The sequence below is a fragment of the Sebastes umbrosus genome, chromosome 8, assembly GCF_015220745.1.
Source record: "Sebastes umbrosus isolate fSebUmb1 chromosome 8, fSebUmb1.pri, whole genome shotgun sequence".
NCBI lineage: Eukaryota > Metazoa > Chordata > Actinopteri > Perciformes > Sebastidae > Sebastes > Sebastes umbrosus.
In genome coordinates, this window is record NC_051276.1 from 555,360 (window position 1) to 627,448 (window position 72,089).

At 44.2% G+C, this 72,089-nt stretch overlaps 3 long non-coding RNA genes across 7 annotated transcripts; 2 read left to right on the plus strand and 1 right to left on the minus strand.

Moving 5' to 3' along the window:
• The first annotated feature begins 21,540 nt into the window (after positions 1 to 21,540).
• Positions 21,541 to 43,085, plus strand: LOC119493654. The gene is made up of 4 exons (XR_005208008.1): positions 21,541 to 21,550; positions 34,069 to 34,077; positions 35,772 to 35,774; positions 42,874 to 43,085. It is a non-coding gene; the product is annotated as an uncharacterized LOC119493654 (long non-coding RNA).
• On the minus strand, positions 29,935 to 42,522 carry LOC119493653. 4 transcript variants are annotated; one of them, XR_005208006.1, is made up of 7 exons: positions 34,179 to 34,849; positions 33,557 to 33,748; positions 33,352 to 33,467; positions 32,739 to 33,013; positions 32,211 to 32,425; positions 30,826 to 30,989; positions 29,935 to 30,287 (listed from the first exon to the last, which is right to left on the minus strand). It is a non-coding gene; the product is annotated as an uncharacterized LOC119493653 (long non-coding RNA). The 4 variants fall into 4 exon arrangements; XR_005208005.1 differs by lacking the exons at positions 32,211 to 32,425; positions 34,179 to 34,849 and adding an exon at positions 42,343 to 42,522; XR_005208007.1 differs by lacking the exon at positions 30,826 to 30,989 and having other exon boundaries at positions 34,179 to 34,843.
• Positions 43,086 to 66,980: 23,895 nt separating the features above from the next.
• Positions 66,981 to 71,735, plus strand: LOC119493435. 2 transcript variants are annotated; one of them, XR_005207966.1, is made up of 3 exons: positions 66,981 to 67,493; positions 69,891 to 70,063; positions 71,513 to 71,735. It is a non-coding gene; the product is annotated as an uncharacterized LOC119493435 (long non-coding RNA). The 2 variants fall into 2 exon arrangements; XR_005207965.1 differs by lacking the exon at positions 71,513 to 71,735 and adding an exon at positions 70,730 to 71,098.
• Positions 71,736 to 72,089: the final 354 nt, after the last annotated feature.

Here is a 72,089-nt window from a genome sequence, read left to right on the forward strand (position 1 = left end):
AGTTTACTTCACTTAAAACAGTGTTGCTCTTAGCCTTAACCACAGCAAAGTGTGTGAGTGATTTACAGGCTTTATACTGTATATCCGCCTTTCCTGCTTACAGGTTTCAGGAAAGGGGATCAGCTGTTTGTGTCCTGGGCCACTCCCCACAAGGGCAAGCCATTGTCCCGCCAGAGGCTATCCCCCTGGATTGTGAAGGCCATATCCCTGGCTTATGGCTGTAGAGGTCTGCAACCTCCACAGGGGTTGAAGGCTCATTCCACAAAGAGTATGGCCACTTCATGGGCCCTGTTCAAGGGAGTTTCGGTGCAGGACATTTGTGCTGCAGCGAGCTGGGCTACGCCTCACACTTTTTAAGGTTCTACAGGCTGGATGTCTCGGGGCCATCCTTGGCACAGGCTGTGCTAGAGCCAAACAGACCAGGGTCGGTGTGATGTTCACTGTCTGGCTTATTGTTTATGGCTTCGGGAAATGTATGCAATACAGGAGTGGTCTATATCTCCAATAGTGAAACACCAAACAAAGTTAGAAAAAGAACTGAAGGTTACTTAACGTAACCCCAGTTCTTTGATAACAGAGTGAGGTGTTTCACCATCACTTCCCTCCTTGCATAGACACGGAAAGAAACCGGTCTAGAATGATTTGTGAGGGGCGGTCGACTGTGATAATATGAGGGTGCGTAGCCCTAACACAGTTCGACCTGTCTGTCAACGACAGACGTTGTGTCATTGGAGCTTCCGTAGTTGGTCACGCCGAGGCGATTCCCCCATAGGGAAACACCTCACTCTGTTATCAAAGAACCGGGGTTATGTTAAGTAACCTTAAGATTTTCATCATTAGGTACACTATTATAATCTTAGACTTTTATATTTAGGGTTCAAACCCCAAAGGGGCAGAATCCTTCTAAGTTTGTGCTGATTTGTTATTATTTGTTGTCTTATGCTGCGACTGAAATTCCTGTGAGCTGGAATGAGATAGAAACATGAAACTTGGCACAATAACTTGAAATGATGTGCAAATGCTTCTCAAGGAATATGACCCCAATCGGCCACACTCTGGTTCATTGTTAAACAGGGACAGACTTTCCCGTTAGGCCAGGTAGGCAACTGCCTGGGGACTCCAACTAAAAGGGCCCCAAATAGCTGTAGATTTATAGGCTACTGCACCGCAACCGCAAATAAACTGGGACACATCTGGAATGTTTACCTTTACAACTGTTACGTGGCGTAGTTTGTCTTGTGTTTCTGCTCCCTCTCCTGTTTCTCTTCAGGTGCCGCCCTCCCCCGCTGTGCAGCTGCAGTGACTGGTTGTACACGACTGCACCCGATACCCAATCAGGGCCAGGCGGATAATAGGCTGGGAGAGAGGAGCAGACGGTGCCAGTGGGCCAAACGGCAGCGCTCAGACTGTGTGTTGCATGGTTTACGTCGGTGGTGGACTTGTGTGCCGGAGTCGGCAGTTGCAGTTACAGTTAACAAAAACTTTTTATAGTAAATTAAGTGATACAGATGTAGCTTTCTTTCTTCCCTTATTTTTGTAGTTACACACCTAAAAAGTCAGCAAAAAAATCAGTTGATGAAACCTTTTTATTGTCAGACGACTGACATTGTCATTGTGTACAACAGGCTGCATTTTCTGGGTGTATTTGGGTTATAATCTTGTCCATCCTAAAAGAGTCAATCGTAACAGCCGGTTCTCTCTGACAGCTACGACAGACAACTGTCACTATTTAAAGGAGAGGAAGGATTTCACTAAGGAGAGAGGAGGTGGTGCTGACACTCTGAGGATCGGATCCATGTCGACGTCTCCATTCCTGATCAGAACCCAGCCTGTGGATTATGTGGGTGAGCAGAGTGCACTCCGTGGTGTATAGATACTTCCACTGTAGGTAACTGTCATCCCATCTTTTCTCTCATTCCTACAGGAAGTGCAGATGTGCGGCAGAGCCGAGGCCGAGGCAGCGAGCTTTACACAAAGTTCTGCTCATCAGGACGACAGAGAGAGAGGACTGAGCAGCACAAGTGGTCCAGAGAGGGGAAAAGGTGCAGAAGAAGATGATGTTGAAGATGGGAGTCAAGTGATCAGCCTGTTGGAGTGCAGAGGAGGTGAAGCTCCTGATCTCAGGCAGGCAGTATTTTCTCTTTATCAGGAGGATTTCACGCTGTGAGCGAGTCATCACACATCCAGCAACCTGAGAGCTGCATTTCCTCTCTGAGACCCAGCAGCAGATGATGCTTTCATCTCTTAAAGAACAGATTTACATTAGATAGACGTCATCTATTCATTACATACTGTATTATGTGTATTGACACATCATTTTAGAGCTACAACACCAACGGTGTCCAGAGTTAACAGTGAAGTAGAGACGCAGGGCAGACAGCAGAATATATAACCTCTCAAAGACGTGCAGCAAGTCAGCGTTCAGTATAGTGATCTATAATGATACAGTATACTGAACATACTAAACTTTGCTTTTTAATATACATTCTTTATGGTTCTATGCATTTTTCCTTTATTCTAATGTGCTGTACATTTTTCCAGCTCACCATTATGAAGTTCTGCTGTTGGGTTTGGTCACTGGCAGGAAATCTTTACCTCTGTTAGATATTTTCTTTCTTGTCAGCAGTGAACTATACCTCTTACAGGATGTCTAGTGTTAACTCGGAGCATTTTCCTTCAAATGTGACGTTTTATTGCTGCACTAAAGTGTAAAAGGGATGTCTGAGTAGGTCGTTGGACTTTGTCACCAGAGACCAGAGTTAGTATCATGTGTCCTACATGTTATTAGATTTGCAGTAGGTTGTAATTGATTGACATCTTCTTGAGTCTCCTGTTAGCTCTGTTGCAGCTGTTAGGGTGGGACTAATTACACCTCTATCATTCTAACTGAAACACCTGTGTGGATATTCAGACCACTACACCGTGTTTCCTCACAAAGGCTATATTCGAAACCGCCTACTACATACTACTGACGAATGCAGTATGCAGTATACAGAACATACTGCCCCGTCAGAGGCTGCTCTCTCCCTCTCCTCTTCCCTCTCCTCTTCCCTCTCCTCTTCCATCGCCTCTTCCATCGCCTTTTCCCTCTCCTCTTCCCTCTCCTCTTCCCTCTCTTCTTCCTTCGACTCTTCCATCGCCTTTCCCCTCTCGTCTTCCCTCTCATCTTTTCTCTCCTCTTCCCTCTCCTCTTCTCTCTCCTCTTCCCTCTCCTCTTTTCTCTCCTCTTCCCTCTCCTCTTCCCTCTCCTCTTCCATCGCCTTTTCCCTCTTCTATTCCCTCTCCTCTTCTCTCTCCTCTTCCATCTCCTATTCCCTCTCCTCTTCCATCGCTTCTTCTCTCCTCTTCCCTCTCCTCTTCCATCTCCTCTTCCCTCTCCTCTTCCCTCTCCTCTTACATAGCCTCTTCCCTCGCCTTTTCCCTCTCCTCTTCCCTCTCCTCTTCCATTGCCTCTTCCCTCTCCTCTTCCATTGCCTCTTCTCTCTCCTCTTCCCTCTCCTATTCCCTCTCCTCTTCCATCGCCTCTTCCCTCTCCTCTTCCATCTCCTCTTCCCTCTCCTCTTCCCTCTCCTCTTCAATCGCCTCTTCTCTCTCCTCTTCCCTCTCCACTCTGCTGCTCTGTGGCCGTCTCTCCAGCGAGCTACACCCGCGGGCGATTGTGGAGCTTTTCAACTCCATAAAGGCAGATAATCACAGGTTCCTTTAATTTACAACGGACATCTGTGTTGTGATATTTAAACAAACTATCCGTCAACAAGGAAATCAAAGCCTCTTGTCTACAGACTGGTCTCTAGAGAGCTCCAGTCAGCTCATAGCGGTCTGTGAGCGTGACTACCCAGCAGGCTGGCAGCGACTCCGGCAGGCGCTGGCTAGCTGTCAAGGCATTTTGTGGAGCTTCTCAACTCCAACAACGGTGGAACAAATGTTCGATTCGCCATCTAACTTCGTAAAACTGCCAATATTAAAAATCTACACAGTTGATTTCTCGCCTCAAAAACTTTCAGAAGTGAATTTAGTGATGAAATAGCTAAAAAAAAATTAAAAAGCAACCCGTTTTGTAACATCAGAGACGCATATCACGCCGTTCCCCGCGCTGCGCTGGGAAACTCCGATCATGTCTTGGTCCACCTCATCCCGTCTTACAGGCAGAGGGTCAAACTGGCTAGACCGGTTGTGAGGAGGACTAAGAAGTGGAGCAGCGGGAGTGCCTGGACTGCACGGACTGGGAGATGTTTAGGACCGCCACTGACAGTCTGGGCGAATACACAGAAGCTGTGACGTCGTATATCAGCTTCTGTGAGGACAGCTGTATACCGACACGCACCAGGGTTCACTATAACAATGAGAAGCCCTGGTTCACAGCCAAACTCAAACAGCTTTGTTTGGTTAAGGAAGAGGCATTTAGGAGTGGTGACAGGGAGGGCTTTAAAGAGGCTAAATACGCGTTTGGCAAGGCAGTGAGGGAGGCCAAACGGCAGTATTCAGAGAAACTACAAGAGCAGTTCTCAGCCAATGATTCTGCCTCAGTCTGGGAAGGGCTGAGGCAGATCACTAACTACAAGCCCAAATCGTCCCACTCCACAAATGACCTCCGACTTGCGAATGAGCTGAATGAGTTTTACTGTAGATTCGACAGACAAAGTGCCGGTCCTGACTGCATCTCCTCTCCCCCCAGCCATCAGCCACCAGCAGTAAACACAGTTCACACCAGCACCCCCCAGCTTTCTCCACAAACACCGAGCCTGAGCACACCCCTCCCCCCCTTCACACCTCTGTCCATCCAGGAGGGGAAGGTCAACAGGCTCTTCAAAGGACAAAACCCCTGCAAGGCCGCCGGCCCAGACGCTGTATCACCTGCAACCCTCAAACACTGTGCATACCAGTTGTCTACAGTGTTTACAGGGATTTTTAACACCTCCCTGGAAAGCTGCAGGGTGCCTGCCTGCTTCAAAGCCTCCACCATCATCCCAGTCCCCAAGAAGCCAAGGATCACAGGTCTTCAGGATTACAGACCTGTCGCCCTGACCTCTGTGATAATGAAGACCTTTGAACGCCTTGTGCTCCACCACATAAAGTCTATCACCAACCCCCTGCTGGACCCACTGCAGTTCGCCTACAGAGCCAACAGATCTGTAGACGACGCAGTAAATTTAGCCCTCCATTACATTCTCCAGCACCTGGACTCCCCTGGCTCCTATGCCAGGATCCTGTTTGTGGACTTCAGCTCCGCATTCAACACCATCAGCCCAGCTCTGCTACAGGACAAGCTTTCCCTGCTGAGCGTGCCTGACTCCACCTGCAGGTGGATCACAGACTTTCTAACTGATAGGAGTCAGCACGTAAGGCTGAGGAAGCAAGTCTCCGACACCCAGACCATCAGCACCGGTGCCCCCCAAGACTGCGTTCTCTCCCCACTGCTCTTCTCCCTGTACACCAACGGCTGCACCTCCAGACACCAATCTGTCAAGCTCCTTAAATTTGCAGACGACACCACCCTCATCTCCGAGGGTGATGAGTCTGCCTACAGATGGGAGGTTGACCATCTGGCATCCTGGTGCAGCCAGAACCACATGGAGCTGAACGCTCTGAAGACAGTGGAGATGACAGTGGACTTCAGGAGGAACTCAGCCCCGCTCCCCCACCTCATCCTGCGCGGCTCCCCAGTCAACACGGTGGAGTCGTTCCGTTTCCTGGGCACGACCATCGCCCAGGACCTCAAGTGGGAGCTAAACATCAGCTCCCTCATCAGTAAGGCCCAGCAGAGGATGTACTTCCTGCGGCAGCTGAAGAAATTCAACCTGCCACAGACCATGATGGTGCACTTCTACTCGGCCATCATCGAGTCCATCCTCACCTCCTCCATCACCGTCTGGTTCACCGCTAACACCGCCAAGGATAAGGCCAGGCTGCAGCGGGTCATCCGTGCTGCAGAGAGGGCGATCGGCTGCAACCTTCCCTCCCTCCAGGAGCTGTACACCTCCAGGACCTTAAGGAGGGCAGGGAAGATTGTGGCCGACCCCTCCCATCCCAGACACCATCTCTTCCAGACTCTGCCATCTGGCAAGAGGTTAAGGTCCATCAGGACCAAAACCTCACACCACAAAAACAGTTTTTTCCCCATGGCAGTGGGGCTCTCCAACAGCCCCTCTGCCCCCCTGTGACTGTCTCTCCCTCACACACACACACACACACACTATTGCCCAGCCGACACTGGCTCTCCCCCTCTTTCATACACTCTAAATAACACCCTCTACTGTATCCCTCTCTCTCTCTCTGATACCTGATTGTTTGCACTCCGGCAATATTTGCACTATCTGTTTATATCATGTTTATTTTTGTTTATAGCTTATTTTGTATATTGTATATTCTTAGAATTTAATTTTAAGTTAAGTTTTTATCTATTCTTTTGTTATTATACTGTTTGACTTGCACCAACATAACCAAAGCAAATTCCTAGTGTAAATCTCTTACACCTGGCAATAAACACAATTCTGATTCTGATTCTGATTCTGATTCTGATTCTGATTCTGAACGTGCAGTACACTTAAGGGTCCCAGTTTGGGGGTTTGAAAATATGGTCACCCTACACTACCTACAATAGAAACCTAGTGTTGTTTCCAAAGAGATAGAGAGCTGCAGGAATGAGCCTAAAACCTGGAAATGAGTCAGCATGATGTCACTTCCTGTTCCCTCGTCTAGAAGTCAATGTGTTTTTAGTTAGACGTCTGAAATAAGGTCTGTGGTTAACACAAGCTGAAGAGATAAATAAATATCCCACTAGTGATTTCTGAAGCTTTTACGTGTATTAAAAAAGGCGGTTACTTGAAATGAGACAACAGACGTTGTCATTAAATGTCATCACGCCAAACAGAAACTTTACAGACTTGAGCTTTAGTATTCCAACTGAGACTTTCCAACTTGTAGATTTAGATTTTGAGAGCTGGATCAGGTTACACTAAAGGTTTATGTAGAAGAGGTCAGTGTGTGAAATCCTATTATAATGGTGATGAAGTCATGCGACCGTGGTGTAGTTGGTTTATAGCCTAACGTTAGCGTTTTACTTCTGATGATTACATTTACACTTCATAAATCATAAAGTGGTGTTCATTAGTGGAGATTATCTTACTGAACAAAACGTGTAAATGGGAGAAGACCGGACTCCAGTGTGACGGGGGCCGTTACGTGCCTCACAGCGTCCGACGGACGGATTGGGGAAATGTGGCTAATGGAAGACCGCTTGCCCGGTGTCGCTCGGGGACCTGAGTCCTTCTGATCAAGGCTCAGCCCTTGGACGAGGTCCGGTCTTCTCGGAGTCTGGTTATTTGGGAATGCAGCCTAAAGCAGGTGGTAAACTCCATCTGAGGCTAAATACCGGCACAAGACCGATAGTCGACAAGTACCTTCAGGGAAAGTTGAAAAGAAGAGAGAAATCGTTGAGAGGTAAACGGGTGGGGTCCGCGCAGTCTGCCCGGGGGATTCAACTCGGCAGGTTAGGGACGGCCGCTCGGTGTGGGAGGATCCCCTTGTGGGACCTCTCCCCGGTGCTGACTGGCCCCCACCAGCTCTAGGTCGGCTTGGAAATGCTCTGGGCCAAGATGGCTCGTGGCAGCACCCCTTGCCCGGATCTCGCCGTTCCTGGGGCCGTGGACAAAGTGCTTGCCTTTGTGGTCCTGGTAGTCTCAAAGACATTGGTGGCCCTCGTACTCCATACTCTGACACTTTGTCATTGTCCTGGGCTCCTCTCTTGCCTTTCAAAAACCAGGTTTCTGTAGACGGGTGGGGTCAAAACATAACGCAAATCACAAATACAGAAACCATGATCATTTGTTTGGTGCTGCACCTTGGGGTGGGCTGACTCCGGCTCCTCTGTCCATACTTGCGCTTCTGTACGGCTCCCTTGTAGGTCTGACCAGGTACCACCCCTCCACCCCCATTTCTGCCCACCCACACACACATACACGCCACACACACACACACATACACAGTTATAATTATATATGACCTTCGAATTAACTTAAAATACTTATAATTTTTCTTTATTATTGTTATTATTTACTTATTTATTTATTTATTTATCTCACTTATTATTGTAAGTGTTGGTATTATTATTGTTATTGATATTATGACCATCATCATCATCATCATCATCATCTTTATTGTTATTCATATTATCAATATATATGTGTATGTGTATAGACTGTATTATATATATAAACTGGGAAAAAAAGGTTCGGAAATTTGTGTTTGGGTGATTATTTCCCTGTTGTTACAGTGCTAATGCTAATTGTATTTACATCGTTGGAAAGCCTGTTTATTTACCTTCACAATGATGTCCAACTTGTAAGGATCATGCATTTGTGGGATGAGCAGCACAGCTGATTATGTGGGGAGCGCCCAAGAAAAAATTACCAAAATGCTCTGCCAATGGTAAACAGTGTATTCTCCTGTTGGTATTGACTCTTGTTTTGAGTTGTTTGGTGGATTGGATGATTGAACTCTCTATCAGTAATAAGGAACAAACAAGACATATTGGCTATTTTATACTTTATTCATTTAATACACTGTCAGGAGCCTCAGTAGCGGTGGAAGATCCATACGCAACCACAACAGCCTGGCACCTCCTCCTCATGCTGGTCACCAACCTGGTCACACGTTGCTGTGGGATGGCGTTCCATTCCTCAACCAGGATCCGTTGCAGGTCAGCCAGCGTGGTTGTGTTGGTCACTCTAACACGTACAGCACGCCCAAGCTGATCCCACAAGTGTTGAATTGGGTTGAGGTGTGGACTCTTGGCAGGCCGTTCCATTCTCTCTACCCCCACATTGTGGAGGTAGTCTGTGATAACCCTGGCTCTGTGGGGGCGAGCGTTGTTATCTTGGAGGATGAAGTTAGGTCCCAGATTGTGGAGATATGGGATCGCCACTGGCTGCAGAATCTCATCCCGATATCTCACTGCATTGAGATGGCCTTCAATGATGACAAGTCTTGTTTTGCCAGTGAGGAGATGCCCACCCACACCATGACACTGCCCCCACCAAAAGCTGTTACTCCATCGGTGCAACAATCAGCATAGCGTTCTCAGCGTCGTCTCCATACTTTGACCCTGCCATCCAACTTTGGCAGACAGAACGTGGAATCATCACTGAACATGACATTCCCCCACATGTTCAGGTTCCATTGTCTGTGTTGTCGACACCAGCGCAAATGGGCCTGACGGTGAAGGGCAGTCATTGCAGGCTTCCTGGTAGCCTTATGAGAATACACTGTTTACCATTGGCAGAGCATTTTGGAAAAAATGTCTTGGGCGCTACCCACATAATCAGGTGTGCTGCTCATCCCACAAATGCATGATCTTTACAAGTTGGACATCATTGTGAAGGTAAATAAACAGGCTTTCCAACCATGTAAAATACAATGCCCATTAGCATTGTAACAACAGAGAAATAATCCACCAAACACAAGTTTCCAAGCTTTTTTTCCCCAGTATATATATTTTATATACACACATTTATTTTCTTTTTGTTTTGGTTTTGCTCCCCCTATGCTCTACACATAAAAGGAAGGAAGTCTGTATGTGTTTAAGAGTAGATATATGTCATATATGACCATCTAGCCTCATTCAATGCCAAACACACACCCATTATCCACATCACACACACACACACACACATTCTTCAACCTGCTTTTATCCCCTTGTATTGTCTTTGAATTGATTTGATTTGAAAGTAAACAACCAAGATGCATACATGCTTGTGCGACACTGCGGTATTATCCGAGTCAATTTTCTTTTCCTTCTGTTTTTAGTACTTTCTTGTGTAAAGTATGACAGGGCGGACCTGTTGCAGCTTGGTGAGTTCAGAGACAGAGGTGATTTCAACCTTCGTGAGCTTGATCGCTTCCCGGAGCTACTTCGTCAAGGCGGAGCTACACCTAGCCAGGATGCAGCAGGGGGTTCCCCCGGCAACCAGAGGACGCCACGGAGACGTGGTAGGCGGGGAGGCATCCAGCGGAGACTCAGGCACCTGGTTAGCAGAGGAAAGCTAACGCTACCGATCATACTCTTTGCCAACGTACAGTCTCTGGTAAACAAGATGGACGATCTCCTGTGTCGACTAACCACACAGCGGTACATTCAGGACTGTTCTGTGTTGTGCTTCTGTGAGACATGGCTTGGAGAGACGACCCCCGACGAGGCCGTAACACCGGAAGGCTAAACGGCCTTCAGAGCCAACCGCAAGGCAGCGGACTGCGGTAAAACCCGCAGGGGGGAACGGCGATTCTCGGCAAGCAGTCTTGGTGCACTGACACGGAGATAATATCTCAGTCCTGCTCCGCAGATGTGGAATACATTACACTAAGGTGCAGGCCGTTTTATTTACCAAGAGAACTGCAGTGTATCATCCTGAGTGTTGTTTACGCCCCCCCCTCAGCCAACGAGGGCAATGCACTCAGTGAGCTCCATGACATGATTAGTGGACATGAGAATACATATCCAAATGCTGCTCTTGTTGTTGCTGGGGATCTAAATCACTGTGAACTGAAGAAAACTCTGCCCAAACTCCATCACTTTGTGAACTTCTCCACCAGAGGGGACAAAACACTGGACCGTTGCTACAGCAACATAAAGAAGGCCTACATTGCTGTCCCCAAGCCTCATTTTGGTAAATCTGACCACCTGGCTATCCTGCTACAACCCATTTACATCACAAAGCTAAGAGCTAACCCTGTCACAGTGAGGACTGTCAGAAGGTGGAATGACAGTGCGCTGGCAGAGCTACAAGGCTGCTTGGAGGCCACAGACATGAACATCTTTAAAGAGGCGACAGACAACATCCATGAGTACACAGAGACTGTTAGCAGCTATGTTGACTGGTGCACTTCCATGTGTGTTCCCTCCCTGACTATTTGTGTCTTTCCCAATCAAAAGCCCTGGGTTAATGCAGATGTTCGTCTGAAGATCAGGAAACGGTGTGTAGCTTTTAAGCATGACTGTGGAGTATAAAATTGCCCGATATGAGCTACAAAAATCCATAAAAGTTGCAAAGAGGGCGTACTCCCAGAAACTTGAGAGCTGTTACCTGGATAACAACACACATAGTATGTGGCAGGGAATCCAATCTGTCACTAACTACAGGAGAAGCACGACGAGGACAGAAGCTCGGGACACCACCCTTCCAGACAACCTCAACAGCTTCTACGCTAGATTTGACAGACTGAATGGAGACACCCCCTCAAAAGCCCCCCATAACCCTGATGAGACTGCATTACAGGTGACACACACACAGGTTCTGAGGGTTCTGAAGCAGGTGAATCCACGCAAGGCAGCTGGACCTGATGGAGTGTCACCGAGAGTCTTGAGGGCCTGTGCTGAACAGTTGTCAGGGGTGTACACAGACATCTTCAACACCTCTCTCACACAGGAACAGTCCCTGGGTTTTTCAAGTCATCTGTCATCATACCGGTCCCGAAGAAAGCAGATCCACATACACTGAACGACTTCAGGCCAGTGGCACTCACCTCAGTGGCCATGAAGTGCCTAGAGAAGCTGGTTCTTCAATCAATTAACGTAATGATTCCTGACTCACTGGACCCCCTACAGTTCGCTTACCGCTCAAACAGGTCAGTGGATGATGCAGTGGCACTGGCACTTCACTCCACACTCCAACACTTGGACAGTAACAGGACATATGCACGCATACTTTTCTTGGATTACAGCTCCGCCTTTAATACGATCCGGACGATGAAGCTGACTGTGAAGTTAGCTAGCCTCGGGGTCCCAACAGTCACCTGCAACTGGATTTTGGACTTTCTGATTGACAGACCACAGGTGGTGAGGATGGGAGATAAGATCTCTGCTGAGCTCACAGTCAGCACGGGAACCCCTCAGGGCTGCTGCCTCAGCCCAAAACTGTTTGCACTATGCCATGACAATGTTTCCACTGAGAAGAACAACATCATTATTAAGTATGCAGATGACACAACCATCCTCGGCCTCATCCAAGGTGGGGACGAGTCTGCATACAGGGAACAGGTCAAAAAAATCATCAGCTATGGAGAGGACAACGACCTTGTTCTCAACATAGAACAAACAAAAGAACTCATCGTGGACTTCAGGAGGAGAGCCTCCCATCTGCAGCCTCTCATCAACCAGGACTCAGAGGTGGAGCGGGCTGACAGTTTGAAGTTCCTCAGCCTTCACCTGACTGACAACCTGAATTGGGTCAAAAACACTACTGAAACAGTGAAGAAAGCTCAGCGGCGGCTGCACTTCATTAGGCTGCTGAAGAAGGCTGGACTCAGACGTCAGCCCCTCACCCTGGCCTACCGAGGACTGGTGGAAAGCATCCTCACCAGCGGCATCACGGTCTGGTTTGGGAATGCTACCCAGGCTGAGAGGAAATCACTGCAGCGAGTCATAAAAACTGGAGAAAGAATCATTGGCTCTAACCTCCCCTCCATGGACATGATATACACCCAGCGCTGCAGGAGGAGGGCACAGAGACACCACCCAGCTCACTCTCTGTTCAGGTGAAGGGAATCAGGACACAACCTGAGGCACCACAGGCCAGAGAGCATCTCCACTCACAGAGCACGCTTTCACAACAGCTTCTTCCCAGCTACAATAAGACCGGTGGCAAAGGACGTTAAAGAGGGACACAAATACCCCACACCTCACCTCACCTCCATACCATTATTGACACACAGTACACCTGAACTGAATGGACTGTAATGCTGTGCAACATGCCTCCTTCCACTGTGGAATTGTCTGAAATATATTAATTATTTCTTTTTTTAAATATTTTTGAGTTAGATGTTCTTTTAACATGGTCATGGAGCATATATAATATATACTGTATATTTGTATTCTGGGGGTATCGTTACTATGCAGAGGGTAGTTTAGTTTATTTATTGACTACACTGAGGGCGCTTTATATTTTAATAATTTATTTATTTATTGTGTTGAGTTGAATGTGATACTTATTTTGTACTGTAATTACCTTGTGCCTTTTCTACCTTTTTTTTCCTGTCTTAAATTTGACTTGGTGTAAACTGCTCAGAATTCCAATGTACTTAGGTGCAAATGGCAAATAAAACTCTTGAATCTTGAATCTTGAATCTAGCCTCATTCAATGCCAAACACACACCCATTATCCACATCACACACACACACACACATACACACACACATTCTTCAACCTGCTTTTATCCCCTTGTATTGTCTTGTTTTGTTTTTGTACTTTGTTATTTGTCTTTCTCTGTATAATATATTTTGGTCTTTTTTATGTATGTCCCTGCACATGTCTACACTTGTTTTGTAATCACTTTATAACACAATAAAAAAAAAGAAAAAAGAATACAAGGCCTGTTTTAATGTGTGAAATCAAAAATGACTAAGAGTTGCCACTGTTATCATTGTAGACTGCATAGTGCTGATGAATGGAACGTTTGAGATCAACAGTAGGAAGGAGAACTGGGCTGAGCTGATAATCAATGGTGTCTCAGCTGTTCAATAATACTGACTAAACCCCTCCAGTGACTTCTGCTACAACTTCCTTTAAACATTCTGTTAAACTCAAAGAATACTGTATTAATGCAGCCGAGCATACAGTCTGTTTAAAGGCTGTATGCTCTAATAATTAATAATATATATTATTAATAGGGGGTTCTTCTATTAATAAAAAAAGAACAGAGGCCCCTGAAGCCACATGGCTGCTGACCTGCTGACTTAAACTCATCATACATTTTCATGTCATCTCCTTGCCCCCCCCGTCCTCCGTCTACGAGCTCAGAATAAGAAGCAGTGATGGTCTCATCTGGCCGACACGACAGATGAAATTGTTCTTTCTTTCTTTCTTTCTTTCGCCTGTTGTCAGGAGAAGCTGCTCGAGTATTCTGTGTTCAGTTTTTACACATCTCCATCTTTTTATGATTCAAAGAGTATCTGATGAAGACGAGGGTCTGGAAGCCTTGTCACAACACCACCTTCTTATTGTTTCTCCTTTAGAGCAGTTTCCTTTGTTCCACTCACTCTGATTTCTGATTTCTTCACAAATGTCAACATGTTGTACAAAAGAAATAAACGACTTTCCCTCCACAGACAGAATGAAAGAGCACATGAGGACAACAGCACATTAATGAACCACGCAAACATTTTACATTCAGATTTTTGATTTTTCCCTGTAGAGGTTTTCCGGGCACGTCCAGCTGGTAAGAGGCCCCGGGGTAGACCCAGAACACGCTGGAGAGATTATATATCTGGTCTGGCCTGGGAACGCATCCGGGTCCCCCAGGAAGAGCTGGAAAACGTTGCTGGGGACAGGGACGTCTGGAATTCCCTGCTTAGCCTGCTGCCCCCGAGACCCGGATGGATGGATGGACTTAGCCTAACAGGATTCAATCAATCAAGAGATGAATGCATAGGAACTTGTCTATACTACAATCCAAACATGCGTCCGATTACACTGAAGTGTATGAAATCTTCTGTTTTCTATCCCCCAAAAGGGGGCGTGGCCTTGACGCTTTAAGATGTGCCGGTCTGAAGTATTCAGGAGTGTGTTTCTTCAAACACACTCTCAGATAAGATAAGATAAGATAAGATAAGATGAGATAAGATATTCCTTTATTATCCCACTGTGGGGAAATGTGCAGTGCACAGCAGCAAAGGGGATAGAGCAGAAACAAGAAGCAGCAGTAAAAACAAAAATAAAGATACTACACAGTAAAAAAGCAAAACAAAAGTAGATAGACATATAAAATATGAACAGTTTAAATAGAAGGAAATATAAAAATAGGAACAATATAAAGAAGGGGAATATTAAAGATTTGTTTAACTTTGACTGTACACGTTTGCATGGTTGGCGAATAGAAATGCTGCTCTGCATCTGGAAATGGAGTTTGTATAAAAGGCCCGGACATTTCTGCACGCCTGTCCCTTTAATAACGTATGTTGTAGGTTACTCCCGTGAATACTCGCGTTATCTGGTAAACCGGGTGATGATAGGTAGTCGGCCTCGCTAGCGTCTTGCCAGTGTGTGAGCTAAAAATAGCCTGTTGGAGTTCAGCGTGCCTTGCCGTAGTTTAAAAAAAGATTATCATCTGTGTTTCCTCCTGTGATCCAGTCGTGGGACTCTCCCGAGTATTAAGTCCATGACGGAAAGTAAGTGGCTGTTGCCTCTTTGTTATGTTTATCCTGCAATTTCACCATGTTTTTGCATATCTGTCCAACGTAATGTGAGATATTCCAATATTATCACGATGCTAGTACTGTAATTGGCCGGTGAAATAAGATAGTCGTTGTAAGCCTGTATAAATGTTTAAGTTTGAAGTAGTACTGTTTATACTGCAGTGAAAGAGTTAACTAACTTACGTCGCCACATGCGAAGGACCTGCCCGTTGTGGCTGGACGCCATTATGTAGTACCCTCTTCACCACTAAATGGCGACATTGTTCTTTCTGTGAATGATACATGTGTCAAATTGATTTCTAGCAGTAGTCTAATGAAGCTTATGCGTAAATTCAGTCAGGAAGACTAGGGGTGCAATCTCATTCATTCTCATTCATTCTGGGTCTCTCTCTCATGGGCTATTACTATGTCAGCTGATTATGGGCGTCTCTCTTTTCAGTGACCAATCAGAGCTTGCCATATCTCCCTGAACCAATCACATCGTTGCTGTCAAAGTTTAAAAATACCGTTCTCCTCTATGCTGTTTCAGTGTCAGTATCAGCACAACCGATGCGACCCTCCACCACCCCATCACCTCCAGATTCATCCAATCAGAGCAATCCTGCTCCACTTCATTCATCGGATCCACATCAATCTTCACTACCACCATCACCAGTGTCTAGACCCGGGGGAATAATCCTAAATCCTACTACAGCATCACTTCCCCCTTATCATGTCACATAGGGTCTAAATCGCCAAAGACTGTTACTATTCATAATTTGTGCACTTTGTAATAAATCATCATTCAATTCATACGAGTCTCTCCTGATTGAAATCCTGTTAATGGTGATTTGTATGCAACTCTAGATTACTGTTTATGTTAAAAATGGGCATTATAATGTTTACTGAGACATTTATGTTTAAGATGAGTCCTTTGTAGTCTGACTTGGTAATAATACTATATATACTATTAGTTGTATTTCTCTTTAATCTATTGGTTTGGTAATATACAGTGTAGCCTATTATTATTTATTCATGCTGATTCAGAGTTGTTTATTTCCTGTTGCTGTCAAGATGTCAGTGCCTAATGGTGGTTTATCTGTTATTTCAGACTGATAAAAAATACTGGGTGTTTGAATAAACACTGCTGGAACACAACAGTCCAGACAAAGGAAGTTCCGTCTCCTCTTCATTGGGGTGCTCTGACCGACACACCATCTTGTTTACTGCTACACCTCATCGAGCTAGTCCCGCCTAATTAACTCCTTAACAGAGTTAATATTATTATTATTCTAACATGTTAATCTAACATTTTGTACAACTCTACACCACCAGGCTTCAGAACTCTGTGCTCTCAGGAGCCATTTACAGCTCCTTAGTATTGATTTGTTTCACCTGTGACATTAGATCCTGTTTCAGGTCTGATGGTGGGACAGTTTCCTTCAAAGACCAGTGTGGTCATACTGAAACAGATTGTCTAACTCTGTATCCAGGTCTCTTTATATATCCATGGCTTTCATAGGCTCAGTCACCATTGAGTTACCTCATTCAGCAACAGACATTTATTCAAATGAAGATCTTCAGAATGATAACTTTAAAGAGAAAACCTTCACTTCTATAACATTGCTATTTGGTGAGTGTTGTAATGCTTCTATACTTTCCACCTGTCTTTGTGCTTGTTCAGTTTTCAGTGTGTCTTTCTGTCTGCCTCAGTGTCTCTTTGTTACGACCACTGAGTCAGTCACAATTCTACAATGAGAGGCTTTAACTATTCAAAAAGTTCAAATAATCAGACAGATAAACATCCATCTTGTTTCCTTCCTCTTCAACCCACCTAAAATCACTGTGAGATTCAGCACTAATAAGTCATGTAGTGTGTTGTAATGTGCATAATTATATTCCTAATTGTATTTTCCACAGAAGGGTGGGTCTCTAGTCAACTGCACTGTGGAATGAATTAGTTTTGAGCTTAAATCAAGATGAATGATCTTGTTGCTGAGGAAGTGATCAGGAGTCTTCTCACCACTGAATCAAAGGACTGAAAATGAGACAGAATCACATGTTGTTCTTTTACAACTCGTTCTTATTCCAACTCCTCACATAACGCCGCTCTGTCACGCCCCTCGGCGTCACAAAACCACGAAAGTTAGGTTTAGGAAAGAACTACATGGTCGGGTTTAAAACTACTACGTTTGTACAGTGAACATAAAACTGAAGGTTGTGAACACAGGACAGTAACAGCGGTCTCCTGGATGAAAGCCTCGTGTTTGTTGGACCCATCCACCTCCACTCCCTCCCACCGTGTGTGTCTTTTCGTAACTACGTCACACACCACACTTTCAGCGTTTATTGTTGCCGCGAATGGGTTCAGAGACCCTGTTCAGACCTGGTATTCACATGCGTCCTCAGTGATCGGATCACAAGTGGACGGCTTTAAGTACGTCTGTTGTGTCTCCAGTGACAACTTGTGATCCAATCTCACTTCCCCGTTCTATATGCAAATAAACACGTAGTAAACACATGGCTAATACAGCAGCCGTTGTGACGTAATATTACATGAATGAATGGATCCTTTCCAACTCCCCAGACAAACACCGTCAGAGGGAAGGAAGGACGTCGCCTAGTTCAGGAGGAGTTGAGAGCAGCAGTGGAGGAGTCAAGAACCTGCAAGGCGGTGGGAATAAAGCAGCCGGGAGCTTTGACAAGATGGGAGAATGCAGTCGAGAGGAAAGTGACCTGGACTGAGCTCTGGAAAGCCAAGCCTCACCGCATCAAATTTCTCATTCAGGCAGTGTATGATGTGCTTCCAAGACCATCAAATCTGCACACGTGGGGCATAGCAGAGACACCAGCTTGCCCACTGTGTTCCAAGCGAGGAACCCTGGAACACATCCTCAGCTGCTGCACAAAGGCACTTGGAGATGGATGGTACTGATGGAGGCATGATCGGGTCCAGAAGACCATCGCTGAAGCCATCAGCACAGGAGTTGAGTGGGCGAAGCGGTCCCGACCCTCCAAGAAGACCATCGCTTTTGTCAGAGCTGGGGAGCAGCTAAACTTCGTCGAAAGAACATCTGCAGGCATCCTGACCTCGGCAAGGGACTGGCAGCTGTTGGTGGACCTCGAATGGCAGCTGAAGTTCCCCAGCCACATTGCAGTCACCACCCTGCGACCAGACATTGTCCTTGTGTCTGAGTCCACTAAGCAAGCTGTGCTGGTGGAGCTGACAGTCCCATAGGAAGATCGCCTGGAAGAAGCTTTTGAAAGGAAGCTCTCAAAGTACGCGGGACTGGTCAGCAGCTGTCAGCAGGCTGGATGGAGAGTGAGGTGTCTCCCAGTGGAAGTTGGATGCAGGGGATTCGCTGGCCATTCCCTGGCCAGAGCCTTCAGTAGTTTGGGCATCGAAGGTGAGAGGAAGAGGAGAGCCATCCGCAGTACCACCAATGCGGCAGAGAGGGCCTCAAGATGTCTGTGGCTAAAAAGAGAAGAGCCATGTAGTCAGAGTAGCTAGCTATCTGGACACAAGCTGGGTCCGATCAGCCCCAGCTGGGTCACCTGGAGGAGGGTGTATGATGTTGAAAGACCCGAAACACCTGATGATTCCAGGAACATCACTGATGATGTGTCCAGAGGCATCATCAGATGCATGTTCACAGTGAATGTCCGTAGTAATATCCTACATATTCGTGAACTCAGGTACATTTTATTAACATCAAAATATAAAGTTATTGTACCGATGGTCCCCGGGGACCTCAGCGCCGCCAGCACCGCTGCCTTCGTCAGGCAACAGCAAAGTGCAGAGCTCCATAGAGCCGGGGAGGACAGAGAACAGGCGGTCGGGTGTCAGCTCCGCACAAAGCAGCGGAACAAAAACAGCGACACATCTCCTCGACAGTATGATGATAATGCACTTCCTGTCTCTAGTCTGATAGTTGATATTGTTGATAGTAGTAGATATGTAGCCTGTAAATAAGATATATTTTAATAAAATACAGACAGGGTCCAGGAGAGCATAGAGGCCGTTTCCATGCTGACAAGCGCCAGTGTCTGCCTGTTTATTCACCTGAGGAACACGCTGATCCCTCGGATCACAGCTGGACATCAGATGAGTAGGCGGTCCTTAATGTGGCCCAGGACACATTCAGTACACACTGCTAAAAGAATGTGGTCATATGTGGCCCAGACCACCTCTGAATGTGGTCTGATAGATCCGATCTCAATGCGTCTTGAGTGTGTTCACACCTGTACTTATAGCTGTCCACTAGTGATCTGATTACTGAGGACACATGTTAATACCAGGTGTGAACAGGGCCAGATTGTAGTTAACGGGACACCAGTAAGTTTCATACCGGTGCTCAAGGGAGTCTTGTCGGTAAAGCGTGGGTATTTGACGCCCTGGGACTGAGAACGGGCTGTCTCTCCATCATGAAGGAGTTTCCCTCAGTGATTGACCTTTAATACCCCTTTCACACCGAGGACTCAACCAGGGTTGAACCAGGGTTGGTTGTGTGTATGAAAGAGTTAACCCACGTTGATCGATTCACTTTTGCGACCCCAGTCGAGAGGTTGGTCGGACCAGGGTCGCCAACAAACGGGGCGGGACAAACCTATTCGGTTGCAAATGAGGGCGCACAGTCCATGACGTAACTGTCACAGGTCGCCGTGGCTCATAAACAAACGGAGCGACGGCAGCAGAAATGTTGTCAGACACACCGGAGGAGAACGACGGACGAGAACAACATGGATATGTGGCGAGACATTGAGGTGCGGGAGCTCTAGTCCTGACCGTCCACGGTGAGGAAGAAAAAATAGGTAGATGACGGGACGGTGAGGGACAACGTAGTGTAACAAACAAACATAACAAGGCTGCTGAATGAGAGAGACATCCGCCGTTATATTACACAGAAAAACACCGTGTTAATAATAAGCCGACCTCACAGAACCGCCAGTTGTACGCACATTTGTTTATAAAGCGTGTATACTCATCTTCTATTTAGAACGTTACCTTTTTTAACTTTTTATCTTTCAAAATAAACCTGCTAAAAGATCCATCTGTTGCCTGTTCTCTCTGTTATAAAGATCCATCTGTTGCCTGTTCTCTCTGTTATAAAGATCCATCTGTCGCCAGTTCTCTCTGTTATAAAGATCCATCTGTTGCCTGTTCTCTCTGTTATAAAGTAACAAACCTGGCCCTGGTTCATCACATTATCAAGTAATTAGCAAACTAATTGAAATATAATCTAATTTTATTGTTTGGACAAACTGTTACATTATCTAACAGTTGCCACATGTCCAGCTGAACAACTCTAGTAGGTCTATTATATGAAGCAAATCTATGCTGGGACAGTGGAGTGAGTGAAATATACATTTCAGTCTTCAGAAGTGTCTAATCATTTTTTAAATGTTGCCTATATTATCATAATAGATAACACAATGTAGTCTGATATATGATAAATGGGTACTGTAGATAGACAGAGGAGAAAAGGTTCACGTTCATGAATAGATACTGTAATCTGTATGTTGTCTGTATGTGTTTGCATACATTACAGCTCCATACATACAACATAGTTCAACATTTTATAAAGCTAAACATGCTGTGTGTACTATATTTACACTGTATACCAAAAACATGCATCATTCTGTGACATTTTATGTTTTTGCTCAAATTGATGTCATTATCATCTCCTCTCTCTATAATCCCCCAGAGGTATAATCCCCCCCTCCCCTTCCCGTCCATTCTAACACCTGAGCTAATTGGTATGCATTCCTCCCTTGTGTGACCCAGGTCGTATATCTGAATTGTCCTGACCAGGGTTTAACCCGGGTTAACTGGCTTGTTTTGAATTGACAAAAGGAGGGTTGGACCAGGGTAGGTTAACCCTGGTCCAACCCTGGTCCTTGGTATGAAAGTGGTATTAGTGAGTGTTTTAGCAGGTTGAATCAGCCCTCCTGCTGCTATCAACCAGCCCTCTGTGTGTCTCTGGTGGAAGAGTTCATGATTTCAGTCAGTGAAACGCTTTTTGTCTTTTTGCCTATTGTTACCGATTTATCAGCCGCACAGCAAGTGCAGATTTGCTTGAGAGCACACACACATCATGTAATCAGAAGCAGAGCGAACCCTGAGAACACTCTGGTGGATTCAATGAAAGGACGAAGATGAATTAAATCCATTCAGAAAATGAGAAGTGATTTCCAGATTGTTTCTTTTCGTACAAATGAGATATACACAAAGATAATCAGCCTCAGTTTACATGTATTGATCAGTGGACTCACAGAAACCCATCAGACAGCTGTGGGAGGTAAACAAGCTGCCTCCTCCTCTTCCTCGTCTACTGAAAATGAGTCAAGAAAAGCTGTTCCTAGTGATTCAGTAGGTGTTCAGAAGCAGTTAGTTTAGACAATCAGTGTGTTTTCTAAGGAGGTATTGAATGTGGGCATCTCTCCATCCTCCATCCTCCACTTTACCTTCACCATCTCTAAACGATGCAGTTAAACTCAGATCAGATCTAATCCTCAGTCCTGAACAGACGTCCATTAGACACTGATTTAGAGGAACCGCTTCAATGTGCAGCGAGGGAGGCACGTCATCAAACTGCTATCCAATCGATTAGCCGCTCTTAGTTCAGTCGTTTCTCTGTGTGTTTATTGGTAGAAACCAATCTGCTCTCCACATTGTGTCACTCACATCTGTGTATCTGCAGTAAGCTTTGTTGTTCATAGATGTCTATACGTTTGATTAAAAGTGTCTTTCTGAGGTCCCAAGAAGGGAGACTACCGGCCCTCGTCACCGGCTGCCGGTTGGCCTACTCTCTCCTGTCCTCTCCATGATATCAGGTCTTCTGGGTGATTGTTAACGATGCAGCGTTCACAATAAAAACAATATGGAGATCATCTAGACCAGGGGTGTCAAACATACGGCCCGAGGGCCAGAACAGGCCCGACAAAGGAACCAATCCGGCCCACTAGATGACTTTGCAAAGTGACAATTGCAGAGAAGTCATTAATTACAATTTTTAAATCAAATGTGCTGCTATTCCTATTTGTCTACTGGGGTTTGCAGTGTCCTAATAAAAATATTTAATTACGTACAGGCTACGTGACACAACACTGTCAAGCGTAGGTTACTGTTCATGCAGGAGCCGCCGGTGGGAAAATGTCTTTGTCCATAGCTTAATAACGTAACAAACATTATGTCATTTTAAGTCATTTTTTACTAAGTCGTTTAGTAGCGTAGTTTTTTGTTCTAGTTTACAACGTTAACCACGTGATTAAAACTGTTTATAACTGTTTATAACTGTTTAAAACTGTTTATAACTGTTTAAAACTGTTTAAAACTGCGACCGTAATCCGGGAGAAAATATGTTTCCCTCAAAACATAATGGAGAATGCAGTTTAGTTGTATGGGAACATTATTTTGTGGGAGAAGGTTGATGTTTTTAGTTGTAGCCATCTCAGGCTGTTCATCATCTGTTTTGTAAATGGACTGTTCATTAATTGTGAACATAGGTGTTATTTGTAGGTTATAATGCAATGGTTTTACTGGTCCGGCCCACTTGAGATCAAATTGGACCACATGTGACCCATGACCTAAAATGAGTTTGACACCCCTGATTGACGAGCAGACGCACAGCAGGACACCTGTTGCCCCTTCAGAGGGAGATGAGAACCAGGGTGCTGTAATTTATCGACACAATGTTCACGTCCTTTTAGTAAAATAGTGAATTGTTTGTCATAATGTTTTCCATATTTGTGAACAGTAATTAATTCAACATTATTTCAAAGTTTTCTGAATCTGCTCTTTATGATTTTGCAGGGAAAGGGTTAAATGTTCAGACAAAGGCTGTGATATGTGTAAATAATAAAATAATTATTCAACCATAGCAGGTTTTCTCCTTTTTTATTTTTCTAATTAGGTTCAAGCCCGAAGGGGCAGAACCCTTCTAAATTTGTGCCGGTTTGTTATTATTTGTTGTCCTATGGAAACCCGCGGAAACTGGAAACAAAGTGCAAATGCTTCTCTCAAGGAATATGACCCCAATCGGCTACATGGTAGGTGTGATGGAATAATTGATACACAAGTTAACTTAAGGAAGGAAGAGGTCCCGGAGCTGATGATGTCTTACAAAGAAGGTTTATTGAAGCTTGATCAAGGAACAATTGTCAGGTCTCCACCATTGAGGTGCTCTCTGCGTGAAGGCCTCACAACTCTGCCCTTCCTCTCTGGTGCTCAGTGTCTTACCCTTATCATGTTTTGACTTACTCCGTTCCTCTGGCCTCTCTGACCCTGGTTGCCCCAGCGACTGGCTCTATGGTCCCTCCTACAGACACAGCTGTACAGATAACGGTGGCTCCGCTAGACAGGACTCCAACCCAATAATGTCAACAGAGGGACACTCTGACAAACACTCTGACCTTTCCACCAATAAGAGAGGAATTAATGGAAAATTCCATCACAGTAGGGGCGCTGTAATTAACGCCCAAACACGTGATTTTGGAAAGGCCACGCCCCTCACACCGTAAGTCCGATTGACTTGAAATTTGATACACATGTCCAGCTCCATGTGATCTACAAAAAAGCTGCTTGGACCACTAAAGTCTACCTACCTAGTCTATCTACCTTTTTTGAAAAACACATTTTTGACATCTCATCCTAAACCGTAGGTCCGATTGCTACCAAATTTTCTATGGATCATTATTGGATGAAGCTCATCTAAAGTTGCATAAAGCTTGTTGATATCTCATTGCATTTTGAAGATGTTGATCAACGAACTTTTTAATGGGAGGGGCTTAGTAGGAAATGGCCATAATTCAGTGACCATTAACATTATCATCATAAGTTCAAGATTCCAGATTCAAGATTCAAGATGTTTATTGTGTGAAAGGAAGCTCCATTAAAAATAATAAGTTATATTACAATTATAAAAGGAAATACTTTGTACAAGGCATATTAAGAACATATACATTTAGAACATATACAGTATATACAGTATAAGATATATGATTGAGGTACTTTTTGTGTGAGAAGGTGTCATATGAATTATCTATTTGAAAGTCTGATGGCCTGGGGGAAAAAAACTGTTCCTCAGTCTGCTGGTGAGAGTCATGGGGGTCCTGTATCTTCTACCAGAGGGCAGGAGGGAGAACAGGCTGTTGTGGGGGGGGGGTGTCCTTAATGACCCTCAGGGACTTCCTGAGGCAACGCTGGGTGTAAAGCTCCTGCAGGCTGGGCAACTCGCACCCGGTGATGTGTTGGGCCGAGCGCACCATCCTTCCCAGCGCCTTACGGTCCACGTTGGTGCAGTTGCCGTACCAGGTGGTGAAGCAGCCTGTCAGGAGGCCCTCTATGGTGCCCCAGTAGAAGTCCCTGAGGATTTGCTTAGGAGGAGATGTCAAAAATGTGTTTTCAAACTATTCAAAATGGAGGAAAATCTAGACGGTGGACTTTACTGGTCCAAGAGGCTTTTTTGTAGAACACACGGAGCTGGACATGGGTGCTAAATTTCAAGTCAATCTGACTTGTGGTGTGACGGGCCCGGACTTTAAAAGTTTAGAAAATGTTGTAGCGTCACCATCTGGCCAATTGGGATCATATTTTAAGTGAAGCATTATGACATCATTTCCAGTTATGATACCAAGTTTCATGTCTCTAGCTCATTCCAGCTCACAGCAAATTGAGCAAAGATATAATTTAGCATATAATACTACATAGGCCACACCCACATGCACCAATCAATATGACACTTCAGATCTTGATTAATACTTGCCCCCAGAGTATGTGTACCAAACTTGATAAAACTCTGTCCACCGGATCTTGAGGTACAACTTTTTGATGTTTTTGGCGCCCCCTATGGGTCGAGCGAAAAAATGCTTTGCTACGCCTATTCCCATACACGCACTGAAGATATCTACCTTGGGTCTTTCCCATTTGTTCTTTTATACGGCTTGACTCCTCTCCTCGACTCCTCTCCTCGCGTCTTAGTCCCGCCCACGGGAGATGTGAGCAGAGGAGGCGAGGAAACGACTCGAGGAGAGAGGAAACGAGGAAATATGTTTTTAGAGACATGAGACGTTGTTTCCTCTGAAGCGTCACGTGAAGCGACGTCCGTTTCTGATGACAGCAGCAGCTGATCACATCTGGATCAGCTGTCAGTCGGCTTAAACAGCTGTTTATGTCTGAACTGATCTAATATTAATAAAGAAACAGAGTTATCAGAGCAGCAGTGTTTCCTCTCTGTAGCCTGTTACCTGTTTAACAAACACCTGCACATGAATAACAGCTGCAGTCTGTGTTTATACTGTGGACTGAGTCCTGCTCAGAGGACCAGGAACCATCTCTACTGGAACAATGCCTTTATATTATTTATTCATTATTAGTGTCTGTAGTTATTGATATTCTGACAGTATAAGTTATTTATTAGGCTGAATGTTTCAGGGAAATGAGGATAAATGATGTAGAAGGTGTAAAAGAGAGATCCTCCTTCTCTCTATGACTTTAACTGTATCCTTAATAAAAGTTAACGGGGAAAATAACAGATCATCAGAAGAAAACTCTTTTTAATAAATGAAGAAAGTTATTTTAAATCTGTTCGTTGTCAGCTCTTATAAAGCTCTCTCAGTGTCAGACTCCTTCAGTGACGGTGTGTGAAGCAGAGATACTGCAGGTCCTTCTGCTGCTGGAACACTTCACCATCAACATGGTCCGTTAGTTGTTCACACCTACGGTTAACACAGGTTCTAACTAGATGGTGAATCAGAAGACAACTAAACTATAAAACGTTCAATCTGTGATCTGTCTTCACTCCAGTATAAAACTCAGCGATGTTGATGTATCAGATCAGTCTGATCGGCGCAGCGTCCAATCAATAACTGATATCCAATAAGGGGGCGTGTCGGTCGGTGATAAACTTCCGTGGAGGAAACACTGGAAGATACACTGGTGTATCCTCGCTCATGGCTCCTCCAGCAAGCCTCCTCGCTCCTCGATCCTCGCTCCTCGATGCGCATTTTATGAATTGGGACGTCCTTCAAGATGGAGGACTGAGATTGATTTCCGGGTCACAGCCGGAGGATCGAGGAGCGAGGAGACGAGGTGGCGAAAAATGATGAAACGAGAAGCACCTCAAGATTGGCGCCATATAAAGAGGGCGAAATGCCGGGAGCTCCGTACCTGTTTTGGTTGTTTTAGTGTTTTTTTAAAGGTTAGTTGTGTTCTTCGGCCAGTTTTATGTTACTTTGTTAAGTTTGCTAGTTTAGGTCTCTTGATAGTTTCAGGCTCTACAGCACCTAGTGAAGTCAAGCAACGTCTAAGAATGGACGACGGCGACAACAACAACAGCAACAACAACAACAACAAATCCCCCAGGATCAGTTACAACAGAGGGACACTTCAGAACATCAGAGAGAGGAGCACTCATCACAGCCGTGACCTCCTCACTCCGGATTTAACTCTCTTTCCCGAACTGAGGAGGACAGACAGGCGGGCCGGGGTCCGACCGAAGTCCGGGTCCCAACAGAGAAGGAGAGGCAGGCGAGCCGGGGTCCTGGTTCGGCTGAGATGGCGTGCTCATCGCCCCCCACTCCCCACCATGTTACTGGCAAACTGTGCGAGCTGCGGGCGCGGATATTTTTCCAGCCGGACATCATAAACTGTAACGTTATCTGCCTCACGGAGACCTGGCTGTCAGCTGAGGTACCGGACCACGCCATCGAGCCCCCGGGTTTCACCGTCCATCGGGCGGACAGAGACCAGGAGCTCTCCAGGAAAACGAGGGGCGGAGGGGTATGTTTTATGGTTAACAGGACTTGGTGTGACCAACAGAACATCAGGACCATCGGCACCTTCTGCTCCCCTGACTTGGAGTACCTCATGCTGCAGTGTCGGCCTTGTTGGCTACCCAGGGAGTTTACATCGGTTACCATCGGCGGTGTTTGTATTCCCCCCCAGGCCGACACGGAAAGAGGAGTTAAACAGAGCAATTAACGTGCAGGAGACCGCGCACCCGAAGACCGCACTCATTGTTGCGGGGGACTTCAACCGGGCCAAACTTTATCAGCACATTCACTTTAACACACGGGGGGACAATACACTGGACCACTGCTGCACACCCTTCCGCAACGGCTACAAAGCCGTCCCCCGCCCGCCGTTCGGCAAATCGGATCACTTCTCCATCCTCCTTCTCCCCGCCTATTGGCAGAGACTGAAACGTGAAGCCCCCGCCTATAGGACCGTTCACTGCTGGTCAGACCAATCAGAAGCCATCATTCAGTATTGTTTTGATCACGTGGATTGGGAGATGTTCAGGACCGCAAACGACAGCATCAGTGACTTCACGGAACACAGCCTTCACCTCAGGCTCACCAGAGGACTACAAACATTCACGTTATTCATTAAGGACAGTAATCAAACAGGCAAAGAGGGACTACAGACAACGGGTGGAGTCCAAGCTTACTTCCAACAACCCAAGGCCCTTGTGGCAAGGACTCCAAACCATGACGGACTTTAAAGGACAACAGATCACTAAATCAGCACCCACCCTCCTGGACAAACGTAATAATTTTTACGCCAGGTTTGACTCCTCCGTCAGACCCTGTGTCATGTCCTGCTCCACCCCCACCCCTGCAGACAATCAGAACCCCCCCTTACCACCACTGCCTCCCTGCACTTACAGCCCCCATCCTCCTCCCCCACCCTTAACACCACTACAATCCTACACTGACACCCCCCTTCCCTCTACCCCCACCTCAGCTGAAAACCTGGATTGCCCACCACCTCCACACCCCTCCTCCTCGACTGCTGCAGAACAGGACCGTCCCCTCTCCATCACAGAGGCTGATGTTCGCTGGACCCTCCTGCGTATCAACCCACGCAAAGCAGCCGGCCCAGACGGCATTCCTAGACGCGTCCTGAAGACTTCCGCACACCAGTTGGCGGGGGTCTTCACAACAATCTTCAACCTGTCGCTCTCTCTCCGGACTGTCCCCACCTGCTTCAAATCCACCACCATCATCCCTATCCCCAAACAACAGAAAGTGACCAACTTAAACGACTGGCGCCCCATAGCCCTCACCTCCATAGCCAGCAAGTGTTTTGAGAAGCTGGTTAAATCCCTCATCTGCTCCTTGCTTCCCCCCACACTCGACCCCCTGCAATTTGCATACCGCCCAAACACAGATGGCACAGAGGACGCCATCGTCCACATCCTACACACCGCCCTCTCCCACCTGGAAGGAAGGGACACCTATGTGAGGATGCTGTTCGTGGATTACAGCTCAGCGTTCAACACCATAGTGCCCTCCAGGTTCGTCAGTAAGCTCAAGGATCTGGGCCTGAACACACCACTGTGTGACTGGATCCTGGACTTTCTGACGGAACGCCCCCAGGTGGTGAGAATTGACTACCTCACCTCCACTTCACTGACTCTCAGCACGGGAGCGCCACAGGGCTGTGTTCTCAGCCCCCTCCTGTACTCCCTCTACACCCACGACTGTGTGGCAACAAGAGCTTCAAACACCATCGTGAAGTTTGCGGACGACACATCAGTTGTGGGGTTGATCTCCCATGGCGACGAGACGGCTTACAGGGAGGAGGTGACCACCCTGGAGCAGGGGTGTCAGAACAACCACCTCTCCCTGAACATCTCAAAGACCAAGGAGGTCATCGTGGATTACAGGAGGGGGGGTTGCACTCACCCCCCAGTCACCATCAACGGCACAGCGGCGGACAGGGTGGACACCTTTAAATACCTGGGTGTCAACATCCATAAGGACTTGACATGGGCCACCCACACCACCGCTGTAGTCAGGAAGGCCCAGCAGAGACTGTACGCTCTGAGGTGACTCAAGACTTTCAGACTGCTGCATGTTAACCCCTCTCTCTCCCCCTTTCCAGCACATCTGTCCTGACTATCTAATAAAGGGAAAAAGGCAAAAAAATAATCTAAAAACAGAGGTCATTAGACTGTAAATGCATTGAATAGGTGTTACTGGAAAAAGGATATGCTTACATAAATAGTATAAAATCCTTTATTTAATGAAAATCTGAATGAACACAGTAAGGTACACCTTGAGGGAATGTCATTACATCTGGTAAAAACATCCACTTGAACTGAAGAATGAACTGATTAAAATTTGGTGGTCAAGGTCACTGTGACCTCAAAAATCATGTTTCTGGCCACAACTCAAGAATTAATATTGTAATTATGACAATTTCATAAAAAGATGAAGTAATCCAGCTCAGCACTGTGTGTCAAGTTCTTCTAGTCAATAATAAGAAATACAAATGAATGAATGAATTAAAATGAATAGTAAAAGTGTATAGGGGTTTAGAATGATAGAAGTGACAATACAGTACAATGAAATAGCTACTATGGGGACTAACATCATCACACATGAATCTCAGTTTAATAGTGATACCCAATTTATGTAATTCTAAAAAGACTGTTTATGGACCCCATAATGCAGAAATATTCAAATACACCATTTTAGAAAAGGAGACAATAACACATTTAAACTGCATCCAAAAACATGCATGTGATTATCATAAAGTGGGCATGTCTGTAAAGGGGAGACTCGTGGGTACCCATAGAACCCATTATCAGTCACATATCTGGAGGTCAGAGGTCAAGGGACCCCTTTGTAAATGACCATGCCAGTTTTTCCTCACCAAAATTTAGCCCAACTTTGGAGTGTTATTTAGCCATCTTCTCAACATGGCAGCATGACATGTTTGGTATCAATAGAGTCCTTAGGTTGTTTTAGTTTCATATGATATATGTAGCTCTAAAACTGAACCTGCTACAGCCTCAGAAAGACAGTAAAGTTGGGTCTCAGAGGGTTAACAGGATGATGAGGATCAGCAAATTCAACTGTATGAAAACAACGGAGGCAACAAATGTGATTGGCTGTTGTTGATGTTGAGCTCATGACTCTAGCCTTAAACCTGAACCTACTAGAGCCTCTGAAAGACAGTCAGAGGGTTAAATACCGGTCGGCTCAGCAGGGATGCCAACAGTGGCACGCTTCCTCGAACTCCCCCGATCTGCAGCAAGGTTGAACCACCGTATTGCGTGCTTTGAAATGTCAGAATCAGTGGCTGCACGGGAGACGGCACTCTTTCTCACGGCATCTGTAATCACATAAGCAGATTATCATACAAAATTTCATAAACCCCCATTGTAACCAAAAGGTTTTTATGTTTTAAAAGGATACACATTACCACTAGCTTTTAGACTGAAAGGCTGCTTTCTGACATGTAAAGGTTCTCTATACAATATTCAGAGCATTAATATATCATCATCAACTATTGTCTATGTAAAGCTATAGAGGAGTAATGTCTACCAACAATTGTAATGTAAACAGTAAAGTCAGAGTCTACCAGAAATGTGCACTTGCACATATCTTGGCCAATTGAGTGGTTTGCCGGATGAAGTTGTGTTGCAGCAAAACTTGAGCCTGGTTCAACTTTTTAGCCAGACATACCCTGCAATGTTTTCTGAAGCCCCCTGCATTGGCCCCCAACCTTATGTGTCGATGCAGTGGTCTCAATCAAATTAATTAATTATCATGGCTGTGTTTTTTGTCATGAGTGCTGATGTCAGTTTGAACACTGCCTAAGACTGCTGAGTGACTTAAAATTGATTTGAATATTTATTACAATTGCTTACTCAGGAGCAACGTCTTTGATGCCATCTGGCTGAAAGGTTTTTTTTCCCCCATTTATCCCTTTCCAATTTATCCTCCTCCCAACATCATCATGGAACATGTGGGCAAGGATGTTCCATGTAACACGTTTTGTGTCATGGCCCCCGATGGTTGCCAGGGAGGAAATCTAAAATGGAACAAATAAAGTCCTGTGAATATCTTATAATTTACAGAATGTTTTTAAAATATATTTTTATCAGACAGTGTATAAATATCCAGTGTTTATTACGAACGTTTTCTTCTCAAGACCCAAGGGAGATGTCATCCTATATGAGCACAACATTTTGAGCCTAATTGTAGTGCATTACCTCTACCCTACTCCACTCTCAGGATGTGTGTGTGTGTGTGTGTGTGTGTGTGTGTGTAACAGAGGTTTAAATGTAGACTGGCCTATCTCTGGCATACCCTCCATTCGATTATAGTCAATTTTCAAAATGTTCTTTAGTGCCAGATCTATGTTATAAAACCAAGACTACAAGAATGTTTCTCTCTTGAGTCTCAAAAAACCTATATAGTAGTTCATATGAAAAGCATAATTGAATGTATTGGAGTAGTCTGTGCATGTTCATATTACCATGGTTTTGTGTTTGAATGAATCTGACATTTATTACAGAATTAATAACCACTGTCCAACAACCTCTGTTTCCTCTCTGCTAGACATTCAATATTTAGTGTGTATATATAAGCATAGATCAGGACAGTTTTGGGAAAACTACACTCAAAATTTAATCTGTGAAGTCACAAGATATGGCCAAATGTATTAATAGGAAGATCTGGTAATAGAGTGTAACCGTAGGCTTTGCGTCAAAGCAAGGGTCTACTCCCTTCGTCGCTGCATCTTTAAATCCTTTAATGTTCTAGAGAACTACTTAAAGGTAGAATATGTAACATTTAAACACAATGCATTCACAGTTGGCCCCTCAACAAGAGAGGGAGGGAGGGAGAGCCGCGATGGTGGAGCGAGCTATAGCACGAATATTGAGAGGGATATCGGCGTTAGTGAGTACAAAGCGGTGATTCAGAGAAATAAAACGTTATTACTGAAGCCCAGAAACTTCCTGAACACAGCAAAATAATAAGACAAGAGAAAATACTGGGAGAGGGCTGCAAGGTCTCTGTAGATAGACACCACCACACACGCCTAGTGGGTCAGAAGATTTAGAGGGATTACTTTTGTATCAGTCTATACATTGTTTTTTAGATAATTGTTGCATATTATACCTTTAAGATGTGGAAGCAAGATTTCAGGGGCTTTAAACTGAGCAAAACCTCAGATTCTACTCTATAATGTAATGTCACATTAAATTGGATTGACATGATAACAAAACAAACAAACAAAAAAACTCACCACCCTCTGCTTCAGCTGAGAATTGGCAGGATCTTTAAGCCAGTCCTCAAAATTCTCCACTTCCTCCATTGATCCCAGTGGAAACTGTACAGGGACAGGCCTTTCCATTTCTTGGCCAGCTGGGTTCTTGCTGGTCAGATAGTTCACTTTGGCAATTAATTGCTCTTGCTGGTGTTTTATATACTCCAGTAAGCTCATAATATGGACTTCTGCCGCTGTTAAAAAAAGATTAGAGAATATATATATATATATATATATATACAGTATATAAAAAATGTCAGTCTTCTTTGGACAACTCATTAAGAAAGATTTAACTTAGCAGATGGTTATGTTTATTTTTGCTTATTTCTTTACCACAAAGAAGCCTTGATTTGGAATAGGGCAAATGAATGTCTTACATGTTACACATATCTACTAGAGGTGTGAATCTTCACTGGCACCCACGATTTGATTATGATTCAACAATTCGAATGCACAATGATTGACAGGTTAAATTTAAATCTCATAGCCGTTTGAGGTATTGCTCACCCGAACAGGTCATGGTGTCTGATCCACACCTTCACCCTCGCCAGGTAGGTCTGTAGACCTGGCTTGAAGAAGGGGTTTGCTCTACTGCTGGTGGAGTGGGTGAAGGAGGAGCAACGGGTGGAGGAAGGGCAACTGTCACGCTACTTGGCACACAGCGAGGTGGGGGTGGGATAATGGGAGCTGGTGGCTGTGGTGAGGGTTTGGCTGGACCTCTGGCTCTCTTTTTTAGAGGACTTTCCTCCTCACTGTCATCATCGGAGTCCCCAAAGAAATGACTATAAAGTGGGATGGAAAAATAACCATGCTCAGCTGTCAACATAATGTTATCTTGATTTGCAGACTCCCTTATTAATAATATCATATATGTTTTCACTGGCTAAAGAACTCAAGTTGTAAACTAGTGTAAAAGGTCAAGAATGCCATGATGGTTGTGTTAGGAATATTCTGCATGCACAGTTCTGCCTTAAAGGGATGCTTAGTCGATTTTCAACCAGCTGTGTCATCGAAGTGTCAGCTCCGTTTTCTTTATACAAAAATCTATTTCAGAATTGTAAAAAAAAAAAGAAAAGACAAAAAAGCAATACATAGTTTTTTTCTGACCCCTAATACTTACATCGGCTTTGGCCTTCTCTTTGACTGAACTTCCTCCTCTTCCTCTTCTGACTGTAAATCTGATGTGTTGCACGTCAGGGATTTTTTTAAGAGATGACGTGCCATCAAAGTAATGATCTAAATGTGTCACATGTCACTTGAGTTTCAAAGTAACAGTATAAGAAAAGAACAGTTGTAGATATATATATTTTTGAGAATTAGCATACCACATGACTTAACAACTCTGACATCGTAGCTCTGCCAGTCAGGTCCAGGCTCCTCAGCTTTCCTTACTGCCCTGTTGACTCTTTCATCATTTTTGTAGTTTGGCCAAAAGGTGACACCGTCAGTGACCAGTTTTCTGGCACCACTGCTACAGTTTTGTTCTCCAGAAACTCTATTATATGGAACATCCTTAACTGAGAAGGAAAAAAAACAAACAGCACCATTAATCACAGAAATATAACTTCCTGTTCCAAGAAGTTCTGAAACAATTAAGTGATTACTCAATTACCTTCTATAGCTAACAATATTAATCAGTAATTGCTGTGGAATGGAGTACCAACAAAAGGAAAGGTCACATTTTGATGATCAAGCTCCTCTTATCTGAAATAATTTACTTATTTCTATTCTCTGACAACATTTTAATTATTTCCTAACATATTAACATTCTGAAGGGTTTTTTGGCACTTGAATTTACACTTGAAGGTTTGATAAATAAGTGCCAATGTTTTAGTAGTTCATTTGGGTTTGAAAACATTAGGTATACTGTATAACATGTAATAACTGAACAGCAATAATAGGTTTGGTGTACACATTGAAGACAAGCAACTTATACAAAGTACTTACAGTCAATTATTATCCAGTTTCACATAGACTGTCGTGTTTGTGGTGATGCAGTCACTGTCAGGTTTTGTCACAGTCTCTGATCCTTATTTTACAAGAGCTACAACGTTCGCTACCATACATCATCATTCTCCCTGGGAAACAACAATATGACAACAAGCTAAAAATGGCTTCATCCTTTGTCTTGTAATTGGAAATTAATGAATTGCCAACATCCGTCAGAGGCTGCTCTTTCCCTCACCCCTCTGCTGCTCTGTAGCCTCTCTGTGAGCATGACTGCCCAGCTGGTGAGGTAGCAACCCCGGCAGGCGTTGGCTAGCTGTCGCGGCAGTTTGTGGAGCTTTTAAACTCCGACAACGGTGGAGCAAATGTTCGATTTGGCATCTAATATTGTAAAACAGTCAATATTCAAAATCGACAGTTTATTTCTCGCCTCAAAAATGTTCAGAAGTGAATTTAGTGATGAAATAGCTACGAAAAATGTAAAAAAACAAGCCGTTTTGGCTGCGTTAATCCAGCAGACAGAGTACACAGTTAGCTAACATTAGCTAACTTACAATGGGGTCTTGCTCTCCTGAAATATGACCTGAGGACTGGATTAAAATAACCAGGGCAGGCAATGTTAACGTTACGTTTAAATCACCCCACCTCCCAGATAGAAGTAAATCCCATCCAAATGGAGGATTGTTAACTTTATCTCAAATCTAAAGCTCTGTTAGCTGATGCTAATGCTAATGCGCTGTTACGTGAGCTAACTTGGCCTTCAGAATTAAAAACAGCATACAGAGCATTTAAATACGTTATCTATGACCGGTATAGTTTTACTAGGCAGCTGTACAAATAAAGCATACTTTTCAATTCAATTCAATTCAATTTATTTTTGTATAGCGTCAAATCACAACAGAAGTTATCTCAAGACGCTTTATATATAGAGCAGGTCTATTACCGTACACCATAGTTTAGAGACCCAACAGTATCCACCAAGCGCGCTGTGGCCAGGAAAAACTCCCCGATTACTGGGAAGAAACCTGGAGCAGAACCGGGCGCAGGGCGGGCGGTCATCTGCCGAGACCGGATGGGGGGATAGATAGATAGATAGATAGATAGATAAATAGATCGAGATCGAGATCGAGAGAGAGAGAGAGAGAGAAAGAGAGAGAGAGAGAAAGCAGCCACAATAGTAGCCTAGCAGCTGTAATAACTAATACAAGTAGGACTGATAACACAAAACCAATAGTGGTGGATGGAAAGAGTGATAATACAACTATCGGAATTGATATCATTGCGTCGTCCTCAGACGGGCTTTCAAGTGGAGCTTCCAGCTGTCTCAGTCCACCATACATCTGGCTAGCTCGCCAGCACTGTCCAGCATCTCTCCTCAGTACGTCCATGTGTGTTGGTGTGAGACGTCCCTGTGTTCGATGCCCGTGCGTTGGTTCCCGCAGCATCAGCATGCTTGCTGGGAGTTCTTGATGTCTTTGGCAGTGACCGAGAAGTGTTATTCTCCAGGCTGCCACATTGTCACTAAGTGTTGGTAATCCCTCGTTAGCCTTGGTAGTCCCTCGTACAGACGTAGTTAATTAATGATGGTAGCAGTTGGTGTCAAGCAGGCACAGGACGCGGTAGCAGATGCAGCCACAATACCGGAGACATCCAGATCCAGGTGAAACCTCGCTCCCGGTGTGATCCCGCTCCAGGTATGACCACGCTCCAGGTGTGACCCCGCTCCACGGTTAGCTGCGAGACAAGGAGGCACAAGGACTCCCGGGGAGGGATGAAGTTAGTAACAACATGGACATGGGACATGAGTATATACAGAAGGAGAGAGGAGCTCAGTGTGTCATAGGAAGTCCCCCGACAGTCTAGGCCTATAGCAGCTTAAGTATAAGCGTTATCAAAGAGGAAAGTCTTTAGCCTACTCTTAAATGTAGAGACGGTGTCTGCCTCCCGGACTGAAACTGGGAGCTGGTTCCAGAGAAGAGGAGCTTGATAGCCGAAGGCTCTCGCTCCCATTCTACTTTTGGAGACTCTAGGAACCTGAAGTAACCCTGCATTCTGTGAGTGCAGTGCTCTAGTGGGGTAGTATGGTACTATGAGCTCTTTAAGATATGATGGGGCCTGACCGTTTAGCGCTTTGTAGGTGAGGAGGACGATTTTAAAATCTATTCTGGATTTTACAGGCAGCCAGTGTAGAGAAGCTAATACAGGCGTAATATGATCTCTTTTTCTAGTTCTTGTCAGTACACGTGCTGCAGCATTCTGGATCAACTGGAGAGTCTTAAGAGACTTATTGGAGCAGCCTGATAATAAGGAATTTCAGTAATCGAGTCTAGAGGTAACAAATGCATGGACTAATTTTTCTGCATCATTTTGACACAGGATGTGTCTGATCTTTGCAATGTTACGTAGATGAAAGAAGGCGGTCCTTGAAGTTTGAGGACATATCCTGATCGAAGATAGCTCCCAGATTCCTTACGGTGGTGCTGGAGGCCAGGGCAATGCCATCTAGAGTAACTATATCATTAGATAATTTGTTTCGGAGGCGCTCAGGGCCAAGTACAATAACTTCAGTTTTGTCTGAGTTTAACATCAGGAAATTGCAGGTCATCCAGGTTTTTATGTCCTTAAGGCATGCTTGAAGTTTAGTTAACTGGTTTGTTTCGTCTGGCTTAATCGATAGATATAATTGGGTATCATCTGCATAACAATGAAAGTTTATGGAGTGTTTTCTAATAACATTGCCTAAGGGAAGCATATATAAGGTAAATAGAATTGGTCCAAGTACAGAACCCTGTGGAACTCCGTGACTAACTTTGGCGTGCATGGAGGACTCATCGTTGACATGTACAAACTGAGATCGATCTGATAAATAGGACTTAAACCAACTTAGTGCAGTTCCTTTAATGCCAATTAAATGTTCCAGTCTCTGTAATAGGATGTGATGGTCAATGGTGTCGAAAGCAGCACTGAGATCTAGCAAGACAAGTACAGAGACAAGTCCTTTGTCCGATGCCATTAGAAGGTCATTTGTAATTTTCACTAGTGCTGTCTCTGTGCTATGGTGCACTCTAAATCCTGACTGATAATCCTCCAATAAATGATTGTTCTGTAGAAAGTCACACAGCTGACTGGCAACTGCTTTCTCAAGTATTTTGGAGGTAAAGGGAAGGTTAGATATAGGTCTATAGTTGGCTAGGACCTCTGGATCGAGAGTGGGCTTTTTAAGAAGAGGTTTAATTACAGCTACTTTAAAGGACTGTGGTACATAGCCTGTTAGTAAAGACACATTGATCATATCCAGTAAAGAGGTGCTAACTAGAGGTAAACTTCTTTAAGCAGTCTAGTTGGAATAGGGTCTAGGAGACAGGTAGATGATTTAGATGAAGAGATCAGTGAAGTCAGTTTGTGGAGGTTGATGGGAGAAAAGCAGTCTAAATATATTTCAGGTTGTACAGCTGTTTCTAAGGTTCCTAAGTTTGAGGATAAATTGGTACCAGTTGACGGTAGGAGGTGATTAATTTTGTCTCTAACAGTTATGATTTTATCATTAAAGAAACTCATGAAGTCACTACTACTGAGGGTTGTAGGAATACATGGCTCAATAGAGCTGTGACTCTGTCAGCCTGGCTACAGTGCTGAATAGAAACCTGGGGTTGTTCTTATTTTTCTCTATTAATGATGAGTAATGGGCTGCTCTGGCATCACAGAGAGCCTTCCTATATGTTTTAAGACTATCTTGCCAGACTAAATGAGATTCTTCCTGTTTGGTGGAATGCCATATCCTTTCCAGTTTCCTCGATGCTTGCTTTAGTTTGCGTGTTTGAGGGTTATACCATGGAGCTGACTTCCTTTGTTTTATTAACTTCTTTTTTAGAGGGGCAACAGAATCAAGTGTGACTCGCAGTGAGTCTGTAGCACTATCTACAAGATGATCAATTTGGGTGGGGCTAAAATTAACATACGAGTCCTCTGTTATATTGAGACATGGTATTGAATTTAATGCTGATGGAATCACTTCCTTAAATTTAGCTACAACACTATTGGATAGACATCTAGTGTACACACTTTTGTCTGATGGTGTATAGTCTAGTAATAAGAATTCAAAAGTGATTAAATAATGGTCTGATAAAAGAGAGTTCTGTGGAAAAACAATTAAATGTTCAATTTCAACGCCATAAGACATAACAAGGTCGAGGGTGTGGTTAAAGCGGTGAGTAGGTTTATGCACGTTCTGCGAGAAACTAATTGAATCTAATAAAGAGATAAACGCAGTACTGAGGCTATCATTATCAACGTCCACATGAATATTAAAATCACCTACTATAATGACTTTATCTGTTTTCAGGACTAGGCTTGATAGAAACTCTGAGAATTCAGATAGAAATTCAGAATATGGGCCTGGAGCGCGGTACATTATAACAAAGAGAATTGGCTGTAGTGTTTTCCAGGTTTTGTGTGAAAGACTAAGAACAAGGCTTTCAAATGAGTTATAATTTAGTTTAGTTTTAGGGTTTATTAATAGGCTTGAGTCGAAGATGGCTGCAACTCCACCTCCTCAGCCGGTGTCTCGAGGAATGTGACTATTAATATGACTCGGGGAGTGGATTCGTTTAGGCTGACATATTCTTCCTGACGCAGCCAGGTTTCAGTAAGACAAAATAAATCAATGTGATTATCTGACATTAAATCATTTACTAGTAGAGCTTTAGATGACAGAGATCTGATATTTAAGAGTCCACATTTAATTCTCCTGTTTTGTTGCTTTATTGCAGTGCTAGTGTTAGATTTTATTAGATTATTATGTTTAACTCCTCTTCTGTTTACTTTTGATTTAATTCATTTAGGTGGGGCAGACACAGTCTCAGTTAGATTTTGGGTTAAGTTATGGGTAACCCCAAACTCTAGTGGAAGCGCAGAGAAGTGTGTAAGACTACAGCTCTGCGTCCTGGAATGACCTCTGGTTTGTCATGGATTTGTTCCACCAACAATCTTGGTCAGATTTCTGGATAAGAGAGCCGCACCATCCAAAGTAGGATGAATGCCGTCTCTCCTAATCAGACCAGGAATTCCCCAGAAAGAGTTCCAATTGTCAATGAAGCCCACATCGTTTGCTGGACACCACCTCGACAGCCAGCTGTGGAATGACTTCATGCGGCTATACATGTCGTCACTGGTCAAGTTGGGGAGGGGGCCAGAGAAAACTACGGAGTCCGACATTGTCTTTGCGTATGCACACACCGACTGAACATTAACTTTAGTGACCTCCAATCGACGTAACCGGGTTTCATTACCGCCGACGTGAATAACAATCTTACTGTATTTACGTTTATCCTTAGCCAGCAGTTTCAAAACGGATTCAATGTCGCCCGCTCTGGCCCCCGGGATGCAGTTAACTATGGCAGCTGGCTTCGCTAACTTCACGTTCCGCAAAATGGAGCTCCCGATAACCAGAGTTGGTTTCTCAGCGGGTGTGTCACTGAGTGGGGAATATCTGTTAGAAACGTGAAGTGGTTGGTGGTTAACCGTGGGCTTCAGCTTAGGACTATGCTTCCTTCGGACAGTCACCCAGCCTCCCGGCTGCTCAGGGGTTGCCGGGGGACAGCTAGCAGAAGCTACACTTGGCCGGTCTGCACCGGCTAGGGCAGGGGTGGGTAATTAATTTTTACAAGGGGCCACATGAGAAACCTGAGTTGTGTTGGAGGGCCGAACCAACAATAACTTGAACTTAATTCTGCTCAGTATTAATTTTCCCCATTGTAAAAAGCATTAAATTATATATTTTTGATTAGTTGCTACTGGTAATCAGAAGAATAAGGATATTCTGTAAATATTTATATAAATATATGAAATTGTGGTGTAGGTCAAGTAATAAACAGTAAAAACAATAATTGCATCAGTTTCATTTTATTTTTAACATGTTAATCTTCCCAAATACTGAATAGGTGTTTTACAGTATGTTAAAGATAGGCAATTGTCAACTTGATGCAAAAAGCAATAAATGCTTTTAATGTTTTACAGTTCATTTTACTTGTTCAGTGGGAAAAATCCAGCCTGCTCTGGGCTTGAACAAGTGCATTGAAATCTGGCTGAATGTCTGAGGTGGATATGCGAAGGACAGCTGAGAGGTGGTCATCAGTGATAGAGGATCTGTATCTGGATTTGTTGAGCTTCATCACTGAGAATGTCTGTTCACATACGTAGGTAGATCCAAAGAGGACTAGAATCTTCTGAGCATGCCTCCTCATATGTGGAAAGTTCTCCTCTTTGAGGGAAGAGTAGAAGTCAAGTAGTGAGACTGACCTAAAGTGCTCTGCCAGAAGTGTGTCAGACTGCAGGTCAATCAGTTCCATCTGAACATCACTGGGTGCATTCTCCACACTGCAGGTGAAGGGAGAACCTGCCAGCTTGTCCCATTTTAGTCCCAACTTGTCCAAACATGCATTTACCTCCGTGAATAAATCACTCCCGGTTATTGTCCCTTTCATTGACTGCATGGCTGCCAGCTCCTCCGTGATTTTAAAGTCCGTAGATATCCCACGTATGAAAATGAGTAGCTGGGCAGTGTCACGTACATCGCAGCTCTCATCCAAAGCCAGGGAAAAATAGTCGAAGCTGACCGCTCTGTTCTTCAGCTGAAGTTCCAGATTCCCTGCGATGTCCTCAACCCTCCTCGTTACAGTCCGATGGGAGAGGGGCACGTTCTCAAAAGCTCCCTTTTTCTCCGGGCATATTAGGGCAGCAGAGTCCAGCAGACACTCCTTAATAAACTCCCCGTCAGAAAATGGTTTACTTTTTCTGGCGATTATGTGGGATATGACATAACTTGTCTTGACAGCTGCATCTCTGGATGTGCAACGTTTAGTAAAAACTCCTTGTCGGTTTTGCAGCTTAGCTAGCAAAGCATCCGACTCCCTTGCGCGCTCTTGTTCAGACAAGTTCTTGTATTTCTCCTCGTGTTTGGTCATGTAGTGGCGATTCAAATTGTAATCCTTGAACACGGCGACCTGTACACCACAAACTAAGCACACGGCTTTACCTTTGACTTCTGTAAATAGATATTTAGCAGTCCATGTCTTGTTGAAAACGCGGCATTCGGTATAGATTTTTCTTTTGTTGCCGTGGGCTGACATGTTGAGGGCTAGCTTAGCTTACCAGCATCACATGTAGCTGTTTACCTACGCATGTGCGTGACTACGTAAATAAAAAAACGTTTCAAAATAAAAGCAACACAGCCGTATTGCGTGCACAGCATAAATAGGCCTATTTTTTGATTTATGTTCTAATTTACTTGACCTCACGCGGGCCAGACAGGGACAGCCAACGGACCGGATGTGACCCGCGGGCCGTAAAATGCCCAGGTCTGGGCTAGGGGCTGGCTAACTACAGAAGAAGCTAAAGCTAAAGTGCAGAACCGGGCTTCTAACTTGTTAACCCTCGCCTCCAATGCAGCGAATGCACTACACCTAATACATGTACCATTAGCTCTAAAGGAGGCAGAGGAATAACTAAACATGAGACACACGGAGCAGGGGAGAGCAGGAGAGGGAGGAGAGGGGGAGAGAACAGGAGAGCAGGAGAGAGCAGGAGAGAGAGAGAGAACAGGAGAGCAGGAGAAGGAGGAGAGGGAGAGAGAACAGGAGAGCAGGAGAAGGAGGAGAGGGAGAGAGAACAGGAGAGCAGGAGAGAGCAGGAGAGGGAGAGAGAACAGGAGAGCAGGAGAAGGAGGAGAGGGAGAGAGAACAGGAGAGCAGGAGAGAGCAGGAGAGGGAGAGAGAACAGGAGAGCAGGAGAAGGAGGAGAGGGAGAGAGAACAGGAGAGCAGGAGAGAGCAGGAGAGGGAGAGAGAACAGGAGAGCAGGAGAAGGAGGAGAGGGAGAGAGAACAGGAGAGGGAGAAGCCATCGCTAACGGCTAAGCTACTGCTAAGCTACTGTTATGCTACGGTACGATAGCCCAGCTAGCGTTAGCCGAGCTGAATATGTGCGGTTAAGTCTCTAAAAAGGAGCGAGTTGTGAGTGCTTAAGCAGAACTAGTGTAGATATAAATGTAGCGGGTAATTAGCCGCTGTAATGAAGAGCAGAACTATATTGCCCTGGATGTGCTAGAGCAGCTACAGAACACAGCAGCACACAGAAAGACAAGCAACAAAGTTTAGCGTTAGCACTTACCTTGTTTGTATCCTAAGTGTCCTCACAATGAGAAGTGCTCCACTCAGAGGGAACGATCAGCAACTGCCACTCAGCCGTTAAGTATTTGAACTGTTGAGGAAAAAGGCGATTCCGGTGTGCAGGTCCGCCTGGTGTCAGCATTGAGTCCGCTGTTTGACGGTGCCCTCTCTGGAGGCGGGTCCGTTGTGCGGATCCGCCCAGTGTCAGCATTGAGTCCGCTCAGTGCATAGCCGAAATGAGTGAGACACTAGGGCAGATGTACCGACCTGGGTGTGGATCCGCCCCTGAGTCTACTGCTATCTGGGTAGTATTGAAGAGCCTACAATGACGATGTCTCAAGCTAATACTCATGTTGTGTTATAATTCAAGTGACCAGCTAATTAGCAGTTTACCTTTAGGTTATGTTAGGGTGACCATATTTACAAACCCTTCAAATCGGGACCCTTAAGTATACCGCACGTTCAAGCACGCACGCACGGTAGTCTGAAATAAGATATTAACTAACAGAACCTAAGCGACACATCCAACCAGAGGCCTGTACTACTAAGTCAGTTCAACATACCCAGGGTATCTTCTCGTTATCTGGTTTAACTAACCCTAACAAATGAGATCCCACTAAGCGCTCCTACGACGGTGGTGATCAACTCGGTAAATCAACCCAGGGTTTCTCATTCTGGCTATGAGTGCGTTCACATGAACGGAGAGGTTAGCAGCATCTGACCAATCACAGACATGGACAAGTCTACTGACTGCAGACAGACAGGCAGAGAGACACATTTTACATATTCAATTCAATTTATTTTTATAGAGCGTCAAATCATAACAGAAGTTATCTCGAGACGCTTTATATATAGAGCAGGTCTTAGACCGTACACCATAGTTTAGAGACCCAACATGATCCACCAAGCGCGCTGTGGCCAGGAAATCTTCCCGTTTAGTGGGAAGAAACCTGGAGCAGAACCGGGCGCAGGGCGGGCGGCCATCTGCCAAGACCGACTGGGGGGAGAGAGAGAGAGAGATAGAGAGAGAGAGAGAAAGAGAGAGACAGAGAGAGAGAGAGAAGCAGCCACAATAATAGCACAGCAGCTGTAATAACTAATACAAGTAGGACTGATAACACAAAACCAGTAGTAGTGGATGTAAAAGAGTGATAGTACAACTATCGGAATTGATATCATTGGGTCGTCCTCAGACGGGCTTTCAAGTGGAGCTTCCAGCTATCTCAGTCCTCTATACATCTGGCTAGCTCACCAGCACTGTCCAGCATCTCTCCTCAGTACGTCCATGTATGTTGGTGTGGGACGTCCCTGTGATCGATGCCCGTGCGTTGGTTCCCGCAGCATCAGCATGCTTGCTGGGAGTTCTTGATGTCTTTGGCAGTGACCGAGAAGTCTCACTCTCCAGGCTGCCACTTTGTCACTAAGCCTTGGTAGTCCCTCGTTAGCCTTGGTAGTCCCTCGTACAGACGGAATTAATTAATGATGGTAGCAGTTGGTGTCAAGCAGGCAACAGATGCAACCACAATCCCGGTGACATACAGATCCAGGTGAAACCCCGCTCCAAGCTCCAAGGCACAAGGACTCCCGGGAAGGAATGTAGTTAGTAACAATGAATGGGACATGAATATATACAGAAGGAGAGAGGAGCTCAGTGTGTCATAGGAAGTCCCCCGGCAGTCTAGGCCTATAGCAGCTTAACTAGGGGCTGGTCAAAGACAGCCCTAACTATACGCATTATCAAAGACGAAAGTCTTTAGCCTACTCTTAAATGTAGAGAGGGTGTCTGCCTCCCGGACTGAAACTGGGAGCTGGTTCCACAGAAGAGGAGCTTGATAGCTGAAGGCTCTGGCTCCCATTCTACTTTTGGAGACTCTAGGAACATCAAGTAACGCTGCTGCATTCTGGGAGCACAGTGCTCTAGTGGGGTAATAGGGTACTATGAGCTCTTTAAGATATGATGGGGCCTGACCGATAATAAGGAGTTGCAGTAATCTAGAGGTAACAAATGCATGGACTCATTTTTCTGCATCATTTTGAGACAGGATGTGGCTGATCTTCGCAATGTTACAAAGGAAGAGTAAACTATATTAGACAAATACGAAGAAGTTAAACACTTAATCCAGACTAAAAGTAACACAGTTGAAGCTGCCAAATGCAGGAAGGACAGCTGGTAAAAGAAAAAACTCCCGATGTGTGAATGTGTAAATTAACAGACTTATTAATTTCACGGAACACTCAAAAGTCGGATATAGTCGTCTAAATATAAAAAGCTTTTAAGAGTGTAATAGATTAATGGATTACACTTCTTTTTACCCTGTGGTTGAGATGTGGCGTGTATGACTATTTGAACCTTCTTTCAGCTGCGTCCCCCCTCAGTCGGTGTGAAACGGACTCAAGAGCAAGTAAAAAAAAAAAAAATTTAAAAATATAATTCAAAGCGGTAAACACCCTCAGCATAAATACAGCTGTCCTTCCTGCATTTATCAGTTTAAACTGTGTTTTTTTTGTTTTGATTATAACTTAAACTTCTTCATATTTGTGTAATATTATCACACGATCCGCACACTGAGCTTTGATTGGTCAGTAGGCGGTGCTTTTATACGAGTTGATCTCTTATCTGGAACATAACCTGCCCTGGAGCAGGTGAGCTGTTCAGCATAAGTTACCAAGTCGATCTACTCCTGTAAGAAGTGATCCACCTTCGTAGGACGGAAAACCCTGAGTTAACCCTGAAGTTACCTCGCTAACGCCAAATCCTGCTTCGTAGTACAGGCCTCAGGTGGATTGTCAGTACTAAACTATCCCTAAAGTAGATTAAAAGGAAAAATTAAATGGGCAGTGAGCTCAACTTACTGTATTGACGACTGCTACCAAATTTTCTGTGGATCATTATTGGACCAGGCTCAGATTTCATAAAGCTTGTTGATATCTTATTTCGTTTTCAAGATATTGACCAATAAAATTTTAGAGGGCAGGGCTTAGCAGGAAATCACTGTAATTCATTGACCACTAGTTCAATCATCACAAATCTTGGTAGATATCTTCACTACATGTTTGGGAATAGGCGTACCAAAGCTGTTTTAGCTCAACCCATAGGGGCCGCCACAAATACCATAAACTTGTACGTCAAAACCTGGTTTACAGAATTTCACTAAATTCGGTGCACATGATCTAGGGGCAAGTATTAACTAAGATCTGAAGTGTCATATTGATTGGTGCATGTGGGCATGGCCTACTTAGCATTTTATGCTATATCATGCCTTTGCTCAATTTGCTTTGAGCTGTAACGAGCTAGAGAAATGAAACTTGGTACCATAAATGGCCATGATGTCCTAATGCTTTCCATAAAATATGATCTCAGTTGGCCACATGGTGGCGCTATCAATGACAGCCAAAAAAGTGAAAAGTTTAAAGGCCGGCCCCCTCACACCTAAAGTCTGATTGACTTGAAATTTGACACACTTGTCCAGCTGAATGTGTTCTACAAAGAAGCCTCTTGGACCGCTAACGTCCACCAACTACATTTTCCACCATTTCAAATTTTTTGAATAACACATTTTTTACATCTTCTCCTAAACCACAAATCCGATTTCTACCAAATGTTCTGTGAATCATTATTGGACCAAGCTTCTTAAAAGCTTCAGGAAGCTTGTTGATATATCATTGCATTTCAAAGATAATGACCAATGAATTTCAAAAGGGCGTAGCTCAACACATAATCAGACTTAAGTCAATAACCATTTGGCCCATCATCTCAAAACTTGCACGATATGTCCACAAGAGTACCTTAAGTGAAAAAAGCTTGAAACCGCTAACTGCCGCTTGCGGCTGTTATTTGTATTCGTTTTACAGTGAAGGCAGACCAGGCAGCTCCATCAGACTCTCCCCTGGAGGTGTGAGGAGTGTGCTGTGGCTCTCTGGATCACTGCTGACAGGAACTACTTTCAGGCATCACACAGCTAATGTTTTGTAGAAACACGGACAGTAAAACTCCAGGACGTCTCTGTGAAAAATGTAAATATCTTTTGATGTGTGTTGGTTAGAATGATCTTTTTTTCCCCCGCTGATTCCCAGGACTTGGGAGAACATTCTTCAAAAGCCCAAAACCTTGTTCCTGATTGTTCTCTGTGTGGTTTGAATATATTTCTGAGATTCTATTTCCGTTTTATTCTTTCTCTTGTCTTTATGGTAATTATAATTATTTATACATTCATGTGACATCACTGCAGCCAAAATATTCTGATAGTCCAGTTTGTCCTGAACAATAAAGATGCGTATGTCATGATTGTGCATTACAGTGTTGAGATTCTAGAGTCAAAATAGCAAAAAAATTCTCAGACCCCAGAGGGCTAATTAATTAAAGCAGCAGTGATGGCGTTAGTCTGAGATCTGCACGCTCAGAAATACATGCTGATATCAAATTACTACTCTAATAATGTCAAATATTCACCAAGGCTGCAGTGAACCAACTGTTAATAAAATGAAGAAGAGAGTGATTGACATATTGAGAAGAGAACAGACTGATTGTGTTGATGGAGACAGGTGTAGTCGTCTCATTGAGCTGCACGCCCACACTGAGATTCTTCCTTTGTACCTACACTAATCTGCTCCTGCTCTTTACCAACACATCATTTTTCATGCTAAACTAACCATTGCATATTGAATAAACCTTATTAAAAACCAGCAGGTCATGCAATCAGCCACAAACGCCATCTCGCCTCTAACTGCTTATCGATCCTCCCTTATATGTATTCATAAAGAGAGAGGTGCAATAAACACACTGGGACCGGCTATTCCAAAGACTAGTCCAAAAACTTCCAAAGTTTATACCAATTATGTTAATGAATTAATTAATTAATGTCATTAAAGAAGTATTGTTTACAAATCCACAGCATCTGCTGCTGGTCCTATCCGGACTGAAGTGAAGTCAATTTGATTTGTATAGCCCAATATCATACATCACAAATTAGCCTCAGGGGCCTTTACAATCTGTACACGATGCGACACCCTCTGTCCTTTACAGTACGACCCTCTCATATAACCCTCAGGAAGAGCAACAGAGGAGGGATACCTCTTCAGGATGGACAGACGTACAGTAGATGTCATCATTAATCTCCATGGGGAAATGAATCGTATGGATGTCATGACATCCATGTTTAGCCAGTGTTGAACTGTTTTAGGGTGTTTCTCTTCCTTTCCTGTTTCTTCTTCTTTTATGATGAGGGCTAAGAAGTTCCATTATATGGGTTAAAAAATAGTTCTATCTTACAGAAGTATATAGTTCTACCTGTGTACCCAGCTGTCCTAGTGTGTCTCTTTTTCCCCTGCGGACATTCTCCCGGCTGCTCCTGATTGGTTACGACACACCTGACCAACCAGCTCACCTGTTTTCCATCATCTCATCAGCCAACAGTAAAACTGCTCCGGTTCTCCGGTCACTCATTTCCAGATCCTTATCTCAACATCTCAACATCTCAACATCTCAACCAGGTGGTAGTGTTCGCTCCTGTTCGCTCAGTTAATGTGTTACCTCAGTACTTTTCCTTTGGGATGTCTTTTCACATCACTAACTGAGTTCTCCTGTTTGTAGGATCATCGCTCCTCCGACCACCTGCCTGTCTGCCCCGCCCAGTTCCAGCCTCGCCCTTCCTCCACCGCCGCACTCCTTAATCCTGCGCTGTATTCCAATCTGAGTGCTTCCGTACTTACACTTACTATTTTGAGTGCCTAAGGGCGTTCACACTGAGAAGTATGGCAAAATGCAGTGCACTCTAAGTACCCAGATGTTGTACTCAAAACGGTTAAAACGCTGAGTGTGGAACGCTGGACACTTTTCACACTCAATGGCCGCCATCTTGGCTACGTAGTGGAAGGGGAGGGACCACCGAGGTACCATGACCACTATTCAAACTTGGGTAAATGGCGGCCGAGGATGCAGCAGCTGTCGTGGTGCTGAATACCGCACGTTATAGATGTAAGTTAGAACGTTTCACGTCTACTCATTTGCTTTTATTTTGCACTAATTGTTGTCGAGCACAAGTCATCAGTATGTTTATTGGGTTACTGGAGGAGTTTGAACAGTTTACGTCTGACTACAATGTAGTTACGTAGCGAGCCGCGGTGAAATGTTGCCATTGTCATTTCTGGTAAGTGCACCGCAGAGTATTCGATTTGAGACGACCCTACCACGTTGAAATTCACACACTACTCAAGTAAGTACAGAGTGCACACAGTGTACCCAGATTGGAACACAGCACTGGTTTCTGTAATAAAAGCCTTGGTTCAACTCAACCCTTCCTGTCTGTGTTTATGTCTGTGTCTGGGTTTATCTGACCGACTATATGAGGATGGTCCTTAGCATCAGATGGGAATGTTCTCCTAGATCTTGGTTGATGACCTTTGACCTCTTCCCAGTCAGTGCTGTGACTGGTTCTGGTGGTTTTAGTCAGCTGATGTTGTTTCCAGTGTTCATTCAGTTCCTGATGCAGTTTCACCAGTTTAGTGTCCTCCAGGTCTTCCCGACCAGAGTTCCATACCTGGGTCACTGATGGCAGCTGAGTCCAGACCAGGCCCTGATGAAAACCCTGACATACTGCTGAAAGCTCTGTGAAACTGGGCCTTTAGTGAAGTTAAAACAATGTGTTGAATATGATGATGCTATGGTCATAGCTTCCTTTTAGCTTATCTGTGTAGTATTGATCAGCTCTACAGTAATCAGGTAAAACTTTCCTCCCCCCCTTCATCATTTCCATACAGTCTCTGAAGTCCTCCTGTATGTGGTGGCTGAGACAGCGTCCACTGAGCTGCTCTACTGTTAGCTAGTGACATTCTTTTATTGTTAGCTGTTAGCAGCAGAGAGTCGCTGTAGGAAGATGGAGAAAATGAAACGTCTCATTGGTTTAGGGGCAGAGGGCACGTTGCCAACGTTCTCCTCCGTACTGTCTGAGTCCAGACGTCTTAAATCCTTTTCTCAAACAGAGAACAAAGATTAGAATTATACGTTCCTCTCAGCAGCAGGTCTACAGTAGTGTTCTCTGACAGGCTAGCAGGCAACCATACATACATACTCACATCTTTTGGTGAATCGATGAGTTATAATCTGTCCTGTCTAGCCTCAGACCGTCCTGTCTGAGGTCTGAGGCCAGACCTGTTCTGTCTGAGTCCATACCGTCTTGTCTGAGTCCATACCCTTCTGTCATATCATTGGGTCGTAGGGTCATAGGAAATCCCCCGGCAGTCTAGGCCTATAGCAGCTTAACTAGGGGCTGGTCAAAGACAGCCCTAACTATAAGCGTTATCAAAGAGGAAAGTCTTTAGCCTACTCTTAAATCTGGAGAGGGTGTCTGCCTCCCAGACTGGAACTGGGAGCTGGTTCCAGAGAAGAGGAGCTTGATAGCTGAAGGCTCTCGCTCCCATTCTACTTTTGGAGACTCTAGGAACCTCAAGTAACCCTGCTGCATTCTGGGAGCGCAGTGCTCTAGTGGGGTAGTAGGGTACTATGAGCTCTTTAAGATATGATGGGGCCTGACTGTTTAGCGCTCTGTAGGTGAGGAGGACGATTTTAAATTCTATTCTTGATTTTACAGGCAGCCAGTGTAGAGAAGCTAATACAGGCGTAATATGATCTCTTTTTCTAGTTCTTGTCAGTACACGTGCTGCAGCATTCTGGATCAACTGGAGAGTCTTAAGAGACTTATTGGAGCAGCCTGATAATAAGTAGTTGCAGTAATCGAGTCTAGAGGTAACAAATGCATGGACTCATTTTTCTGCATCATTTTGAGACCGATGTGCCTGATCTTTGCAATGTTACGTAGATGAAAGAAGGCAGTCCTTGAGGTTTGTTTTATGTGAGAGTTAAAGGACATGTCCTGATCGAAGATAGCTCCCAGATTCCTTACGGTGGTGCTGGAGGCCAGGGCAATGCCATCTAGAGTAACTATATCATTAGATAATTTGTTTCGGAGGCGTTCAGGGCCATACCGTCCTGTCTGAGTCCAGACCAGCCTGTGTGAGTCCAGACCATTCTGTTGGGTCCATACCGTCCTGTCTTGAGTCCATACCAGCCTGTCTGAGTCCATACTGTCCTGTCTGAGTCCCTACCAGCCTGTCTGAGTCCATACTGTCCTGTCTGAGTCCAGACCGTGAGGGAGTTTATTCTCAGTATTCAGGAAGATGAGCACCGACAGTCTCTCCTGCCGTGGTGCTTTTCAGGTAGGTTTCAGTTTTGGGAAGGATGTTTCGACGTCAGTGACAGTCACAGAAACAGTTTAATAGCCACATCAGGCTCTCTTGGTACGGAGTGGTGCTTTGTGAATAGAGGGTGCGGCAAATCTTAAACTGATGGCTGGATTTCCTTCATGGAAGACACTAATGATCATCTACATGAGAGCACTTCACTAGCAAGGACCACGCCGTCAACGAGGTACAATTTAACTAAGATATTGAAGGAAAACACAGATGATGCTTGTGGTTCGTCCACTTAGTCAGATGTGGTTTGGGGAGCTGAGATCGAGGATCCACCGTAGCACTGGGCGACGGACCTCCTCAGGACCTTACAAAGAGGAGACGAGGAGATTAGCAGGAGTGGGTTCGACAGGTATTTATAAGAAATACTTTGAGGCGTGGTCCTGCTCCTGAAATTCTGCTTTTAGCTTCATTTATTCTTGAAAATCTGCAGATCAGTCATCTTTGTGTCGGTCAGCTGGGGCACTTTAATACATTTTATCATCGGATTTTAACAAAAGTTCTTGTGGGCGTAAAAACCCCAGATCTCTGGGCCACCTCCTCCATGCAATGGAAGCTGTGTGTCACCTGTGTAATGTCACTGTAGTCCTCAACATTCAGTAGCCTTTCACCCTCACAGAACTCCCCCGGATGTGGGAGAGATATTCTGCTCTCTGTAGCGTATCGGTCCAACAGCTGATGTTCAGACATGTTGGTTTATCTGATGACCTGCCAACCCTCCCGTCTTTCATCGCCCTCTCCCGGTTTCCTCCCGGGGTCACACTTCTCCCGTATTTCTCCTGATATATGAACAAATGTTCACACTTCTTTTCCTCTTCTTTATCCCAACCTGTTTCTGGCGCTGTACAGCGTGCAAGTCAAGTCGAGTCAAGTCAAATTTATTTCTATAGCACATTTAAAACAACATGAGCTGACCAAAGTGCGTTACAGACATAAAAACAGGTCAACAGAGCAGACATGTCCGGGAACCGGTTTAAAAGCTTGCAGCAGCGTTCTGCAATTACTGCAGATGAGACAGTAAAGACTGACTGACTCCCATGTAGAGGGAGTTACAGTAGTCAAGGCGAGTGGTAATATAAGCATGGGTTACTGTTTCACAGTCTCGGAAAGATAAAAAGGGTTTTACTTTTGCTCGGCTCCGCAGATGGCAGAAGCTGCCTCTCACCACAGTTTATCTGTTTATCAAACTGAAAAGCGGAATCAAAAATCCCAAGGTTTTTTGCGGAAGGTTTCACACAGACTGACAGTGGGCCGAGCTTTTCACACAGAAAGCTGGTGGATTCGGGGGGGCCAAAGAGAACCACCTCAGTTTTCAGTTTGTTTAACACCAGGAAGTTTTGGGACGTCCAGCCTTTAATGTCCTGGAGACAGTCAAACAGAGGTTATAAAGACAAAAGCCTGGGACTTTTTAATGGTACATATAACATACGTAGGTAATAGGTGTAAAAGCCTGACTGTTTCCTCCCGGACAACAGTCTGGGAAGAGAGTTGCTCGCGGTTTGAGCTAGGCTTCCCGCTGGGTTCAGCGCACATTGTCGTGTGTGCTGCACCCGATGTTGGGCTTTTCTCAACGCAGCAAAACGTCGTGAAAATAACGGGTGCCAGAGGTCAGTGGTTGCGTCGTCTCGTTGTGTCTGAAAGGAGCTTCAGTTAGAGAAAGAAGGAGAGAGAAATGGAGAGAACTAAGATAAAGAAATACTCAAGCAGGAGCAGAAAATGAATGAATGAATGAAAACTGATGATGACAGAGATTCACACAGGTTCACACCAGAGGGGAGAACTACTCTGTATTTGTTCCTGAGAATTAAAAGTAAAATGAAAAGTATTTAACATAAAACTGCTGTTGCAGTGAACTTTATAATTATAATTATTTTGCAATTTTCATTATTTAAAGGGACTGTTTGTAAGAATCAGAAATGTCTTGTTAACAGCAACACCTGTGGCCGTTAAGTCAACTAAAGTCAGCGTACTGTTACTCACGCTTGTGCTCGCTCTACATAGACATGAAGGAGCATCGCTCAAAACAGTGAGGCGACACACGTCAGCTAAAACCACAATATCACTCTATATTTCAGCTGCTTGGCAGTAATGTTAGCTGACCAGATGAAGGTCTCTCCATGAATCAATGCTGATCCTAGTGTTGGCTTTTCCTGCCTCAGTCTCCCGACCGCGGCCGGAGGGAACAGGGGAGACGCCGGCACCCGGTCAGAGACGATAATGCTTCTCTCTGCGGAGCCCCGTCACTTCACAAGACACGGGAAACCTCTGTTGGTCTGGAGGAGCTGCAGCAGAAATTTCTGCACAAATGTCCACTGTACATTCACTAGATATTCTCAGAGCTAAACTAACTCTTCTGCAGTGTGGAGTGTGCATGCATGCACGTGAGAGTGGAGCGAGAGAGCGAGTGAGAACCGGTGCGGTGTGTGAGTGAAGGCAGGCAGAGGAGCAGAGGAGCAGAGTACAGCAGAGACTCTGGTCCTGGAGACCAAAGCTACGGTCTCCCCCGCGTCCTCCGACCGCGGCCAACACTGTTTAACAGACGGGCTTCACTAGATACAACCAAGAGGTTTTGGTGCTTCACTGGAGTTTGTGTTGGAGTCTGAGCCTGAACAGCGTAGCCACACGCGAACGTGCATGGGACACCGACCAGCAATGATTTATACGTGTAAGAAGTTACAAACAGTCCTTTTAAAAGTCACCAGAATGCAGGAAACAAAGTCAGTGAAACTCTGATGTTACTGGGGGTTTTGAGGTCTCAAGGTTGGCGAGTACGGATGAGCCGAGAAGAGTCGAAAAATAAAATCTGAACCTGAATCTGAGTTCATTTTGTAACAACTAACAGAAACTTTACCTCCAGTTCGTTGCAGGACAGCTCACATTGACTTAAAGTCAGCCGGAAACAGGTCTGAAGGTCAGAGATGAACACAAAGCATCACGCTGTCACCCACGCTGCTGTTTTCTCCCCGCGGTATCGACTGCACCACGACTACGAGGGGGTGCTGGTTAGCGTAGTACAAAGAGCACCGGGTAGTGAATAACCTCCACACACACACACCAACCACCCCCTGACTGGAGATGTCACCACAGCGCTGCCAGTCATTATCAGTCAGCATGCTGGAGTTAATTGCCTCGGCTCTGCAGGCCTCTGTTTAATGAGAGCAGGCTCTGCGGGCCCACATGGAACGCCAGGTCAGCTGACCAGGTGGAGGTAAAGCCTGTTAAACACTGATGGGGGCGGCAGGGTGGAGGTTCATGCATCTTTTACAGACGCTGTAAATGTGTCAGAACATGGCTGTGGTGTGTATTGCATGTGTATGTGTGTGTGAAGGAGATCTAGGGGAGCTGCAGACAGCCCAACAATCATCTGTCTGAATTATGTTATATATGTCTACTATACATGTATACACAGTATATACTGTATTTATACAGGCCAACAATCACTGAATCATTGTATATATTATAGCACGTCTCTCCACATGTAAAGGAAAACAACCTGGAGCATCTTTCCTGTCAGCAGAATATTTTATTCACCAAGTTAAAAATGTTTTAATGCTTTTAAAGCAATATTCTGACATACAGTATACCAGTCTGTGATAATCCATCTCAGTATGTTCCTTCCATACTGACTATAGGCCAAAAAATTCATAATTTCTGCTTTTCTTACTAAAAACATTAGGTATAATTTCATATAAATGAGGTTTATTGACCAAAAAATCCCAAAAGACCAGGTCCATTTTGACCCGGGAGGACAATAGGTGTCAGTATTTGCTGCTATTAAAAAAATGTAAATGCTTTCAAAACAATATTCTGAATAAACTTTGACATGTACCAGTCTGTGATAATTCCTCACCATTATGTTCCTCTGATAATAACTATAGTCAAAATAATTAATAATTTCTGCATTTTGTTTTTACTAAACTGGGTTAGGTCAAGATTAAAACGTTAAACCGAGGGGCACGGGCACAGGGGGGTAGTAGTATGCCTTCTGGACACTTTAAAAGGGTCCCTTAGTTAAAACCATAGTAGTAGGTTAAAATCCCATAAAAAATAATAATGATAAAATTATTTTTTTAAAAAAGGATACAAATAACAGCAATGTGAAAGACTGGTGGAGAGCATGCCAAGACGCATGAAAGCTGTGATTGTAAATCAAGGTTATTCCACCAAATATTGATTTCTGAACTCTTCCTAAGTTAAAACATTAGTATTGTGTTGTTTAAAAATGAATATGAACTTGTTTTATTTGCATTATTCCAGATCTGAAAACACTGCATCTGTTTGGTTATTTTGACCAGTTGTCATTTTCTGCAAATAAATGCTCTAAATGACAATATTTTGATTTGAAATTTGGGAGAAATGTTGTCAGTAGTTTATAGAATAAAACAAACATTTTAATTTTACTCAAACACATACTAATAAATAGTAAAACCAGAGAAACTGATAATTTTGAAGTGATCTCTTAACTTTTTCCAGAGCTGTATATCAGTATATCAGTGTAGTGCACAGGTCTGTGTGAGCGTACACACATGTACTATCCTGTAGTTAAACAGCTCCACATGATGGATCCTTCTGGTCACGTATAACTGTGTTCATATAACATTAGACAAATCTGTCTCTATCCATATTTCTTCAAATAATTTCCTCGAATATTTTTATATTTTCATGCGAAAGAACCAGTTTCTGGCTTTAAGAGGATGCTGGATTCTGCATTTCACAGACAGAGGGTGAATACAGGTATATTCAGACAGACAGGATGAGAACAATGATGTGTTTTTGAACATTAAAGCATGTAAACATGTTAATAAGTAAGTATGAACCTGGAAATGAGCAGGATATGTCTCCTTTAAAAGTTGAAACTCAAGGGTGAGTTTTGTTTTAAAAAATAAAAATAAGAAGCTCGTTCTCAGGAACTTTCCTTTGTTGTTTCTCTAAAAATGGAGGACTCTTCAGGATGTGAACATTTCTGCAGTGCACTTCTCCAGAGATGGTCACAGGCCCTGAAATACACAGCTGGTTAAATCCATCTGCTCTCTCCTAAGGCAGGACTGAAGCACACAGAGCAGGAGATGTTGATGAGGTTGAGTTGAGGTCTAGAGGCCAACATGAGCTGAGGACTATACAGCTCATCCACATGTAAACCCAGAATAATACAGCAGCATAAAGAGCCAGGATCTGGTCTGTGGGCTTACACGCTGCACTATCCATCCCTGTTAAAGTCATGTAGTGCACTTAAAAGGAAAATGGGATCAGTTGGGTTTCTGGAAGTGAGGTATTGTTAGCTTAGTTCATTCATCTTTAAACCCAAGTTAAGGGCTATAAGCTGATTGGAAAAGAAACATTCAGAGTATAATGTAGGTATAGAATGAGAAAAACACTGTTTATTTTGAGAGCACCTTGTGATGGATCACACCAGCCGCTGAGCCGCCACGCCAAATCAGACCAGGTGAGAAACAATCGCAGCCACATGCTGCTGCAGCTGGTAATCATCCCTCACGCCAACACACAGCATGTGAAGATAAAATAAAGCAGGTTTAGCTGTAGGTTCATGGTGAGGATGGAGGCTAGATGATGGTTCAGACCTGCTGCTGCTCTGTTCTTCCTCTACACTGAGAGGAGGAGGAGGAGGAGGATGGATTAGACCTGCAGCTGCTCTGTTCTTCCTCTACACTGAGAGGAGGAGGAGGAGGACGCAGGAGGATGGAGGCTGGAGGAGGAGGATGGAGGAGGAGGATGTCAGTAAACTGACTGACGGACTCGAGGACGGCTTGATTGATCGTTTCCTCTCTCAAACCTCATAGCCTCTAGAGAGGAGCAGCTCAAGGATGAACTGCTGTCAAGGATTCAATACAGTTCAATTCATCTTCATATCCAGACCTCGTTCACTCTACAGACCGTTTCTCAGGAAAAGCTCAGGTGGAGCCAGTAACAAGAGTCAAGTCACTTTTATTTATAGAGCCCAATATCACAAATTTAACAATGTGTAGATTATACCACAGCCTCCTCCTGCGTTCACACCAGCAGCCGCACAGCAGCAGCTCAGCAGCAGCTCAGCATCAGGCTACCTAACAGGCTCATTGTCAATGGAAGCCGCTGACATGAAGCTACGAACTGATGCTCGACTCTCGTCGCTGTGTGACGGCGTGACACGCTACAAATAAATTTGAGCTGGACTATTTGTCAGCTCTCCAATGAGATAGTGAAGCGTCAACCAATCATAGGTTTTTGGTTCACCTTGTTCTGTTCTTTCTGCAAAACTGCCATGAAACAGATCCCAGTGCTATTTAACGGTACTACAGTGTAACTACATCGCATACTACACTGTAACTACAGCGCATACTACACTGTAACTACAGCGCATACTACACGGTAACTACATCGCATACTACACGGTAACTACAGCGCATACTACACTGTAACTACAGCGCATACTACACTGTAACTACAGCGCATACTACACGGTAACTACATCGCATACTACACGGTAACTACAGCGCATACTACACTGTAACTACAGCGCATACTACACGGTAACTACATCGCATACTACACTGTAACTACAGCGCATACTACACGGTAACTACATCGCATACTACACGGTAACTACATCGCATACTACACGGTAACTACATCGCATACTACACTGTAACTACATCGCATACTACACGGTAACTACATCGCATACTACACGGTAACTACATCGCATACTACACGGTAACTACAGCGCATACTACACTGTAACTACAGCGCATACTACACGGTAACTACATCGCATACTACACGGTAACTACATCGCATACTACACGGTAACTACATCGCATACTACACTGTAACTACAGCGCATACTACACGGTAACTACATCGCATACTACACGGTAACTACATCGCATACTACACTGTAACTACATCGCATACTACACGGTAACTACATCGCATACTACACGGTAACTACATCGCATACTACACTGTAACTACATCGCATACTACACTGTAACTACATCGCATACTACACGGTAACTACATCGCATACTACACGGTAACTACATTGCAGTCTACACTGTAACTTCATCACTCATAGTTAGGGCTGTCTTTGACCAGCTCCTAGTTAAGCTGCTATATGCCTAGACTATCGGGGGACTTCCTATGACACACTGAGCTCCTCTCTCCTTCTGTATATATTCATGTCCCATTTATTGTTACTAACTTCATTCCTTCCCGGGAGTCCTTGTGCCTCTTTGTCTCGAAGGTAACCATGGAGCGGGGTTTCACCTGGAGCAAGGTTATACCTGGAGCAGGGGTACACTTGGAGCGGGGTTTCACCTGGATCTGGATGTCACCGGGATTGTGGCTGCATCTGCTGCCGCGTCTGCTGCCTGCTTGACACCAACTGCTACCATCATTAATTAATTCCTTCTGTACTAGGGACTACCAAGGCTAACGAGGAACTACCAAGGCTTAGTGACAAAGTGGCAGCCTGGAGAATGAGACGTCAGACGTCACTGCCAAAGACATCAAGAACTCCCAGCAAGAATGCTGGTGCTGCGGGAACCAACGCACAGGCATCGATCACAGGGACGTCCTGTGTTAGAGTTTATCTTTTCAACTTCATAGTTTAGTTGTCTACTTGCTGTTATTTCAGCATAGATACATATTTAATCCACATTTAGAATGACATTGAAGACAAACAAATACAAGACTTTTAACCAGGAGACCGGTGTTTGTGGCCCATTGAACTAAAAGTAACGTTGACTTACTTTGTCACGTTAGTCAGTGAAGTTAACATCTACCACGACTGTTTCCTAACCCTACCTAAGTGGTTGTGTTGCCTAAACCTAACTTCCTGTGAAAACAGAAGTTTATTTTGATAGGACCTAATGTATGTAACAGGCGTCCCAGACACGTCCAAAAGTACCGTAAAAGGGGTACCCCGTGCATGCCGAGGGGCAATGTGTGATGGAATTTTCTATCTATTCCTCTCGCCTTGGTCGGGGCTTCAAGGTGTCCTTTGTGTTGACATCACTGGGTTGGATCCTGTCTAGGGGCGCCACCGTTATCTGTACAGCTGTGTCTGTAGTAGGGGCCATAGAGCTAGTCGCTGGGGCAACCAGGGTCAGAGAGCAGAGAGACACACCAATGTGGAGGCCTGACAATTGCTCCTTGATCAAGCTTCGATAAACTTTCTGTGTAAGACATCAACAGCTCCGGGCCTCCTCCTTCCTGTTGACTGAGTTAACCTGAGGATTAGAAACTCCACAACACTGACCAGGCGGTGGTACTTGACGAGTTGGGATTGAGAATGTGTAGGATGGACGGACGAACGGACAACCCAGGAACATATCACCTCTGCCTGACGCTGACGTGGAGTCATAAAAATGGATTAGTAAAGCTTTAAACTTACATGAACTGAAAGGTTTTCAGTGCAATTTTATTTGTTCCAGGAAACCAAACACAAGAGTCCGAAATATCAGGAACACGTCATGTGATTAACATCTGGTTTGTATCGACGATGAGATGAGTGAGATCTTCTCTGTGACGACGTTCACTAGAGCACTGATAGAGAACATGATGATGGATTATAGGGCTACACCAAATGGGTTTGTTTTCCACTAAACCAGTATTGCCAATCTGACCCGATTGCTTCTCCAGTGTGTTTACTGCCAAATAAAAGAAGTAATCACATCATTTCACTGACACCAGGGGAATTAACAGCTCTTAAGGATTCATCGCAGGTTTGTTTAGGATCATCAAAATGAAATATCGGTATAGTACACAAGTTTAAATCCTCTGGAGAGATCAATGAACACGACATGAAATGAACAACAACAATTATATGATGCACCATCATACAAGACAAAAGTGGGCTACTTCATTACATCGTGATGGGGGGCAGGGGGTAATATGTGGTCTACAATTCAGTCCCAGAAGAAGAAGACAATAAAAGCCTGTCCAAAGGGTTGAGGAGACGAGGAGGGAGGAAGAAGCAACATGATGGATAATGATTCTGCTTTCACAAAGTCTGCTTAAATGTCAGAAGGGAGGGGCGCCATATTCTCTGATTAATAACAGAAGCACGACATGTGTCTGCAAAACACTAATAGATACAGGCAGCAAGAAGCAGTTAAACACTGAACCATCGACTATTCTAATGAAGCCAGTCAGACTGACCAAGAAGCCTTTTTATTAGTTATCTTAACTAAAGCATTGATGGGGGGGGGGGCGTCACTGGTCAGCGCTCCTCGTTGAGGAGACGGAAGAGAGCTGTTTGCTTTACCTGCTCTACCATGAGACTGGACTAACCTGTGCAGGTGTTCAGGAGTCTGAGCCCAGACCGCCCAACTAAATGCAGGTACGTCTCCTCCCAGTGAAGTCGTCTACTGCTGGCGGCGAGGACAAAACGAAAGTACAAGTCATTTCCTCGTTTTCTGTCACTTTGGATTTAATCCAATAAACAAACCCTGGTCGTGTTAGAGACCAGCCCTCTGGACAGCTCTACTTCCTGGTCCTCTCATGGTGGACTGAGACCCTGGTCGTGTTAGAGACCAGCCCTCTGGACAGCTCTACTTCCTGGTCCTCTCATGGTGGACTGAGACCCTGGACGTGTTAGAGACCAGCCCTCTGGACAGCTCTACTTCCTGGTCCTCTCATGGTGGACTGAGACCCTGGTCGTGTTAGAGACCAGCCCTCTGGACAGCTCTACTTCCTGGTCCTCTCATGGTGGACTGAGACCCTGGACGTGTTAGAGACCAGCCCTATGGACAGCTCTACTTCCTGGTCCTCTCATGGTGGACTGAGACCCTGGTCGTGTTAGAGACCAGCCCTCTGGACAGCTCTACTTCCTGGTCCTCTCATGGTGGACTGAGACCCTGGACGTGTTAGAGACCAGCCCTCTGGACAGCTCTACTTCCTGGTCCTCTCATGGTGGACTGAGACCCTGGACGTGTTAGAGACCAGCCCTCTGGACAGCTCTACTTCCTGGTCCTCTCATGGTGGACTGAGACCCTGGTCGTGTTAGACACCAGCCCTCTGGACAGCTCTACTTCCTGGTCCTCTCATGGTGGACTGAGACCCTGGTCGTGTTAGAGACCAGCCCTCGGGACAGCTCTACTTCCTGGTCCTCTCATGGTGGACTGAGGACATACTGGACGCTACAGTGACTCACTATCACCTCTCAGAGGAACAAGAGGTATTAGGACGGACTAGGGCTAGCTGTTAGCATGCAAGCTGCTAGCATGCTCATTTCACTGGATATCTCAAGCCCCGAGGAAGAGCGCCAGTCGTCGATCCCGACTTTCGTAGTGGCCAAACAGCGGTACTACAACTTCCGTGTCCGTCATGTGATGCCATTGGGCCCAAAAATACTTTTTCCCAAAGACTTCCATTGGGAAAGAGACGTCTGTAACTCAGAGGATCATTTATTTTGAGGTGAATCAACTCCCCAGTATGAACACTCTAATAGTCCTGATTTAAATCATCAGGTCCTAAAAGTTGTAAAATGCACTAATAGCTGAATCCAGAGTTATTTCCCTTCCTCCGTCTATATGACTGACACCCAGACCGAGACTGGAGCGCAAGCCGTGACGACGGCGTGACGTTGGGACCCCATGACCAAGTCATGTGACCGAGCGGACGCTACTCCGCCAAGATCCGGGTACTTTTCCAGACGGAAGTCGAGCCATTTAGGCTTCATGTGCCACTGAGCAACTCTCATTGGAATGACCGGGGCCCCGCCTCCAACGCTGGATCCAGTTCTTTTAATACATCCATGGGATATCTCTGTAGACGTCTTTGACACGACATCAACACTGTGACCTCTGACCTCACATTCTGCTGATGACGGGGGTTCACTGAATGTTTTAAACTGGTCAGATCTGACACCTTAACCTCACTCCTGCAGACTTTCTCTAAATATGTTTGGTGTATCAGACCATAAATGTGCTGGATCATCTGGAGTCCTGTTAATATCACCTACTTTAGTCCCTGGTTATCCACTGAACAACGTGATGAAAATGGTTATGATATCATCCTAATATAAAGAAGGTCAGGCACTTTCACATTCACTCACTTCAGCTTCAATCACTCCACTTGTCTCAACAGCAGCGGTGCTCTTGATTTGCCTCCTGAGAGCCTGTGAGGCAGCTGATTGGCCTGGCAGCTTGACAGGCTCATGATAGCCCAGCTACACCACCACTGCCACCCTGATGTACCCATGTATCCCATTATTCTGACTCCACCTGTGGAATCACAGAGCATTGGAGGAGTCCCTCCGCCGTCACCGGAGAGGTGAGTAACCACGCCGACATGGTGAAGGTGCAGCTGCAGCGGGAGGAGAAGGTGGATATATCATGACGCAGTCCTACAGCTGTCTCCGTCTACTACTGAGCCTCATAATCAATGGGGATAGAATAATTGACACAAATTGCACCCTGATTCCAGCAGCGAGAACGAGGGATGCATGATATTTTTCTCCCTCCCGTCAAGCAACCCTGAAATGCTTCAATTAATCCTGCATGTAGCGTGGTGTAATTATAACATCTCAGCCATTTAAACACAGAGAACATTCAGAGCAGGACACATAATCTGTGTTTTTATGAAGGGGGATAAGAGAGCCATTCATTACATCAGGGCATTTCCCTTAGAAAGAAGCATTGGGAGTAATTAAACCAGGCTGGGTGACACATTACTCATACAGATCTCTGACCTCTGACCTCTGGCTGTGAAATGGTTAGATAAGGTCTTCACTGATTGTTCAGGGTCAACTGCAGACAACCAACAACACAGAGCAGCATACTGATCTTGACAAATGTATAAAACATACAGTATATCCTTCTTACCGGACACTCTGTGGACTGTCCAGCTGTTTATTTAATGCCACAAGTAGTTGAGAACATAATCAAGCTGAGAATTTTAATCTTTGCCATCTGAACCTGGTCTGAACATGATGAACAAGTGGTGTCAATTTTAAAATCATTTGCATGCCCAAATAAATAACATAAAATGTTACTTCTGGATATCTTTCATGAATGTCGGCCATGCTTAAAGGTGTAATGTGTGAGGGATGATGACGCTTCGTGTCTGGTTTCATTTCGCAATAAGGATGGGCTCACTGTACATTATCACGCTTATTACACGGCTGCGTACTAAAGAAATCATTAATTTGACACAAAATATTGATTTAAAAAAGATTTTATTGATATAACAATTATTTGAATCCTTCCGCTAATAAAAATAGTCAGTTTGATGCGGTTTGAGCCAAGTCAGTAGCAACGTAACGCCCGTTTAACATTAGCTTTTCTGTGCTGTTTTCTTGTTCTCTCTTTCTTTTCTTCACTGGGGACTCTTCTGCCGATAGTCTAGAGTGTCGTGCTCTCCAAATATATAAAATATATAAAATACTCCATGGAGCGTGCTATGGAGTGAATGAAGAGAGGGAGCGGCGATGGTGGAGCGAGCTATGGAGTAAATGAAGAGAGGGAGCGGCGATGGTGGAGCGAGCTATAGAGTGAATGAAGAGAGGGAGCGGCCATGGTGGAGCGAGCTATAGAGTGAATGAAGAGAGGGAGCGGCGATGGTGGAGCGAGCTATAGAGTGAATGAAGAGAGGGAACGGCGATGGTGAAGCGACCTATAGAGTTAATGAAAAGAGGGAGCGGCAATGGTGAAGCGAGCTATAGAGTGAATGAAGAGAGGGAGCGGCCATGGTGGAGAGAGCTATAGAGTGAATGAAGAGAGGGAGCGGCAATGGTGGAGCGAGCTATAGAGTGAATGAAGAGAGGGAACTGCGATGGTGAAGCGAGCTATAGAGTTAATGAAAGAGGGAGCGGCGATGGTGAAGCGAGCTATAGAGTGAATGAAGAGAGGGAGCGGCGATGGTGAAGCGAGCTATAGAGTGACTGAAGAGAGGGAGCGGCGATTGCGGAGCGAGCTATAGAGTGAATGAAGAGAGGGAGCGTCAATGGTGGAGCGAGCTATAGAGTGAATGAAGAGAGAGAGAGAGCAGTGATAGTGGATACAAGCTATAGAGTGAATGAAGAGAGAGAGAGCAGTGATAGTGGAGCGAGCTATACAGTGAGTGAAGAGAGGGAGCGGCGATGGTGGAGCGAGCTATAGAGTGAATGAAGAGAGGGAGCGCCAATGGTGGAGCGAGCTATAGAGTTAATGAAGAGAGGGTGCGGCGATGGTGGAGCAAGCTATAGAGTGAATGAAGAGAGGGAGCAGCGTTGGTGGAGCGAGCTATAGAGTGAATGAAGAGAGGGGGCGGCGATTGTGGAGCGAGCTATAGAGTGAATGAAGAGAGGGTGCGGCGGTGGTGGAGCGAGCTATAGAGTTAGTGAAGAGAGGGTGCGGCGATGGTGGAGCAAGCTATATAGAGTGAATGAAGAGATGGAGCCTCTCAACTAAACAAAGGGAAAATCCAAAACATAGAGGAACGGGTTGCTGAACAGGAAGATTATTCACGCAGATCAAATTTAAGATTAATCTTCCTACCTGAAGGAGAGGAAGGCAGTGACATAATTGGTTTCCTCCAGCACAAACTCCCTGTATGGCTCCCAGCGCTGTCGGCCAGCGGGGTTATGGAGATGGAGCGGGCCCATTGGATGTACACAAAATCCTTAGGTGATAACAAACCTAGACCAGTTATATTCAGGCTACTTCGTTACACCGACAGGAAGGCCATACTGGATGCTTACCGAGCGGCTGGCTCATCTATCACCCATGGGAAAAATAAGCTGCTGCTGTTTGCTGATTATTCCCCATTTACCTCAAGACGCAGAGTGGCTTTTGCTCCTATCATGAAAGATCTACGAGGAAAAGGAGTACAGAACTTTCTCATGTATCCTGCCAAGTTGAAGGTCTCCCATAATAAAGAGACCCTCCTGTTTGATTCTCCTGATGAAGCTCGGAAATTCATGGAGGGGTTATTCTGATCCTCACCCTGAAAGCACCCCCCCCTTCAACCATCTTCCTCCACAAGATACTGTATGTATATACAAGCTTTTTTTGTGCTGTAGGCTGCATTTGTTAGAGCCCAGTCTTCTGCATTGTGCTACCTCACCCCTTTACATCTGGCTTGTGGAATTTGAAGTTATTGTATACTACTAGAAACACCTTCCGTTCTCTTTGATAGAATTGCGAAATGGTCTTGTATTTTTTTTATCCCTATTTAAAGGGAATAATTTTTTTGAATTTTTTTTTTCTGCATTGATGTTTTTTTGTTCTTAGTTTTGTTCTCATATTTTGGGATTGGATGTTTTGTTATAGTAAAATGTTTCTCTTAGACGCTATTTAAAAAGGGAGAAAAATATGACAATGGGAAATATATCAGCAGAGGATGGAGGAAACAGGAAATAAGTGAAGGTGGGAAGTGGGGTTGGTAGGTGTGTCCAGGAATGGGCAATGAGAAGAGGGGAGAGGGGAATAGCTTAGTGTAGCAAAGCAAATTGCATTATTTGAACCACCTTCAATTAAGACAATCAGACTTAAGGTGCCCCATTTATAATTTATAATTTATAATTAAGCAAGGCGAGCTCAGACTGAGCATCCCAATCTTACGTCAGTTTACTCGAGGGATCCAAATATGATCCTATGTTATGTGCTTCTGTTTTCTGTATTTTATTTTTTAAATTTACTTTATTATATTACCTTAGTTGTTTTTGCCTTTTGTATGTTTTGTTTTTTTTCAGCCCATTCCCGTTGTTTTGGTGTCACTATTATTATTTCCTTCCTCTTTTTTCAAGAATCACGAAAGTATAGAATCCACTGAAGATCAAATATGTCCAAGTTAGTAATATCAAGCTTCAACTGTAACGGTTTAGCTGATAGGAAGAAAAGGGGACACTTTTTTAGTTGGCTTACGGATAAAAACTATGATATATTTTGTTTACAAGAGACTCACTCTACCCAACTGGATGAGATTAAATGGAAAACAGAGTGGGGGGGTAACATATACGTTTCACATGGATGCTCAAATTCTAAAGGTGTAATGATAATGTATAAAAAGGAAGTAGATATTGTGGTCAAAGATACAATAACACATCAAGCAGGTAGATATATTATACAAGATATATTAGTGGATAGCCTAGAATTTGTATTAGTAAATCTGTATGCACCTAATTCTGACGATCCACTCTTCTTTCAAGATATATTCAACATGTTGCAAGAAAAAAAACTACATGATAAAAATGTGATAATGACAGGAGACTACAACACTGTGTTGGATGTAGATCTGGATCGAAAAGGCATACAAACTAAGAATTACCATTCTAGAGCATATAATGCTATTTCTGACATCATGACCTCACTCGATTTAATTGACATATGGAGATTGCAAAATCCAAAGCAAACAAGATATACATGGAGACGAGGAAATCAGGCTAGCAGAATAGATTATTTCTTAACATCATTTTCATTGACTCCAAAAATTAATAAAGTCGAGATTAAAGAGAGATTTAGGTCAGATCATCATCTTATAACTTTGAGCATTTGTACCACAACGTTTCATAGGGGTCCAGGATACTGGAAATTAAATCAGAAGCTATTGAAGGATAAAGAGTTTATAGATACAACAAACAAATTCATAAAAAGACAGCAGTTAAACACTGAACGTTTCAAAATGTTTTTGAAACATCAGTGGGTTCTTGAGAGGGATGTTAATAGAAATAAAGAACAGAATATCATTTTTGAGCGTTGGTGGGATATTTTGAGTCAGGGTGAGGATTGGAGTTAAACAAAATTAATTAATAAATAATGTCGATAAAAGGTCAACTAAAGGGATGTACTGTAAATATGTCCTTTTTTTTGTCTGTAAAATAGAATAGATAACTGTGTAAGCAAATGTGTCTAAGTGGATATCTATATATATGCGCGTGTGGATATAGACATATGTATATACTGTATGTGTGTGTGTATCTATATATGAGGTTGGATGTATGTATATAGACATGAATATGTATGTATATGAATATGAACTTATCTCTTGACACTGCACTATTACAACGGGTAGTACTTTTATTTATTACTTTTCTTTTTATGTTCCTTTCTTTTTCTTCTTCTTTTTGTTTTATATATGTTGTTGTTGCTGTCTTTATGTCCCTTTTACAAGTATGTGTATGTATTCCTTTAACCTTAAATAAAAAATAAATAAATAAATAAAAAAAATTAAAAAAGAGATGGAGCGGCGTTGTGGAGCGAGCTATAGAGTGAATGAAGAGAGGGAGCAGCGTTAGTGTAGCGAGCTTTAGAGTGAATGAAGAGAGGGAGCGGCGTTAGTGGAGCGAGCTATAGAGTGACTGAAGAGAGGGAGCGGCGTTAGTGAGAATAAATCAGCGAATCAGAAACACACAGCAACAGAAGAAGAAAAGAGGACATCCAGGCCCAGGGCTGCAGGGTCTCTGCAGACACTGCTAGTGGGTCATAGCAGAGGTGGGGGACTCGAGTCACTTGACTTGACTCCAGTCAGACTCGAGTCGCAAATTTGAGGACTTGAGACTTGCTTGACTTACATTGATAAAAGACTCGACTTGACTTTGACTCAGTATTCATGACTTGAGACTTGACTTAGACTTGAGACAGATGACTCGAAAGGACTTGACTTTTTTTTTATTAAATATTTTTAATTTTTCTAGGTATTGAGATGTTCCGTTTTGTTTTTGAAACATTGGGGGATTTCTAGTACAATGCGAGCAAACCTGGCAACCTACTAGGACACAGCAGAGGCCAACGCAGGAGGCAGCGAGCTGTCATGGAGGGGCCTAGTACAAAAATCATAAAATTTGGATTCAAAAATGATGTTGTCGATGACGGTAGTAAGAAGAGAACAGCGGTATGCGAGGTCTGCGGCTCAAAAATCAGTAACACGACCACCGCAACATCCAACTTCATCCGTCACCACAAACCCACAAAGAAAAGAAGCTACGTGAGTCTTTTTAGCTAACTTATTGGCTGGTCAAATGTTAGCTAGAAAGCTAACGTTAAGTTTAAGCTACGTTAGACTTGGTTTCAAATCGATTATGCATTTTATTGAGAAGACATATCGTTAATGTAAAAGACAATCAGGGGACTGATTCAGGGACATATAACCAGTTAAACTATGGGGGCACGTTACTAGCTAACACAGCTGCGTGCTCAATTTCACAGGTTATCAATCTGGGTGATGGTATTTTGGTGTGTTGTTTACGCTGACCAGACGTCCCGGTTTGTCCGGGACAGTCTCAGTTTCAAGCTGATGTGTCCCGAGTCCCGACAAATATCTTTAAAACACTCAAATGTCCCGGGTTTCAACAGTTAAATGAACTCTGAGCCCGTTAGCTAAGGTTATGTAAAGTAATCTATAGTGTTCGATATGGTGACCAGGCGTTAGGTAGATTAGCCACAGCACCAGACAGATGGGATTACAGCCCAGGTGTTGATTTTTATCACGGCAGAGATTGCTTCATTCATAATTACGATGCGTTATTTTCTGATGATCAAGTTCGTTGTTAAATGTTTTTCTAGAAGTATCTGATGCAATGAAATGTATGCCTTTGTTGTTTTATAGCTGAGGGATAGTTTATAGCCTACCAATGCACAATTAATAATCAGAGGAGGTTTGTAAACGTTTCATTTGAATACGTGATATTCCCATAACATTTGCTATTATTATTATTATTATTATTATTATTATTATTATTATTATTATTATCATCATTATTATTATTATTATTATTATTATTAATATTATCATCATTATTACTATTATTATTATTATTACTAATAATAATATTATTATCATCATTATTACTATTATTATTATTATTGTTATTATTGTTATTATTATTTTTATTAGTAGTAGTAGTAGTAGTAGTAGTAGTAGTATTAAAGCAGCCTCCAAATCGAAATAAAAGGAAGAGAGAAGGAATGAAGAATACAGATTTTGTTAACAATATTAATTTATCCATAACTCAATATTTTCAAGGGACACTTCACTTGCAACTTTTTTTTTTATTTGCCATTGTGAGCATTTTAATTTGCCTCGCCATGAGCCCTGTAAAGTATGTCATCTTTTCATGACCACTGTCTTTGAACTGATTTTAAATGTGGAAACTGGGTTAGTTCATCAGAATTTCGTATCACTTGACTTGTGACTTGCTTGACCTGAGCAGTGACTTGACTTGCTTGACTTACAGCAGGGACTCGACTTGACTTGCTTGATTTACCACAGTGACTTGGGACTTGCTTGAGACTTGAAGGTTAAGGTTTGAGACTTGCTCGTGACTTGCACATGTGTGACTTACTCCCACCTCTGGGTCATAGTGATGATTGAGGGGGATTATTTTTCTATACACCCTAACCATATATACATTATGAACCTAAAGATTGAAAAAAGAAAAAGAAAAATGTGCTTCGATTCTGAACTGAACAGCAAGTTTTCTCCGTCTGTCGCATTGAACAGAAATAATTCTGAATCAGCTGAAGTCCAAGACCCGCTCTCAGTGCTGCGTGCATTCTCAGTTTTTATATGGACACACACACAGTTCATATATAGCAGACTTCTTCATAAGTCACATATCAGGGTTTGCTGTGCATTTTGCACTAAAAGATGAGTTTATTCTGCGTCTCCTTATCGTACAAATACCAGATATGTGAAAATGTATTTCAGTGCTTCGCTACGTGTCTTTTAATCCAACCTCAGCAACATGTGGTTGAGTTTTCTCTCATGGGGATTCACACTTCATCTGTTTCCTGGAGGAAAGCAGGCATGAATAAGAGGAATACAGCAGCACTGACTGAGAGTCTGACAGGATGTCATCATGAGGACAGACGTCCTCTGCAGACTCCGACCACAAACAACCTGTTTCCTTCAACATGTTTCCCTGACACAATGATAAGAAGCGCATGAAAAGCGTGCCCTGCTCCTGATTGGCATCATTGCTTCGCTGATTATCGTCATTTCATTTATTTCCGTTTTCTCTCAGATCGTCTTTTGTGTTGTCGCCTGCCTGCCTCCCCCCCCCCTTTCCTCTGTTTACTTTCTCTCCCCACAATCCTATCGGCCTGAAAATGCCAACGTCTGCTCCCCGCAGGGCCACATGATTAGCACACCACAAGCACAATGGGAAAGAGCGTGCTGGGAGACTCAGTCCCACCTGTGTAATTGAATGCATGCTTGTATTAATCAGTGTTCTGGTGATGAGCTAAGTGGTGTCATGTTTTAATCTAAAGACCACAGCGCAGGGGGACAGGTGGTGTGGTGGTCTAAAGGTCCTGAGCAGGTTTCTAACAGCTTCCTGTGGTGAGAGGCTGCTCACTAACCTCTCTCTCTGCATCATTACAGCACAGACAGTGGCTCGGCCTCCTCTTCATCATCCTCTTCCCCCCTCTGGTGTGAAATAGTGGGAGCTTCATCACTGGCCTGTCCCACTCAATCATAGAAATGGGATGGCCTTTTATTCATCTTGCTCTGTTGCCTGGGAACTAAAACTCCCCTCCGTTCCACGCTGCATTGAGGTAAGACCTCTATAGCAGATGTAATTTGCCTTTATTTTATTTTGCCCTTGAGGCGTTTTCCCATATCTCCTCTTCAGAGGGACCATAAGTAACTCTAATAATAGAACCGGCCTGGTTCTCTGGGGGTGCTTACAATATGTAGAATGGGTTTTCCGTCAAATATCGCTGAAGACGAGACAAATGACATCATTAATAATTCCTGAGCAGCGCCGGCTGATTTAAGGAGCTTTGCGGTGCTCATAGAAGCCTCATTGATTCCAACTGCATGGCTGTCATGAGAATCGATGACAGTAAATAAGCTCACGTCAGTCTCTTGCTAATCACACTTTTTTACCTCTAATCAGTAGATCGAGAAATGAAATCAATATTTGGACTGCAGCCACCTGCTTTCCTGATATGAGCCATCAGTATTCATGGAACCACTCTGGGCTGCTGATGGAGCTCTATGGGTCATTTATCTTCAACTTCCCCGTCCGATTACTGCAAAATATCTTAAAGGATGTCATGAATCTGCTGGAAGTGATTTAATTTTTCATGGCTTACGCCTGCCTCCCAAGTAAACACTGCATAAATACTAATGTGGAAATATATTGCACATATACTGTGTGTGTGCGTGTGTGTGCATGTCTGTGAGTGTCGGCTCACATCTGAGTCCTTGTGTGTCAGCTTTAAACATCCAGGTGAGGCTCAGACACCAATCAGGAAAGAGACGACATGATTACATGATAGGATTCATCTGGGGATGAACCGCCAGGACACCAGACTCACAAGAACAACCGTCAGAACCAACCAGCAACACAGTACAGAATATCTAGAGAGACCAAGACCGCAAAAATATGACAATATGACAAGAGCCATACCATACAAATTAAAGAATGGCGACACACTCAACCACAACACATTATTATGCTCAATTTTTGTATTGGCACAAAAGGTGAAGATGGAGTGAAATGTACTTAGAAAAAGCTAGGTAAGAATTTACACAGGAATTCTGAGTAGATTTTACAGATGATATTTCAAGTAAACTCTACTTGGAGTTAAGAAGTAAGGGATAATGTACGGTAGCAACGGTCTGCTATATCTAGCAACGGTCTGTTATACGTGGCAGCGGTCTGTTATACCTAGCAATGGTCTGCTATATCTAGCAACGGTCTTCAGTCGTGTCCTGTGATGTCCTCAGCTCCTGTTATGCGGACTGTGAGCAAAGCACGGACGACTAAGTTCAGTAAGCCTCATCATGACAAAATGAATCACCATAACCGTAAGTCTGACGTTGCTCCACAAGCTAAAACTCCACTGTTTCCACTGTTTTTTGGTGGCTGATGCTGCAGGCCCATGTTAATGTTTTGCTGTACTGCTTCCCATACTGGTCTTCCACTTTCCTGCTCTAGGAAGGTGGGGTGATGGCCCCTCTGTGGATCTTCTTCTGTGTTTGCTTTCTCTCATCAGGGCTGCAGACCTGATGAGGCTAATCAGCAGCATGGGACATACCTGGGCCCAGTGTGCTCCCTATATAAAAGCCAGAGCATGCAGCGGTCTGTGTCTGGCAGACCTCCTTGCACATTTTACCTTTGTTACATGGTTTTCGGTTCTTTGTCTTTACAGCACAACATCCATGCAGCACATTTTCACACATCCACTCCCTACACTACTGACTCTACAGATTCCTCTCATACATTCGTTTGACTTTTTAAATCGTTTTTGGTTAATAAATCACTTTATTTATTCAGTATACCCGTGTCTCCCGTTTTTGTCACAGTTCTAGAGCCGGGCTGTGACAAGCTTATAGCTGAAACAGCCAGAATAAACTCAGACAGACTCTTTATCTGTGAGTGTTTCTTCTGTTCTTATCACTACCTGGTACCTGATACTGTTCAAGATCTGGAGACGTGCTCGCTGCTACTTTCTTCTGGGTCTCTGTAAATGTATTTTGTGAGGGTTATTTTCTCTGTTATACATATTTCCATCTGTCCAGGTCAACCAATCCCAGGCGGGTCCACATCGGAGGGACACGCTTAGGGAATCA